The sequence below is a fragment of the Emys orbicularis genome, chromosome 12 (assembly GCF_028017835.1).
Source record: "Emys orbicularis isolate rEmyOrb1 chromosome 12, rEmyOrb1.hap1, whole genome shotgun sequence".
NCBI classification, from domain to species: domain Eukaryota; kingdom Metazoa; phylum Chordata; order Testudines; family Emydidae; genus Emys; species Emys orbicularis.
Genome location: NC_088694.1, coordinates 19,448,968 through 19,520,598, shown reverse-complemented (window position 1 = coordinate 19,520,598; position 71,631 = coordinate 19,448,968). Strand labels below are relative to the sequence as shown.

The 71,631-nt window shown below is 45.9% G+C and overlaps 2 protein-coding genes across 6 annotated transcripts; one reads left to right on the top strand and one right to left on the bottom strand.

The window, feature by feature from the left end:
* The first annotated feature begins 21,849 nt into the window (after window positions 1–21,849).
* FITM2 (fat storage inducing transmembrane protein 2) lies at window positions 21,850–25,445 on the top strand. The gene is made up of 2 exons (XM_065414466.1): window positions 21,850–22,022; window positions 23,685–25,445. Exons 1-2 carry the CDS (start codon window positions 21,850–21,852, stop codon window positions 24,298–24,300), a joined length of 789 nt encoding a protein of 262 aa, XP_065270538.1. The 3' UTR covers window positions 24,301–25,445.
* Window positions 25,446–39,793: 14,348 nt separating this feature from the next.
* GDAP1L1 (ganglioside induced differentiation associated protein 1 like 1) lies at window positions 39,794–71,370 on the bottom strand. Of its 5 annotated transcripts, none has more exons than XM_065414723.1 (6): window positions 71,182–71,370; window positions 63,020–63,212; window positions 59,503–59,676; window positions 48,421–48,518; window positions 47,491–47,605; window positions 39,794–40,137 (listed from the first exon to the last, which is right to left on the bottom strand). In XM_065414723.1, exons 1-6 carry the CDS (start codon window positions 71,368–71,370, stop codon window positions 39,794–39,796), a joined length of 1,113 nt encoding a protein of 370 aa, XP_065270795.1. The 5 variants fall into 5 exon arrangements, with proteins under 5 accessions (XP_065270795.1, XP_065270794.1, XP_065270796.1 ...); XM_065414722.1 differs by having other exon boundaries at window positions 59,503–59,726; window positions 63,010–63,212; window positions 71,191–71,370; XM_065414724.1 differs by having other exon boundaries at window positions 71,191–71,370.
* Between the last annotated feature and the right edge of the window lie 261 nt (window positions 71,371–71,631).

The following is a 71,631-nucleotide window of genomic DNA, read 5'->3' as shown; positions in this document are numbered from 1 at the left end:
CTGGAAAGGGGGCTGAAATTTGTGGCTCCGACAGGGGTGCTGGAACAATTTGTACAGTGGGAGTGCTGAGAGCCATTGAACCACACAGTAAACCCTGTATATAATGGAAACCACTTCAAACCAGGGGGTGCAGCTGCACCCCCAGCACCCCTAGTTCTAGCACCTATGGGTTGGGATAACATGTAGGATCAGCGACTGTTCTGAAGGCTCCTGATCAAAGGCTACCACGGACTGTAAAACCTAGACCTGGTGAAGTGAAATCAGGACACCCTGGCAGCTGTAATGTGTAATTTGCTTGCTTGGAGGGTGTGCGCCTCAGCTTCACTGTAGTTCCTGTGTATTTAATTTGCTCACTTTCTTTCCAAGTCCAAAATTAAGATAGAAACTGAGCAGCTGGCACCAGTTCACAGGCAGATTTTCACCGCTTCACAGTAAGCTCTTGTTATCGTTGTTTCTCTTTTGGTTTCCCTTCACACCTACGCAGGCTCCCCTCTCGACTGTGAGTCCCTGTGCCTGGCTGCGCATGTGGCTAGGAATCAGCCAATGAAAAGGGGTCCCAGTCAACAGGATCTGCCTTTTGACCTTCTCTGCAAGATGCAAAGTTTCGCTTTCTCTAGCTGCAAAACGGTTTTGCTGCAGAAAAGATTATTTATGTTTGTTTGTTCAGCTTGTAAAAGAGATGTTTTTGTTCCTGCCTGCCTGTGATGAATAGGGACCTGCTCTGTAATAATTTAGTATTAATACTGCATGTTGGCCGGGTTATTGGTTTCTGTATGTGTATTTCATTTTAAGTACTTCTCACTAGGAGTCTGTCTAGGATCTGTCAGGCAGGAAAGGTGAGCATCTTGAGCCATGTCCTCCAGCAGTTGACATTTAAGAGCTACCAAGGGACAATGCTAAGACTATTAGCTCTGACACTCTAGCTCAATCCTCTGCCAGGCCTATGGGGCTGCTTCAACTAGGAGAAGAAAAAACCTGCCAAGATTGACTGACAAAGAACTTGACAGGATTTTAAAAGACACAATCTTGGGAATGCAGGGGGAACCAGACGGGAACCAGACTCAGGCACTGGAACCTGCTGGGGGTGTCTGGAGAAGTGAGGCCTGCCAAGGTCACCATTACGGGGTGGTAGTACGTTAGGTAAGAAAGATGTGTGTAGACTGTTTGTTGTTTTAAAATCCTATTTTTTTCCTAGTGCTTTTTTCCTAAGTCCAATGGCAAAATCTGAATTTGTGTGGCCCTTACACAACTTACTAAAAGCATGTACAGAGAAAGACATTTGCTTCCCACAGTTGACCAGACATTAGCTCAGTTATCAGAAGCCAAAGTCTTCTCAAAAGTAAATGCTACAGCAGGCTTCTGGCAAATACCCCTTGCTAAGGAATCTATACCATTAGCTACATTCATCACCCCGTTTGGAAGGCACTGTTTCAGTTGTCTTCCATTCAGCATATCTTCAGCACCAGAACACTTCCAAAAGATAATTTCCCAGATCGTGTCAAGTTCGCCTGGCATTGTTTGCCATGCCGATGGTGTGTTGGTATATGGCAGAGATAAAAATGAACATGCTGAGTGACTATGTGCAGTTTTCAGATGCTTCCAACAAGCCAGCCTCACTTTGAATGAGAAATGTGAATTTGGAAAGGAGCAGATAAAATTGGTAGTACACATAATTAGCAAACAGGGATTTTAGCCAGAGTCAGACAAACTGAAGCCATTACTTGCCTTATCTGAACCTAAGGATAGGTTTAAGAAGATTCCTGGGCATGACAAATCATTTGGGGAAACTCTTACCAAATTTAGCTCATCTAACAAAACCCTTAAGAGTTCTCCTGAATGGTCACAATATGTGGATCTGGGGAGCATACAACAAAACACATTTAATAAAATAACTGACATCTCCACCTGTTTTGGCTCAATAGTCAATAACCTATCCAACAACCAGAGCAGCAGACTCATCTTTATATGATTTAGGAGCAGGGCTCACACAAAAGCAGCCAGAAAGAGACCAGAGGCCTGTTGCTTTCATCAAGAAGCCGCACAGAAATAAAGCAGCGGTATGCTCAAAAGGAATCTCTAGCAGTCAGGCGGGCCTGTGAATAGCTCAGTGCATATCTGTTTGGCTTGAATTTTAACATAGAAACAGGTCACAAAGCCTTAGTGGCATTATTGAGTTCAAAACCACTGGATGACCTGCCGAGGATTCAAAGATTTCGAATATGGCTGATGCTATTTTCTTTCAACATTGTACACATGCAAAGGAAAGCATTCAGAGCAGCAGACACACTATCTAGAGCCCCAGTTGAGCAGCCACCAATGGAAGAAGAAAAGGCTTTAGAGAAAGATGTCAAAATCTACACAGACCTTCTTCTGGCAGCAATTCCAGCACCTGCCAGCTGACTTCTGCCACTTAGAAATGAACAACTAAAGGATGAGACTCGCCAGAAACTGATTTAGCTCTGCCAAAGAGGGTGGGATCAATGGAGTCAACTTCCAACAGACCTACTACCATATTGGCAGGACCAAAATGACCTTTCACATGGTCGGTGGCCTGCTTCTGAAAGGATAGCACATAGTTAGCCCTATGGTACTTCAGAAAGGGATGCTCTCCAAAATCCATGAGGGAAACCAAGATATAAATGAGTGCAGGGCACAAGCACAACACTCTGTACAGTGGCCCAGTCTGAGGTGATAAATTCAGACCTTAGAAGAGGGCTACAAAATATGTAACAAATTAACAACAAAAAAAATCATCTCCAGAGCCATTATTCTGTGCAAAACTACTTGACAAATCTTGGCAGTGGGTAGACACAGATTTGTTTTTCTGGAAAGGACACACACACATTATTATAGCTAATTACTTCTCCAGTGATATTGACTTGGCTATACTTATACAGATTTCATTGGCACAGGTCATCCAGAAACTAAAGTCAATATTTGCAAGACACAGAGTTTCTGAAGTCCTTGTGTTTGCTAATGGGCCTCAATTTACCTCTGAACCATTCTTAGCATTTGCACAGGACTTTGATTTTGAACATCATACTATTCATCCACATTGCCCCCAGAGCAACGGGGAGGTGGAGAGAGCAGCACAGACTTTAAAAAGACTTTTGCAAGAACCAGTGGACCCATATAAAGCATTCCTGGCATATTGGTCCACACCGCTTGTATCTGTACTATCACCAGCAGAACTTCTGATGGGAAGGTGACTAAGGACACCTTTACCTGGGTACTGACACAGCTTAAACCTAAGAGGTCCAACCTGAAAGCATTTTTGCAAACAGGATGCTGAAATAAAATTTTGGCAACTACAAAATGTCAATGCTCAGCACAAAACAAAAGCACTATCTGCACTGAAACTAGGGGAGATGTTTGGCTTAGAAGCTCCCAGACATTTGGAAGTGTTCAGAGTTTGACAGAAACTCCCAGATCCTACCTAGTGGAGGCTCGAGAAAGACTTCTCTGGACGAATGGGGGTCATTGTCAATATTTTCTAACGCAATGAAAAGAGGATCTGGGACCTGCTGGTACTTTGTCAGGAAGTGAGCTCCTTCCACAGGGAGCTCTATACATGAACTCAACACAGTCTGGAAGAATTGATCAGACCCTCTCAAAGATTTGATCTTTAGAATACTGCTCAGGACTAATTACATGCAACTGAAAAGGGGACTGTAGTAGGGTGGCTTGCTCCATGGGCTGGAGAGCCTGGGGCTAAGCCAACCTGATTGCAGAATGAGCCTCATCTGAGGGGAAATCAGGCAATTCCCCATAAAGTAGAGAAAATGGCTGCTCAAAAGGAGGCAGAGGCAGGCTTGAGTGGTGATAAAGCCCAGCTGGGGTAGGAGCTGGAGGGAGAGCTAGGTAGGAAGCTTGGAGAAGCAAGGAAAGCTCTCTAGGCAGGGAGGCCTGGGAGAAACCCTGACTAACCAGGGAAGAGACTGGGAGAATGGAAGGGAACTTAAGAGGCTGAGTAGGAAATGGAGGAGGGAAGACTGCACCACAGGTAAAGGAGCAGACCTAGCTGTTCAGTACAGGGCCCTGGGCCAGAACCCAGAGCTGAGGGTGGGACTGGGTTCCCCTACCAGCCCCAAGGAAGGGGGTTTACAAGCCCATTGTAAGGGTTATTGAGCCTAGCAGAGGAGCTGTAGATTAAGCTGAAGAGTGAGTGAGGAAGAGTCCCTGAGAGGGCTGAAGTGTTTTGCAAGCCCTTTGGCGATAATTTTTAATAAATCTGTAAACTCGGGGGTGGTACCAATGGACTGGAAAATAGCTAATGTGGTTCCTATTTTCAAGAAGGGGAAAAAAAGTGACCCGGGTAACTACAGGCCTGTTAGTTTAACTTCTGTAGTATGCAAGGTCTTGGAAAAAATTTTGAAGGAAAAAGTAGTTAAGGACCTTGAGGTGAATGGCAATTGGGACAAATTACAACATGGGTTTACGAAAGGAAGATCGTGCCAAACCAACTTGATCTCCTTCTTTGAGAAAGTAACAGACCTTCTAGATAAAGGAAATGCGGTGGATCTAATTTACCTAGATTTTAGTAAAGCGTTTGATACTGTGCCGCACGTGGAATTATTGGTTAAATTAGAAAAGATGGGGATCGATATGAAAATCCAGAGGTGGATAAAGAACTGGTTAAAGGGGAGACTGCAGCGGGTAGTACTGAAAGGTGAACTGTCGGGTTGGAGGGAGGTCACCAGTGGGGTTCCTCAAGGTTCGGTTTTGGGTCCGATTTTATTTAATCTATTCGTTACTGACCTCGGAACCGAATGTAGGAGTGGGCTGATAAAGTTTGCGGATGACACAAAGTTGGGAGGTATTGCCAATTCGGAGAAGGATCGGGATATTCTGCAGGGAGACTTGGATGACCTTGTAAATTGGAGTAACAATAATAGGATGAGATTTAATAGTGAGAAGTGTAAGGTGATGCATTTAGGGATGACTAACAAGAATTTTAGTTATAAGTTAGGGACACATAGGTTGGAAGTGACGGAGGAGGAGAAGGACCTCGGAGTCCTGGTTGATCGCAGGATGACTATGAGTCGGCAATGTGATGTGGCTGTGAAAAAAGCTAATGCGATCTTTGGATGCGTTAGGCGAGGTATTTCTAGTAGGGACAGGGAGGTGCTGCTTCCGTTATACAAGGCGCTGGTGAGACCTCATTTGGAGTACTGTGTGCAGTTCTGGTCTCCTATGTTTAAAAAGGATGAACTCAAACTGGAACGGGTACAGAGAAGGGCCACTAGGATGATCCGAGGAATGGAAAACCTTTCCTATGAAAGGAGACTCGAGGAGCTCGGTTTGTTTAGCCTAACCAAAAGAAGGCTGAGGGGGGATATGATTGCTCTCTTTAAATATATCAAAGGGATTAATACCAAGGAGGGAGAGGAATTATTTCAGCTCAGTAGTAATGTGGACACGAGAACGAATGGATATAAACTGGCCGTGGGGAAGTTTAGGCTTGAAATTAGACGAAGGTTTCTAACCGTCAGAGGGGTGAAATTTTGGAACAGCCTTCCGAGGGAAACGGTGGGGGCGAAAGACCTCTCTGGCTTCAAGATTAGGCTTGATAAGTTTATGGAGGGAATGGTTTGATGGGATAACGTGATTTTAGTCAATTAGGCATTAACGTGCCATCGCGGGTAAAACGAGGGTCCGGCTGTAGAATCTTGCCTGTATGCTCGGGGTTCTGCTGATCGCCATATTTGGGGTCGGGAAGGAATTTTCCTCCAGGGTAGATTGGCAAAGGCCCTGGAGGTTTTTCGCCTTCCTCCGCAGCATAGGGCAGGGGTCGCAGGCTGGAAGATTCTGTTGTGGGTGGGTCAGCTTTTGTGGCCTGCATCATGCGGGAGGTCAGACTAGATGACCATATTGGTCCCTTCTGACCTTAAAGTCTATGAGTCTAAATATGGGGTGGTCCCTTAAAATAAGGGATCTGTGGTCACCCTAAATGTGACTGACATCTGTCATGCGTGGGTCATCCTTTCTCTTGTCCTCTGCTCGGGAGGAAATTGTATGTGCAATGGGAGGGGTTGTTAGGTTTTGAGGTTTAAAAAAAAAAGTAAATGTGGTTCTTTTTATATTAGAGAAGGCAGGGTAGAGAAGTGCGCTTTGCATTTAAGCAGAAGGTGGAGATGTACCAGTGAAATGCTCCCAGTATGGACATAGCCTTAGACCAAAAGGTCCAATAAACACTAAACTTCATATTTAATATAGTTTTAAAAGCTTCAACATTCTTATGTTAAAGACACCAGCTGATGGGGAGGCAGATTGGAATGGGAAACCTTTCGCCCCTAGGAAACTGGGTCAAATCCAGTCCAGGTTAAATGACGTTCATGATCATCTGATGGTGGTTTGGTGGGTGAAATTAGTTGGTGGGTCTCAGTCCATCTTGTTAGTGAACAAGTGCCCACATGGCAAAAAACAGCACACAGCTGGTATTAATCAGCTCCTTCACTGACCACCTCAGCATAAAGGCAGGGGAGTGAATGGGCCTCTGAATCTCAACTCTCCAGTCCAAAGACCTTTAAACTTTGGTGGATGGGTCTGGGTAGAAAATAAACATGAATCTAGATTTAACAATTGGTCAGACTTTAAAATGGGTCACCGTAAAACTCCAGGATCAGGAGACCCCAAGTCAGTCATGTCTGGAATAACAGCTGTAAGGCATATTCTGCTCTCAAGGAATACAGCAAGTGGTGTGACTCTGGAATAACCCTGCTGATTCATTGGAGTGACTCTGGATTTATACTAGTGGCAATGACATCAGAATTCAGCCCTTTACTTTCACCATGTATTCCTGACCAGAAAAAGGCGTTTCTTACTGTTCAAGGCGTCAGGCTGCACCAAGCTGAGCAAAAAGTTGATTTGTCCTCGTGAGTTTATATGGAGAATATAGGAGGGGGAAATTCCAGTTCAGGTACAAATCTCTCTGTCATCGCACTTTGTGTGCACCCATCTCTGCAGCTCTTGGAGGGGTTCAGTGAACTAGCAGGATACACTTCAAAGCCTGCTGAACTCTCTGTCCAGCCATCTTATACAGTTGATCATTGAAATGACGAGGAGGGTTCATTGGTGCCTGCAAATATTTACATGTTCTTTTGAGTTTAGAAAAACTTCGCTCTAGCCCCCAGCTTTGAAGTGGAGTTCAAAGGCCCAGCACCTGTGAGATCGCTGATGGAGCAAGCTCTCACTGGCATGCAAAAATGCCACTCTGAAAAGGTGGGAACAGAGCCACCAACTCTCCTCATCTAAGCACCAGCAATTGTGCTGGAATCCTGCATTATCCTTCGCAGGGTCCCGCTGATCTCTCCACACTGGAGTTAGAAATGCCCTGCCAATTGTTTGGGGCCTACATTAAAGGAATATGCCGAAGAAAGACCTTTTTCAGCAGAACACACATCTCATGTATTTTTCCTAACGTCTGAATTGTGTCAACAGAGATTAGGTCAAGTCACACATCTGTGGTGTATTCATATAAAATAGATTTTTTTTCTAATTGTACAGACAAATTCAACTGAAAAGAATCCTGTTTCTCTTAGGGAAGCTGGTTAATGCTCTGATTAATCCCAGCACTAGGATTTGGCTTTGTATTTATTTTTTACTGAGCTAAATGCTGGTGAAAGTTGCCAGCCCTTAGAAATCTGTTTATTCTCAGAACAGGTACAGCCCAGGCCATAGCAATGTGAGTTTTCCCTATGCCCCTCCTCAACCATCTGCCATATGGATTCATCCAGGCATAGAATCTCCATGTCCATTCAGGTGAGGCTGCCATCAGAGGAGACGCTTATAATTTGGTGGTTTTATTATTTGTGTAACAATAGCACCTGGGTGTCCTAGACATGGGCTTTGGTCTCACTCTGCTAGGCACTGTACAAACACAGACCAAAAGGACAGGGCCTTCTCCAAGCAATTTATAAACTAATAAGACAGATGGGAGAGTACAAGTGAAGAATGAGACAATACGGGTCAGCCTGATAGGCACTGGTCTCACCACACCCGCTGCATAGCTGTTAAGTTTTTTATAGGCCTTGTGGTAAAGGAGAGTTTTGAGGAGGGATTTGAAGGTCGACACTGAGGAGCTTTATGGATGTTAATGGGAAGCACTCCCCAAGCAGGTGGGGCAGAGTGGGAGAAAACACAAAGGTGCTTGTTTGAAACATTAATAAGTGGGCAGTGGAGGCTGGGAACATGGGCTGATCAGAAGCAAGCAAGCTAATGGGAAATGATAGGGTGGGGCTTGACTGTGAAGGGCCTTGAAAGTGAATACAATCTGCTTATGTTTGATGCGCTAGACAAGGGGAAGCCAGTGGAGGGATGCAAAAAGTGGTGGCTGCCAGTCTAGGAAAACTATTTTTGCAGCAGCATTCTGAATGGATGTGAGCAAGATAAGATTGCTTTTGCCAAGGCCAGAGAGAAGGCTGTTGAAGTAACAGATGAGGAGAGCTTAGAGAAGAGGTTTAGCTATGTGGATGAATAGGAAAGGCCGTATCCTAGAGATATTACGCATATATACGCGTCCATGTCCATCTGTCCGCTAGGAATCTTGGCTGAGACCCAACTACTTATTTCACATAGGCCATTGAACAGTCACCTAATCACAGCTTAGTCTGGATTTGATTTTAGATGGCTGACTGAATGGTGAAAGGTTCCATATCGCAATCCTTGTGAGTAGCAAGAGGGACCATCATATTCAGGGGTTCTGTATTCCTTGCAGAGTGGGAGGCCTTGCCTAGAGCGAAGCTGAAAAGCAGCCATAGTCTACTCCATTTTGTCAGTGTGGTGCATAGGAACATGGGAATTACCAGCCCATATCAGACCAGTGGTCTGTCTAGTTCAGTCTCCCATCTCTGACAGTGGGCAGCACCTGATGCTTCAAAAGAAGTTGCATGAAACTCCTTAATAAATACTTTTGGAATAACTAGCCCATAGGGGACACTTGGTCCTAAAGCTAGTGGTTGTCTTTTATCTGAAATAATGAGGGGTTTGGTCCCTTATGTTTTGTATCCTATCTAGCATAATTTTGAACATTCTCATTATCCATGTCTAATCCTTTTTCTTTTTAAAAAAAAAAAGGCTAAATTCTTGGCTTTCATGATATTGTGTAGCGGTGATTTCTGCAGGTTCACGCTGTGTTGTGTGAAAATATTTCTTTTTATCTGTTTGAAATGTGTCACCTTTCAACTTCACTCAGCGTCCCCGTGTTGTGGTGTTATGAGAGGGTAAATAGCAGTGTCCCAACAACCTTCTCTGCACTAGTAACTATTTCATGTACCTTTATCACTTATCTCCTCTCCCAGTTGAACAGTCATGATTTTGTTACTCGTTTCTAGCTGGTACAGCTCTGAGATTCCTCAACTGGAGGTTGGGCATTGCTCCTGACCCAAATGCAGCCACTGTTGGCACTGGCACCAGAAGCTCCTGGAAGCCATGAATTTCAATTTTAGCAGCAGACCCAGCACTGCTAATTCTGACTTGTAGCTGCTATCTTTTTCGCTAAACAGTGAATGAAGGGGAAAATGTTGGATGCCAAAATAAAAGGATTAGTCGGAATGGAGGTGCCAGGTATGGAGGATGGGGATGGCAGCTGAGTGTCACCAAAAGTGCTAAAAATCCAACTAAATACTGCCTATTTATTTCTGAAGAAGAAGGGGGCAGGGAATGAAAAGAACCAAGACCAGATAAAGTGAAGTGTATCCCAGAGCAGAGTCTGGGAAAAGGTTTCAAACTGTCACTGTTGTCCCTGCGTTTACCCTGGCATCTGAGCCACATTCCAACTCAAGCACCCAAAGTTCTGCCTATCAAACTTTCTCCATTAGTTTAGATCCAGAAAAAGCATTCAATTCTTCTCCTAAAAGCCCAGTAGTGCAGCGTCCTTCAGACAGGATAACTGCTGAGTTCTGTGCCCAAGGTGGCTGCATTTTGGTGATGGAGATAAGTACTGCTGTTATAACATACGTAAAGTGCTTTAGGACTGTGCAAAAGGAAAGTTGCTAGAGAAATATCAGGGGAAAATATAAGTAACAACTCTCAGCTCTCCATTCTAACTACTAGCCCACAAACCTTCCCAGAGCTGGGAACAGAACTCCAGAGTCCTGGGTCCCAAATCTAACCAAAGAGCCTATGCCCACAACCCCAGAGTCCTTGATTTATTTTGGATATTGCACCATCACAATATAGTCCCATAATGTAATGACTTGGCTCTCAGGAGCTCACCACTCTGTGTCCTGAGCTGGGTTTCAGCTCCTCTGAGCTTTGTTAGGTCTTGGCTCATGAAAGCTCCCCCGGGGCCATACTCGGACAGGAAGCTCCTGTTCCCCTGAGCATTGTAGGTAAAATATTTCCTGACAGCTATTGACAGCAGAGGGAACAGACATTGACCCACCTTGCAAGGAGGAGGAGGGAGACTCAGCAGGCAGCTGGAAAACATTTGCTATATGAGGGAGACTCTGAGGTAATTATGTGGTACGTGTAAAACTAAATAAATCCCTGTAGTTTAGTCTATATTTTGATAAACCAGCTTTCATGGAGCTGGAGCAATCTGCATGTGGCTGAAATGCCCCATATCAGGACCCACGCTCTGTTCTTATTGCTGATGGTGGGTTATTATTGCTGTGCCTATAAACTCTTGCCCCTTAAGAGAACAGCAGAGTTCACATTATTTTTGCATTGTTTATTATCCCAAATCAGTAGCAAAATTCCTGCCCAGAGGTAAATCTAGAAAAGCGCGTGATCCAATAAGGTATTTCAAAATAAGCTCTTCCTTCACTTCCCTGCTGCAACCTGAGCTGGCAACAATAATGACTATGCATGCAAATTAGGTGTACATTTTTATATTAAGTTGCATACCTATTTTATTTAAAAATAAGGTGCTGCCATATTTTTGAGAGGTAATTTGCTCTATAGTGAGACTCTCTCACAGCTTTGTGAACTGTGTGTATTTGGGATAAATACTTTTATGTTTAGGCTTTTCTGGACTGTATCACCAGGCTATCTGAGCACCCCATGAACAATAATGAATTTACTATTGAAAGACTGCTATGAGATAGAGAAGTATTGCTATCCCCATTTTACAGATAGGATATTGAGGTAACAGAGAGATTAAGTGACTTGCTGTGACCATTGGGGGAATCTGTCTGGACAATTTATGAATTCTGGGTGAGATTATGAACTCTCTGTATCTTTATCAGACTGCAGACTCCATTGTGGATGGGGGGGGGGGGTTCTTTACCTTTGTTATCCTGTTACCTCTATGTTGGACTGCAATGCCAAAGGCTGGTGGTAAGGGGTTGACAATAGAGGGCCATTGATTTAACAGCTCTCTCACAGAAATTGAATTGTTCTAAAAACCAATAGGTCAGCTCCCACCCAAGAAAACTGTTTTATCATGGGAGAGTTTGCCTGCTAAGGGTCTAAGATTACCTGAAGAGGCTGACCTAGAAGTCATCTGACAGAGGGGCAGGAAGGTTATAAGAGGGCAGGAGCTGATCCATTCAGTGTCTTTGGCCATTTTCACCTGCTGCTCACGATGGAGGAAGCTGCTGCGGGAGCCTGATGAGGCAGGGGAAACTCTGACTACCTGAATTCAGATGGTCGCCTACGGAGAAGGGTGAGCTAGAGTGAGGGGTATTACTCTGAGGATGTTTGATGTTTTTCTACACAATCTGTATTTCTCAGGCAATTAAGTAAAGAGCAGTAGTGCTGTAAATCACACTTTTAGCTGGAGTTCTGGAGGAGGATGTGTTTAGGTAAGGGGGTATGTGCTGGTCCTGGGTGCCTAAGGGCAGGTGGGCTGCAGGGCTCCATTTCTATGAGGGGGTGACAGATAGAGCTGGTGCCCACGAAATGTTCAGGAGAGGCCAAGAGAAGCAGTAGTGCTACCGCCTGCTGAGACCCAGGGAAGCTTACAGCACATGGGGGATTCACTGTTCCGACCTCCTCACAGCGGTCTGGTAAGTGACCGGAGGGCAAGGGGAGACCAACCCGATCTGTGACACTTCCCAGGGTCACGATGGAACTGTTTGGCAGAGCCACAAATTGAACCCAGATCCTCTGAATCCCAGTCCTGTGACTTAACCACAATACCAGTCTCCTTTTTAAATTAAAATCTGCCATTGGGCTACACTGCTGAAGTCTGGCTTTACAGAACAAGAAGTCTAACTGTTTTGTAGCCTTAGGTATTAATTTGCTATTTGTTGCCACTGAAAAATGAATTGGTCTCTTTATTACTCTTTGAATATGTAGCTGCCCCATATCCCACATTATTTTGATCTTTGGATATAACCACCAAATTTGCTGAAAATTCCCTTTAGCCAGAATCGTATCCTTTTTATTCATTTGAACAGTCTGCCAGGGAAATGTATGACCTGCAGAGAGTTTGATGCTGAGAACAGAGATAATTTGTACATACTGAACTATCTGGGGTAAGTTTCCATACTTGTTTCCAAAATTCTTGGTTTATGGAGTGGGGAAAGCCTACCACTTGTTTGAACAGCCACACTGGTTGTGAAATAGCATTTTCTGTCACCTCAGTTACTTGATTCAGTATTTCTGCTGTACATAATGTACCGTCCACTCACAGAAGTGAGAGATCCGTAGGTCCTCATGGTATAGAGGCAAATCAGGGTCTAAAAGCATCCGTTGTAACAAGGGACAGCAAAACACCTGGTTCTGTGTCATGGAAAGATTGTCACATCCCTCCCCAGACAGAAGTTTAAAGTCCTGAGAGACTCAGGAGTGATCACAACTGTCCAGCTAAACACACTCTGCCAAGCTTATGGTGAGCGGGGGCATGCTACATTGCTTGAGGCACTGGAAATCAAAGGCAGTGTCCCAGGGAAAGTCCAGTACCCCAGAACTTCAGGCATAAGCTCCCATTAAGCAAAGAAAATACTGTGCAAATTATGCTTATGTAGCACCTTTTATGCAAACATCCCAGCACACTTAACAATCAAAATCAAACAGAATCAATCACTGAGATGTAAGCAGCGTGAACCAAGGAAAACAAAGAGCAAGAAGGACTTGGCCAAGCTCCTGCAAGAATGAATTCCCAGTTCAAGCAGCTCAGCCACTAAAAGCACATGATGTCCAAATGATTATCATTTTAAAAACACAGGGAGGGATGAAGAGAAAAGCAACCAGGGGAAGGAGCTGGCAGATAATGAGTGATAAGCAGATCCATCTGGGTTGCAGGTGTCCTTCTGGGAAAGATCAGCAAACTGGGGAGAGAAATAATAGAACATTTCACAGGTGACTTGAACAGAAGTCTAAACAAGGATGGGACATATGTAGACTGGGCAAAACTACTTTTTAAAATAACTGATGAATAATATTGATATTTTAAGCTGTTTTAAATTTTTATCCATGTAAATTTTCAGTTGTGCAAAATTATGGGTTTTAAGCATTTTCTATTAAATTTTCACAATTGCGGGATATTATGGGAGAATCAGACAATTATTTAGTGACAGATGTTGAGATTCAAAAATTTAAAGATCTGTAACCATTAAAACACAAGCTGTCAATATCACGTCAAAATATACAAAGTAAATATCCCTAAATCAGAGTTCTCAAGCAGCATTTTTCTTACTTTGCCTTTGAAAATTTTGATTACAGACAGAAATATTTTTTCATCGGTTTCTGTATGTATGGTGAAACTGACATTTACCAACCTTTAGTGATTAAAAATCTAATCCTTCCAAGCCTCTGTACATGGTGAGAAAACTATGGATAGACAATGTGTTTGGAGACAATAAGAATCAGCCTGTACCTTTCCCCAAAACTCAAATCAAACAAGAACCAACACTGGTTCTAATAGTAGATGAAGGTTTGTATGATGGGGACCCTATTTTATCTGAACCAGATTGCCAAGCCTGACTTCATATGTTTTTTCTGACTTCTAGTTCAGAGTCAAAGAAGCAAATGCCAAAGAGGCACAGAAGGCAAAGAGGCATTGGGAAACTTTCTGCATAACCATGGCCACTTAGAGTATACCTGCACCATATACACATATAGGACCAGCAGTAGAGATACTGAAGCTTACTGAGAATCCAATAGAACCCCAAAGTGATTAACAGGCCAAATACAGTGTAACAAGCACATTATTTGACACATTAACTTTCCTCATTACAATACAATGCATTTTATTTTCCACAGAGTCAAGATGCTTCCTAGGTTTTTATTTTACAGTCCATGGACCAAATTCTTTACAGACTTACATCCTTGAAATCAGTGGCACTGCAGTACAGTGCAAAATCTGGCTCCCCTCTGCAAACACAAGGAGGATGCATGTTAAAACATACAAAAGAAGGGGGAGTGGTAGACTATATCTGCTTCCCCCCCAAAATCAATTCACATAAATATGGATTTTGTCTGTCACAGTTACACCAGCTGTGTGGGAACTGTTCCCTTAGAAATCTTCCGTATGCAATCCCCATAGAGGAAACGTTTAGTTAAACTGAATCCTCCTCTGTGAGTCCCTATAAAGCAGTGGTTCTCAAAGCTGGTCCGCCACTTGTTCAGGGAAAGCCCCTGGCTGGCCAGGCTGGTTTGTTTACCTGCCACGTCCGCAGGTTCGGCCGATCATGGCTCCCACTGGCTGCAGTTTGCTGCTCCAGGCCAATGGGGGCTGCGGGAAGCGGCGTGGGCCGAGGGATGTGCTGGCCACCCTTCCCGCAGCCTCCATTGGCTTGGAGCAGCGAACCGCAGCCAGTGGGAGCCATGATCGGCCGAACCTGTGGACGTGGCAGGTAAACAAACCAGCCCGGCCAGCCAGGGGCTTTCCCTGAACAAGCGGCGGACCGGCTTTGAGAACCACTGCTTTATAGGGACTCAGTGATTGGTTCTTCTAAAGGAGTATTGGCATCAGTTGGTGGCCCCTGGCAGCAGACACAGGTGGGATGTGGAATACCTCATCTATAAAAGGACTCTAAAGATGGAGGGGGAATTGTTCCAAATCTGCACAACACCTGGAAAGCATCAGATTTTTCTCTCTGAACATTCTAGAACTCATGACCTCAGAGATGATTCTCATGTTTCAATTTGGAGTGAAGATAAGGGATCTCGAGCCCATGACATCAGCTCTACTCATCTAAAACTGTTGCCAAGCTTATGAAATTCTACTGCAGATGCCACAATATGTTTCATTAGCAGCCAATCAAGCAACCAGTGAACTTCAGCTTACAGTGCACCTCTTTGAAAAACAATCTGAAGGTACCAATTTTCCAATGTGGTGGGGGGTGCTCAACCTCTGGCTCTGCCCCAGGCCCCGTCCCCACTCCACCCCTTTGCCCAAGGCCACACCCCCACCCGCTTCTTCCTGCCCTGTTCCACCCCTCCCCCGATGCATCCTGGCTCCTCACCTCTTTCTTCCACAACAGCTGTTTGACAAATTAAATCACTCATAAATATGATAAAATCACAGGGGGCCAAATCCATCACTGATGGAACTCCATTGCTTTCAGTGTAGTTCAACAGCAAGCCATTTGTGTGTGTGTATGTGTGTAGTCATAAGATCGACAATCTTTTGAGCTCCAAGAATTCACTGAATGGGTCCTGTTGGTATCCTGTTGGTATCCTGTGAAAGGACCTCCACCCAGCCTAAGGGGAGGATCCACAGGTCCGTGATCTGAATGGGTGAAAGGCATGCACATTATCTTAGGAGGGACACAGGTGAGTTGGAATACGTGCTAATGGTTGCATAATGTATCCCTTAGTCTCTCAGTTTTTGTTTTTGAGGTGACTAGTAACTTATTTGACATTCTAAAGGGACCTCTCTGACTGGTTAGAGAAGTGAAAGAGTCGTCTTTATCACTTTAACAGGTTAGATTGTGAAGCTGCGGTAGACAAGAGCTTTTTGATGTACAATGCACTTTATTCTTTGATGTACATCAAGGAGCCAACTATGTTTCAATGGAGTGTCCCAGCATGTGATCCCCTCTGAAAGCAAACAAAAACTCTGTACAAACAGCATTATACATGCCATCTGCCCAGGACATGAACTATTGACCCAAGGCTGACCAGAGATACTATGACCATCAGAAGATGTGTGGACAGGTCTTAGCTCCTGCTAGCAGCTCCCGATATTCCCAAGTGCAGAATACTACATGGAGAGGTGAACAAGACAAGGAAATCTCAAATTTTGGAGATTACGATGGACATAGGCCTACATAAGGATCTTAGGACAACAATGTTTATTTTTATTAAAGACTTTGCCTTTTCAAACTCTGCACAGGTCTAGTATTCAGGCTCCTTGTCTCTGCAGCTGGACAGCCTTTCCTAGCCCTAGAAACATGGCATTTCACCAGAATTAATTGCCAATTCACTTCTGCATCACCACATAAAAATGAAGACCCCTTGAAACAGCTAGCAAATGGGGTGCTCTGGTTCTTCCTCTTTGTCCCTGCTGTTCAGAAAAGAGCTCAGCTCTGTGGTCAGACTCAGCCAGACATGTCCATCAGTGCAGGCCTAGTTGATCTGGCCTCTGAGGTTCGCAAGAAGTTCCTATCTAGGTCAAGCCAAAGGAAATGTATTTGTCAGACACTATCACCTACTATATTCTGCTACCTTAATATATCTCAGGGGCTCAGCGACAGAGCTGTGTGATACAGCAGTTCCTGTTTGTGGAGAGTGTGCCAAGGTAGTCTGCTATCGAGGGTGATAGCACTGAGTGGTCAGCCCACCCTACCCCCTGGCATGGCCCTTTAAGGCTTCAGAGGGTCCAACAGATATATATGAGACCTAAGGCTCCATGGAATTAATTGTACTTGAGGAAAGAATCTGGACACTGTAACCCTCTCGCCCAACCAACTGGGAAGGAGTTGGGACCCGGGGAGCTGTCTCTGTCTTCAGAGCAGGCCGACCCTGACAGGCTACCCTGCTGAACACTCCAGAGTGGAAGGCTAATTGGTAAGGGTGTTCAGCAAGGGAACTGGGAATTTAAGTCACAATCCCAGCTCCAGGAAAAGGGCTGGGGAGGTAATCCCTGCTTAAAGGAGGGTAGGAGTGATTAACCTAAGGCAAAGAGGCCTGGGAGAGAACCCTAACTCCAGACAGAGGGCTGACAGGGACCTTCTGCTCAGAGGAGGGTAGGATTGGCTCACCTAAGCCAAAGAGCTAGGAGTTACTTGTCATCTCCCAGCTGCTGTGAGTAAACTTGAGGGGGTAAAGCTGTAGAGCCAGAGAAGCAGTGGTGAGGAACCAGAGATCCCAAGTAAGGATATTAGAATCCAGAGATGGGGGGAAAGATGTTGACAAGATCAGTAAAAGATAGGAGCAGCCCAGGAAAAATGGCAGAGGGGTTGAAGGAACAGTCCTTGGCTACCTAAACAAGGTCCTGGGGCTGGAAACCAAAGTAGAGGGGGTGGGCCTGGGTTCCCTTACCTTCCCTCTTGGTCTGGGGAATGGTAAGGGCATCAGAAAGAGAAGAGGTCAAGTATTGTGGGCCCCAGATGCAGGTTGAGGACTGAGCTCAGAAGCCCTCAGACTTTGGGATTTCCTATCTGGGACTTTTCTGTTAACCCGGAAGAGGAACAGACTGGACAGTGACCTGGCTGGAGGGCTAGGCTCTGTATAAAGATAGGTGTTGTGACACCAGAATGACTATGGGAGGGCATCAGGCTGAAAAAAAGCCCTGCACCACCACACCCAGACTCAGGGAAGTGGTCTGGAGGTGAGAAGCATGATGACAGGGGGCTATAAAAACTTTGTAAAGTTTCTGGCCTATGTTAAGTTCACCACCCTTCCCTTTGAGTTCTGAATTTGAACCCGAAACCTCAAACCTCAGTCAAAACCATCAAGTTTTATCTGGTTTCCATTCAAAACCACAAAAGTTCCTGAGGTTCATTCAAAACTTGATTCAGATATTCTTGCTTGAAACTTGACCCAGGTACACTGAAAGATTCATGAAGCTTAGTAAAAGTCGGGTGAGCTTTGGGTCTGTAATAAACCCCCAGAGCAGGTGAATTTTGTGCCCAGTTTCTGGTTCATTATTAAAGGCTCACATGGGTCTGCTAACTAGTGAGATAGTAACAATCTATGGAGCAATTCATTTCCCTAAATGAGGCTGGATTCAAAGGTGGAATTCCCGGGTGTGCAATACCATTCTGCTCCATTTCTTGGCATTCGTATGCACAACGGAAGATTTTTTCCAAACATCTGGACAGTGATGCATATTATTATTTGTGACTTTTTCCAGTGTAGGAATATCAAGAAAGGTTCATATTCATTTGGATGATGTTGAAAGATCTGGGAATGATTCATATTTCCTCAGTTGGACCCAGCCTGCTTCATCTCTGGGCCTTCATTAAATCAGATAAATTAGAAATGGAAAAGGCCTACTCGATCAATCAGACCAGCTGCCTCTTTTACCACTTTCTACAGTTCTTCGACAGCCTTGAGGTTTACACATACCTTTCAGATATTTGTGGATTCTTATCATGTCTCCCCTCGTCATTATATAGTCCATCAAGATATAATTAGCTTTTTATTCTTTCTTTGTAAATCTCCAGTTTGCAAACATACCCTTCACCAGCTGAAGTGTATCTTTTTCTATTGCAGGAGTAGCTATCGCAGCCATTTCTACCATATCCTATTTACCTGTCTTAATATAGCAGGGGAGAGGTTTCTGTGGCAGCTTACAGAACTGTCTCCATAGGAGTCCCTCATCTGCTTTAATAGGGTTGGTGTGAGCCTCCTGATCAACACAGGACAACAATAATATGATACAAATTCCTACAGGGTACCTGAATTCTCTGATTCTCAGACTACAGACTCTCCCTAATTGTTGTTTCAATGAGAGTCAGTCCTGAACTCCCCTACATCTGGTCAGCTCACATAAAAGCTGTGTGTTCCCCAGAGTAAAACAATCAATCACTTTAATATTGGATGGAAAGGCAGACAGAGATAAACACATAGATGTTTGGGTTGGGTGGGCTGTTTTTTCTTTTTCCAATTAACCTTTTGCCTATCTAAGGCGGTTTCCAAGGACACAGAGGAATTGTTCAACCCCTTGATAAATGGTTCTCAGCCGACACTGGAAATGCTCTCCCCAGAGTGGGGCCTCTGACAGCCACATAATATGATTGTACTCAGCAGAGCAATTCCTTAAATTTAGTGGGGGGGGGGGGTCCCAGAGATTTACTCAGCTGTAGCAGCTGACATGTTTACCAAATGAGGTTCTGCCATACAGTTCTCAGCAGGACAAACCTCTGTATGGGGTCTGTAGCTAAGCATTATAAATTACTTGGACAAAAGGGAGAAGAGGTTGTTTTTGTGTGTGTGTGTGTGTGTGTGGTAACCTAGTAGCAAGCCATACACTCCAAACCACTGTGACAGACCCAGCTTCGGTACCCAAACCTGGTCTTCTGTGCCAGGAGCCACTGGTGTCTGGCAGCATTAAAAAAAAAAAATTCTATTTAACCACTAGCATGGGGGAACATGGTGCCTTGTTGCTCTACAGTATTCTGTGTGTCCCAAAGAAGAGTAGCATTGATGGACCCTGAAAGGGACCTATCAAGCCATTCTCAGCCAAAAATACCCTCCTGAGAACTTGAGATTAATAGGCATGTACTTAGACTGTAAGATCTTTGGGACAGGGACTGTTTTTTTGCTCTGTTTGTACAGCACCTAGCACGATGGTGTCCTCGGTCCTACAATAACAATAGGCACCTATGCTCCCTACACAATGAAGGGGAGATAGGCACCTAAAAATGGGATCCACAAAAGCCTGCATGCTAGATGGAGAGCTGCCTCAGTTAGCCAATAGGAGATGCCAACCTGAGGGTGTATCCTAAGCCCCACCCCTCTCACAGAGATAAGCACCTAACTACAGGCTGAAGGCAGGTGCCCTTTTCTGTTTGTGATCCACAGCCAGGAACTCCTCTCCTGGAGTGGGGCACGTTAGGTGCTTAAGCTGGTTCTTGGGAAGGTCAGGCACCTGCCTAATTTGAAACAAAATGGCTAGAAGAGGAGAAGGTGGTACTACCACCCCTGTAACTTTTAGCCCAGAGATTAGCACACACCTGGGATGCTGGAGACCCAGATTCAATTCCCCCCTCAGCCTGATCGAGAGAAAGGATTTGAACAGACTCCCACCTCTCCTGAGAGTGCCCTACCCACTGGGCTATGGGATGTTCTGAGTGGGTGTCCATGAATCTCTCCTGTTGATGCTGTTTTTGGATAAAATAATTAGCTATTGGGCCACTGAGAGAAAGTGAGAATGATTCCATAGCATGGTGGTTAGGCAACCCAGGTGGGAGTGCAGAGGGACTAGAGCAGGGGTCAGCAACCTTTCAGAAGTGGTGTGCCAAGTCTTCATTTATTCGTGGTAATTTAAGGTTTTGCGTGCCAGTTTTACACACGGGCCGGCGGATGGTACCCCAGACTGGCAGCGGGCTGAGCAGATCGGCAGCTGGGACCCAGGCCTGCAGTGGGCTGAGCCGCTCAGCCCGCTGCTGGTCTGGGGTTCCTTCCGCCGGCCCCTGCCAGCCGGGGTCCCGTCTGCCGGCCCCTGCCAGCCGGGGTCCCGTCTGCCGGCCGGGGTTCCATCCATCCAGGCCAGCAACAGGCAGAGCGGGGTCAGCGGCCGGGACACCAGGCTGGCAGCAGAGTGCCACAGGTTGCCAACCCCTTGACTAGAGCATCCTGAGCAAGGCAGCAACGGGAATACCAAAAAGCAGAAACTTAGGTGGGTAAGGAACTTTTACAGCAAAAATAGGTGGCAAGTGAGTTTAGGCTCTGGCCTGGGGAGTTAGATGGCACCAGAGCGGAGCAGGGCAGTGGTGTCTAAATCCTTTTGGGGATTTGGCTGAGGTGTCTAGCCACTTGAGGCCACACGGAGCTTTTCAGAGCCAGAGTGATAAACGGAAGTGAAGCAGGTAAACTGATGCAACCCCCCACCCAGGATCTGGTGCTATCCTGAGGCTGTCAGGAGTAGCCCGGTTCCTTCCTTTCCACAGGCATGTGGTGCCACTTAGTGGAAAGCTGTGAAAAAACTCCGAGTTTATTGAACTGTATCAGCAAAGGGGCCACGGCTGGTGCCAGCGAAGGGGGAGCAGGGCTGCCCCATTCCTGAGGTAAATGCTAGCGCTCTGCTCTGCCCGCGGTGCTGCCCAGAGCCTTTGCCCCCTGGCATTGCAGTGACTTACTCGCCCCCAGCTGGAGAGGGGGCTGTGTTTGTGCTGGAGCCTCTGGAAGGTGCCCGGGGGCCGGGCTCCCCTGGCGGGTGGGTGGGAGTGCCCTGGCTAGAGCCGCAGGGTGGCCGTGCCGTGCTGGGTGGGGCCCAGCCACTGCTTGGCTCTGGTAGCCGCCTCCTGCAGCCCAATCTGCCTTGTGATGAAGATAACGACGCCTCCCTGGGCCTGAGGGACGGGACACGCGGCCCCGCCAGCCGCCCCCCAGAGCCCGGCCTGTTCACTCTGAAGCCTATCGATGGGAGCCGGTCACGGAGGGGGGAAACCCCAGAGACTCGCCCCGGCGCGGCTCCTCGCCCCAGTCCTGCACGGGGCGGGCACAGCCCGGCCGCGGCGGTTACTGACCAGACCCGACCGGCACTGCCTGGCAAAGCTGCCCAGTCTCCCGAGATAAATACGCGACTCCGCCTTTCACAAACAAGCGGCTCGGTAAGAAGCAACTTGAGCTCCCGCGGGCCGGCCCTGGCCCTCGGCGGCCGCTAGATGGCGCCGGCGCCCTTGTACCCTGAACTCCAGTGGGAGCGGTGCGTCGTGACGCACGTACGCATGCGCGGTGACGCAGTACGGCGGCCGCGAGAGGCAGGCGGGCGCCGCCGGGGCAGCGTGATCATCTCGTCCGGCTGTCGCTGCGGCGGGAGTGACTTTGGGAGTGAGCGTACTCGCGATGGAGCCGCTGGATCGCTGCGCCCGGCTCCTGCGCACCGCCCTGGTGCGGAGCTCGATGCGGCTATGGCTGCCCTGGGGCCTGCTGGGCCTCATGCTGGGCGGCTCCCTCCTGAAGGCGCTGGGGCCGCTGCCCGACTCCTACATGAGCAGCAAGCGCAACCTGCTCAACATGTGAGGGGGCGGGGCTACGGGGAGGGGGCGGGGTCTGCGCCTGCTGGGGTGTGTACAGGTTGGGGCGGGGCCTAGGAGGACAGTGCTGGGGGTATGAGTGCCCCTGCTGGGTGGTGTATGGCTCGGGGGGACAGCGGGGGCTGGTTGAGCCCTGATCCAAGTGGCCCCAGCAGGCACTGTTGTGATGGAGCACAAGCTGGCCCACCAGCAGTGCATACGTGCCTCCTTTCATGCAGGGCTGCAGAAGGATACTAGAGAGTCAGGACACGCATAACACGCTCATCCTGTTGGGCCTGGTTGCTGGGGCAGGGGAGCCCTATGCAGGGAGCCAGCCAGCACCGGCCGCCTGTGAGCAACAGCATTAAAGGGACCTGTGAACCTAACAATCATGCATCAGCCTGCTTGTGCTGTACCTGCTAGTGTTCCCGTGATCCCTGAGGTTCCTGCAAAAGACAGAGATGAGAGAAAATAGTTCTGCGTTTTTCCCTTTTACATTGTGCATCTGGCAGCCTTTTGTGTGCAGTCATTGTCGCTCTGTTAGTCTTTCTCCTGTATAGTAAATCAGTTTTGTCTGTTTGGATCTTCCACTCAGAAACAGGGAGACATATTTTTTAAATAGAAAAACATAGTTGTAAAGCCCCAGAAATTGGCAGGGAGACTTGGGGACAGGATCTGAGAGCGATTAGATCAGATGGTGCTGACTCTTCTTCTTTCTTCTAGCTCCTAAAACACATGAAATATTTGGCTAAGCTTGCAAGGTCTTACATTCAGTTTGATGGCATTTGTCTGTTTGGTTATATAATGCAATAACTTCTGAATGTTGGAAAAATGGAGGACACTTGAAGCCCCTGCCATATTTTCAAGTACCTCTGCAATTGTCAGTAGATCAAAGAACTGGTTGATGGCAACAATTAATACCTTCCAGCATAACAATACCCCTTGTCTCATCCCTGTTCATCAATAGTTTAATGTGTTGACACCCCGAATGATTTTTCTCCAGACAGAAAGAAGTGAAATAATGATAATGGGCAGCCCCTGGGATGAGGGGAAGGGACAGTAAACAGAGCTCTGGGTTTGGGGGGAATGGAGGATCACACAAACCCTGGGGGGTGGGGAGGTGAGGAGTGGGAGGCACACAGAATCCCCAATGTGAGCATGTGGGGGGTTGCAGAGAATCCCTGGAGTTGGGAGGGTGGCCCACAGGGAACTTGTACGGGAGAATGGAAGGATGCAAAGAGCCCCTGGTGTATGCAAATGAGTGGAGCCTACAGGAGCAGCAAAGTGTGCAACACCCCCCCCCCCCCCCCTTCTAACCCCCAGGTTATTGATATTACTTTTTCACGTTAGCAGTTGTAATTGCCATGGGGATGTAAATCCATTGTGGATTGGAGGGCAGGGGAGCTGGTCCAGACAGTCATGAAGAGGGAGGGATGTGTCCACAAGACAGTCTATTTGGCTGTCACTTGAAAGCTTAAGAACCCCCGTTCTGTAAGGTTCTAGATTAGATGCTGTGGTGTTGGGTGCTGTGTAAATAACCAAAGTAAACAGCTGTGAATGATGTAATTTAGAAACCTCTTCCATGTACACCCCTAATCCCTACCTCTTCCTTGCTGACTTGAAGGTTAATATATTTATACGTTTCCTTTGACTTCTCCCTGGCAGCTATTTTGTCAAATTGGCCTGGGCCTGGACATTCTGGCTGCTGCTACCCTTCATTGCCATCACCAACTACTGTCTCAGCCGAAACGTCCTGGGGATGCTGCGGCGTATCAGCACCCTGCTGGTGGGCACCATGGTCTGGTATGTCTGCACTAGTCTCTTCTTGCACATAGAGGATTTCACTGGCAGCTGCTACAAATCGCCAGCACTTGATGTGCTGTTCCAGGAGCACCTCAGCAAGTGGCAGTGCCGCCAGGGTGGTGGCTTCTGGCACGGCTTCGACATCTCAGGGCACTCCTTCCTCCTAACATACTGTGCCCTGATGATTGTGGAGGAGATGGCTGTGCTGCATGTCCTGAACACTGATCGGAGCCCACGATTACATGCAGTGGTCAATGCCCTGTTCGTTGCCTTGAGCTTTCTCACCCTGATCTGGGTCTGGATGTTTTTTTGCACTGCTCTATATTTCCATGACTTCTCCCAAAAATTGTTTGGCACCCTAGTGGGTCTATCAGCCTGGTATGGAACATACAGGTTCTGGTACTTGAAATCCTTTTCTCCTGGACTTCCTCCCCAAAACACTAGCTTGAGTTCAAAGAAGCCTAATTGTAGCAGATAAAAGTTTCTGTGTTTCAGATTTTGTTTTAAATACAGGAATATTAGTTTGTCCAATGCTACTTTTTTTTTTTTTTAATAGTAAAGAGCATATTTAAGGGGATGGGAAGAAAGGCCAATAGTCTTTACAGTCTGATGCCTGGCTTGTGGCTATGACACGGTTCCTGGTGAGCAAATGTTGATATCACAGAACTGCCTACCGTGATTGGGTATAATTGGCCACCTAACTGAAATCTGAGCAGAGAGGCCAAGGGTTGAATCCCACCTGGAGACTGAATTATCTTCTCCCTTCCTGTGGGTCCTGCTGGGGCAAGCTTGAGGCCCATTGGCAAGGTGCTGTAAGGAAAGCCTGCACTGCTGCCTGTGCTCTCTCTACCTGTTCTGTCGATAAACAGAGGATCCAGGATTGACAGAGGTCTTCAGTCTTTAGGGCTGTCAAACCAACACCTTTCACTGATCTGAAATTCATCATTCTCTTCCCCACCCCCATCTTTTTTTAAGATAAAATATTTCACATGGTCCAAATCTTGTGCTAGGTTTTAAGTCTGACTTTTTGAATACTCTAGTTGTAAACTTTACAAATGTGCCTGGGGCAGTGTAATGGTGCTAACTATTGCAACAGACTTTTAATTGGCAATCAAAATGCACTTATTAAAGCAGAATGTAGCTGGGTTGTGAAGCCTCACATTCTCAGACTGTTAAATACTTTCACATCCCATAAATCTTAATTGGCCATCTGTATATTCAGCAGTGAGACGAGAGACTTTGTTTTTTGAGACCCAGAGTCTAATGTTAGGTCATAGCTTTAAATTGACTGCTACTCTCAATCTTTGAAAATGAATTCCTAAAAAATAAGTTTTATTGCTTCAGTTGATTTTTAAAAAATCGATTTGCCCCTTTATTCTTGACACTAATTGTAAAAATAGCAAGATGGTATGTTTTGTTAAAATGTAATAATAAGACGACTCCTCCCAATTCTCTGTTAATTGGCTTGTACAAAAATGTTAATGATTTAAAAGATTTTTTTTTCAGATGTTATAAGTTGCAAATTTTGTATTTGCAATAAAAAAACTCTGTTTGATGTGTACCTTTCAGATGCCCTGCGGATTTCTGGCCTCATGTAACAAGTGCACTGACTGGACCCACTATATCTTGAATCATTCTGTTTATTGGGGATTGTATGTAATATAGTGTTTGCCAAGGGTACTATAGCAATATGCTTAAAGAAATATTTATTCTTACCTTTTTGTTGGCATCAATAAGCTATTTTAATTGCATACTAAGTTGTGGCAAAAAGTGGTAGCCAGTCAAACCCTATTATGATGTACAGATTGGGACGTCTCTGTTCTGTCCTTCATGTGAGATGGACATTTAGCATAATTTTTAGTTTAAAAAAGTTTTATCTTGTTTTACAAAAGGCTTATTCATGTCAGGGGTAGACAAACCAAAATCAGTTTTACAGCAGTAGTAGTGAGTCCAGCAGGCTATCAAAAGCTTTTGGTAGCTCATCTGTATGTCTGCTAAACTGTAGCTAGTTCTAATAGCACAGTAATGGACCTAATTTTCTACATTACTTGATTCTGAGGCTAGGTCTACACTACGGGGGGGGGGGGGGGGAAGGGGTTCGACCTAAGATACGCAACTTCAGCTACGTGAATAGCGTAGCTGAAGTTGCGTATTTTAGGTCGACTTACCTGGCTGTGAGGACGGCGGCGAGTCGACCGCTGCCGTCGACTCCGCTTCCGCCTCTTGCCGCAGTGGATTTCCGGAGTCGACGGCAGAGCCATCGGGGATCGATTTTATCGCGTCTTCACTAGATGCGATAAGTCGATCCCCAATAGATGGATTGCTACCCGCCGATCCAGCGGGTAGTGAAGACGTGCCCTGAGTTAAGTGTTTTGCTGCCTTTAGGACAAGGGGTTCCATACCCTGATCTTAATTGCCACCTTAACACTTCTTTCCTAGCCAGAGAGGGAGACAGTCCTGCACATACAAACAGGTTCATTTCTCATTTGGGGCCTGATCCTTTGAAATGCTGACGTCCCTCTGTTCCCTTTGAATCAAGTGATGGTTGAGGGTACTCGGAAGCTCCCAGAAGGCACAAAGCAGATCTCAGGATCAGGCTGTCTGATGAGAGTCAGCTTTGTATTTTGGGTTGTTCTTTGGGTATGTCTACGCTTGGAGCCAGAGGTGTAATGCCCAGCTCCAGGAGACATAGCTTGAACAGAGCTACTGCAGGTATCGCACTAAAAAAAGAAGTGTAGGCACGGTGGTGGGAGGTGGCAGCAACCCTGAGTACGATCCTGTCCAAGACTCATATATACTCAGATGGCTAGCTCAACATGCTGCCGCGGCTACACACTATTTTTAGTGTGCTAGGTCAATCCGAGATAATGCAGGTATATCTCTTCAAGCTGGAAATTACACCTCCAGTTCAAATTGGAGACATACCGTTGTGTCAAACCACCTTTCAGCTGCTTTATCGGACGCCTTGTCTACATGACAAAGTTGCATCAGTTTAACTTAAATCAGTATTTAAACCGATATAGTTAGACTAATGTGAAATCCTGTGTGGACACTCTTATTTTGGTTTAGCTTAAACCTGTTCCCAGTAGATTTAAACAAAACTGCTAAAAGCCCAGATTCCTGGGCAGACACACCCCAAGATCCTGTTCTTTCCTGAACTAATATTTATATTGATTTTATATTCCTTTATACTGACATGAAAGGCCACAAACGGGTTATATCAGTTTTACTATATCTGTTTAAATTATGCCGGTGCAATGTTCCCATGTAGATAAGGCCTGAATAGAACCCCAGTATTATTAAAAACTATGCAGTTAAACTGACAGGCTTTTAAAGCTTAAGTTAAAATTAGCTTCCCCTCTGGAAAACACTATTTTTGTGCAATCTGTGTTTACAAATACTTCCATTCACCTAACCAGTGTGTCATAGTAACTGTTTATTATTATTGTTGTTGTTATTATTATTATTATTAAAATTAATAGCATAGGATATGGAAATGCTTGAAACTTTCCTGTAACCTCAATGCTAGTATGTTAGACAAATGTAATTGATCAAATTCACCTAGGGGACTTACAAGGGGTTGTGTGATTGAGGTTCAGTTTCTGGAGCCTCTAAAGATAAATTAAGGGCCCACTGCTGCTACTTGTGCCCATGTAGTTAATGGGACTACTTGCATGAGTAAGGACTACTCTAGTGATTAAGTATTGCAGGATAAGACTTTTAAATTTGTCATTGAGAATTCCAATGGTATTTGGACATGTCAGTAGGGCCCAAATTTTCAAAAATACGAGGTATGAAAATGTATGAGCAAAATGAGCGTTCTAACGTGTGTCCACTGTGCAGACCGACTGTGTAATTGTCTACACATAAATACCCATTTGAGCAAACTATCTTAGTAATACACCTGCACTTTGTGCGCCTAGAGTGAAAACTTGGCACCGTTGAAGTCAATGGCAAAACTCCTAATGTGTTCGGAAATCTCGCGGGCCAGTCTCAGTACAGAGGCCACACGTTTACCGTTGACTCGAAGAGTTCACTTGCTGTGTTCAGACATTGGAACTTTTGTTTTGTGCCTTTTGATCATACCACAGGCAGATGATCCCGTCCTTTTCATTTTCAGTGTTAATCTAATAGCTGTCTGTGGAATTCAACGGCAGAAAATCTTCTGTCCACGTATTTTTTCTCTTTATTTAGTTAGTTTATATTTACCACTGGAATGAAAATCCAGTCCTTCCACATCAGGGGTAAATTTGCAGCAGAGAAGAAACCTCCACTCTAAACAGCTGGATTTGATGTGGATTGCTGCCAAGTGGACAGATCTTTTCTTTGAACTTGCTGGAAATACATTTGGAATTTGCCTGAGTTTTAAAAACTAAAACCTGGAAAAAGTATTTGAGAGGACAATATTCAAATCTTGTAGTCGATGGTGATATGAAGCAATTGTAATCATGAAATTATAACTCATAACAGCCTTGTTTGACTTCCTGAATTAAAGTCTCTTGCCTACATTCAGTATTGTGTCCCCTGTGTCTTTGAAATTATTTAGGGAATTTTGCTTATCATCATCCCACTACAATACACAAATAAAGTAAACAAAATACATTTTTAAAAGTAGCTTTTTGCTTATTCCTCACTCTGTATATTTAAGGTTATGGCTTATTTTGGGGGTTCTATATAATGATGCCATTAAAAGAAATAACTTTGGATTTTTTGGCATTCCAGATCTCAGAGCTTTCACCTAGCCAAGGGCCTGTTAAGGAACGGAAGGACAAGAGGAATAGCAAAATAGGAAATTACATTAATCCCAAATCTTTTTAAACTTCATATTTCCATTTCCTATAACATATTTTATCTATTTACATCATAATGGGTAAGAACAGAATCCTAGCATGGGGCAGAGGAGAGTTTAGGTCTTTCATAAGAATTGGGCGAAAGGTCAGGTTTTAAACAAAACTGAAACTACCTGGGTTTTGATGCTTTCTCTTTTCTCCCCTAAATCTCATTTTTTCCCCCCCTAAATTAAATTTTGCTCTCTGGCCTCGCACACGGGGGTTTAGACCATACTTTTGATCTGACCATTTATTGATACCACAACCGTAAAACCTTGTGTCTGTGTATGAGTAGTGCAGTTAGGACACCTCCCCTCCTAAACTGCCCAACATTTTGAGTCAACCTCTATTTCTGGAGTGAGCTTGTGATAACAGAATCGTACCTCTGGTGTAATTCATCTGCATTACAATTCAGGGTGATGCCAGATTGTGACCCCGGGTGCATTTTTATGGGCAAACGAGGTGCTGCGATGGTGCATCCAACTTTTCTGAAAAACCTAGGCCTTTCCTGTTAAAAACCAGTTGGGCGTGAGCATTTTCAGTGACTGTGCAGCAGAAGGTGATGGTGTTCTTGTCTGAGATCATCTTTTTTTCCCAATTCTTTGCCGTCAGTTACTTAGTCAGTCTCTGTTCACTCACACGCCTCTTCCTCTTTTTATAGCTTCTCCTGAGCGCTTAGAGCTCCATTTATTAATAAAGGGGTTTTTTTCTGTTCAGCATATTTTTAAAGCATTTTGTCAGCCTATCAGGTGGAAGATTGTTAGCATTTGCAGCTCTGAACTGGGATGACAATACTCCTTACGAACAGCTGAGGCAGCAATTGTAAAGTTAGACTGAAATACCCCAGGGCTAGCATGGGATGGAAATGTACTGATATTCCATAGGTCTATCCTGCACTGTGCAGAGCTGTACCACGGATGCACTGGATTCCTGGCAGAAAGGGAGACTGTCACTTGCAGATGGCCCAGTATCGTGCATAGGTCCTGAAACTACAGGTGTTGGTGGTGCTACCGCACCCCTCGCTTAAAGTGGTTTCCATAATATCCAGGGTTTACAGTTTGGTTCAATGGCTCTCAGCACCCCCATAATACAAATAGTTCCAGTGCCCCTGAACAGCTGCATGTTCTGTTAGGCTGATCCCTGTACTCATTGGTAACCCTAGTGACTCGGTGGACTAGCTGAGGCTGACGCTCTGGTTATCGTGGACAATGGGCATTGTACGCTGTAGTAGCTGGCATAAAGAGGGGCATTGGTGGTAGGCTCAGCAGGAAATTTATTTGCTGCTTAGACACAGGAAGGATGTTTTGGAGCTAAAACTGAACACAACAAGGATACAATGGGATAAAAGTGGGGGAACAGGGAGAATTGAATATCCAGGATAAAAAAATATACAGAAAACCATGTAATGTTAAGGCTCACTGCAACCCTATGTATATTGAGCCATAATATGAGGTGAGAGACCACTTGTACTGTCTACCTCTCTGATGTCTGGAAAGAGCCTTGAACTGTTAAACAAGAGAAGGTAAATATGAATAACAATCTAATTGATCTATCATATTTCTAAGGCCCTCTATTGATGTCTAATCTAGGTGTATCTCTGCATGAGTAGGAGGGTGGTGTTTCAACTCATGTCCTACAATGTAATGAATTTTAGAGCTCAGAGGGAAGATTCTTAGCTGGGGTAAACTGTCATCGTTCTGTGGAATTCAGTGGAGCAATGACCGTTTACACCAGCTATGGATTTAATCCCTATTCCATAATATTTGTCATGTTGAAGTCAAACCTACCTGAACCTCATGCTGCTACATGTCTGTACAGCCTTCCCCTGAAGTATTCCTGCCTTTAAAGAGAGAGAATACATTTACGAGATGTGCAGGTGATATAAGGGTCCCTGAGATGGGCTCAGCAGACCATGGTTCGGAATGTGTGGGATGTGTCGGGGGTTAGCTGCATCCTTAAAGAGGGAAACCATGGAACTATAGAAAGGACAGTGCTTTGAAACTTGTCTTCCTGGTCTGGGGCTCGACTGAGCTCTGCACCAGATTCATCTTAGAAAGAGGTGAGACTGAATCCCTGAAACTTGCTGTCTTTTTGTTTCTCCAGCCTTGTTTTCAAATCAACTCATTTCCCCTTGGGCCCCATGCTCGGACCCCAGATTTGGGGTCTTGTTTCACCTGCAATAGTATCATGCACTGTGTTACTTTGGAGTGATCCTCAAAGTGCAGCTTCCACATTTTGGGATGGTCTCTATTTATAGATCACAGAAACAAGCACCTGTTGTTTCTTCATGTTTCACATTTGTTAGTAGTTTAGTTGTAGTTTGTATTTATAGATAGTGGCTCTTCAAAGACTCCTGCATTCCAGGCTCCCAGCAGCCTGTGGTCAGAGCCTGTTCTTTCTGGTTTGGTTTGTGGAGCAGTGTGGAATGTTATTTTTTTTTTTAAGTTTATAGGTACACCTCTACCTCGATATAACGCTGTCCTCGGGAGCCAAAAAATCTTACCGCGTTATAAGTGAAACCGCGTTATATCGAACTTGTTTTGATCCACCGGAGTGCACAGCCCCATCCCCCCCGGAGCACTGCTTTACAGCGTTATATCCGAATTCGTGTTATATCGGGTCGCATTATATCGGGGTAGAGGTGTAATTCAAATGGTGTCGGGGTGTGTGTGTGTGTGTGTGAGTGTTTTGGGGGCAAGGATCCTCCCTGCTGGTACTTTTGTAAAGGTTAGTAACTTGATATATTGCAAAATATTATCTGGTTATTGTGAACAGATTCAAAGAGTTTGAAATATTAGCACAAGTTATGTGTGACAGTTTCCTTTTATTGCAACAGACAAGAAGGCTGGTCTTAGATTTAAGGCACTGGCCCGAGCCTCGGGAGATCTGACTTCGGTTCCTGGCTCTGTCACAGATTTCCCAACCGAATTTAGGCAAGTCAGTTAGGGTGAAGTTCTGGCCCTATTGCAAGCAATGGCAAAATTCCCATTGGCTTCATTCACTAGAGCCAGAATATCACTCTTTGTGTTTGGCATCCATCAAACTGGGGATGACAATATTTCCCCGCATCACAGGGGTATTGTGAGGATAAATCCACTAAAGATGAGCTGGTGAGCACCATAGAATGCCTATGAACTCATTTGTTTAAATATACCGATTGTCACTCAGGTAAAATCTGCCTGTTATTGTCTTGGTGGCTCTTTCTACTATCCAGTGAGGAAAGGGGAATAATTGGCAAAGCGGTAGCTACCAGGGAACAACTCTGCAGACACTGGATCACCTCCAAAATCGCTTCTTATTCAAGCCTAAGTGTTTTCACTCTGCCAGTGGTACAGGCTAAGGGGTGTGTTCTCCTAGAGGTGGGGACTTGTACACATGGAGTTGGGATGACACCTCCAAAAATGTTACCTGTTTCTGGAGTGAGCTAGTCTCTGCTCCCTGGTTTCTCAAAGCGGTGTTTGAAATCACCTGTCGTAGGAGAGACACAATGCTGTGAAGCTCTGTGTAGATCTTGACATGGGTCCCAGTACGATCTCATATCACTGTTAGGAACAGCTTTAATAAAGAGCAGGACAGAAGAAGACCACAGCTGACTGTGCCCTATGGTGTGTGAAGGACTGGAGAATAAACTGCAGGGAATAGTCCTGCGCTAGTTAAAGGACTGGGGCAGCAGGATATAGATTAGATGGCTGGGCAGTGAAGGGACTTTTCTCTCTAGTGTCTGTGATGCCAAGTGGCACTAGCAGTTCACAACAAGCTCACCTTTTAAACTAAATATATTTTGGGCATCAGGCCTTTTTGAGTCTGGCATGGAATCATAGAAATGTAGGGCTGAAAGGGACCACAAAGGATCATTTAGTCCAGTCCCCTGTTGTCAAGGCTGTATCCCCACTTTGAACTTTAGGGTACAAGTGTGGGGGCCTGCATGAGGACTTCTAAGCTAACTACCAGCTTAGTTCTGGTCCGCTGCCACCATTCCCTACCCTGGGAAGCTTTTAGAAACTTTTCACCGATTCCCTGGTGAATACAGATCCAAACCCCCTTGGATCTTAAAACAAGGAGAAATTGACCCTTCCCCCCTCCTTCCTTTCACCAACTCCTGGTGAATACAGATCCAAACCCCCTTGGATCTTAAAACAAGGAGAAATCAATCAGGTTCTTAAAAAGAAGGCTTTTAATTAAAGAAAAAGGTAAAAATCATTTCTGTAAAATCAGTATGGAAAATAACTTTACAGGGTAATCAAACTTAAAGAGCTCAGAGGACCCCCCTCTGTCTTAGGTTCAAAGTACAGCAAACAAAGATAAACACTCTAGTAAAAGGTACATTTACAAGTTGAGAAAACAAAGTAAAACTAAGACGCCTTGCCTGGCTTTTTTACTTACAAGTTTGAAATATGAGAGACTTGTTTAGAAAGATGGGGAGAACCTGGATTGATGTCTGGTCCCTCTCAGTCCCAAGAGCGAACAACCCCTTAAAACAAAGAGCACACACAAAAGCCTTCCCCCCCACCCCAAGATTTGAAAGTATCTTGTCCCCTTATTGGTCCTTTGGGTCAGGTGTCAGCCAGGTTACCCGAGCTTCTTAACCCTTTACAGGTAAAAGGATTTTGGAGTCTCTGGCCAGGAGGGATTTTAGTACTGCACACAGGAGAGCTGTTACCCTTCCCTTTATAGTTATGACACCTGTGGTGAGGCAGGACCAAGTATACCTGCCCCTGGCAGATAAGAAGGGGTGCAGAATCATGCCAAGGAACTGGTGTGTGTGAGCAGGCCAGGGGAGGAGTGGGCATGTAGCCAGTGGGTCTACGAACTATTGTGCATGGATCCACTGGCAAAAGCCCCATGTAAAGGATCATGCAAGGCTATAGCTGCTGCTACAGTCAATGGGCTATAGCTGCATGTGAAATAGCTTTAGTATGTCTTTACTCACATACTCACTTCCCATTATATATGTCACCTGGGCCTGGGTAAATAATATTGTTGAGCTTTGATCTTATGTCCTGGGAAGCATGATGGGTTTTTGGGGGGCGCTCAGGATGACCCCATCTCTCATTCGCAGGCAGCTTTCTTAGTCTCACCTGTAAACCTAGCGTTTTTCTCTATGTTGAAATCCTGAAAGTGATTTAACTCTTCATTCATCAAGCTACACGTCATCTTCCCTTATTCATGTGACTTTATCCAAGATGGCTGATCACACCAGTGTATGGCCCTGGGTTATCAAGACAGAGCTGAATCTTTGGGGCAATTGTATCCCTGATGTTACTACAATTGATTTCAGAGGTTACCTCAAGGGAGGATTTGGCCCTTGGTGCGGCCCACTGGGCCAAAGGAACAAGTTTTTCTTGAAACTATGTGGCACTTCCTACCCAATAAAATACATTATTTGTACAGTCCCTACACCCCTGTGAGGTAGCTGAGAGTTCTTCTCCCCAAGCTACAGATGGGTAAACTGAGGCATGGAGGAGTAAAATGACTTGCCAAAGGTCTCCCAGGGCCAGGAACAGAACCCACTTCCCCTCCTCATACACTAAACCATGAGTTTTTGCTATTCTGACAAATGCAGGAGCATTTCATTCTCAGCCAAAACATGAACAGAGAAGTAGTTCAGAGACTAGTTTATTGTTTATATTGAAGCTGCTGTCTAGGAAACAAGAATTGGTCAGTGTTAAGGTGAACCGGAAGGCAAAGCAATCCATTTTAGAGTGTTTGAGAGCTACAACCAAAGCTATGTGTACCTAAAATGCTAGACTCAGTATACAGACAAGTTCCAGGCGGTAGCTTCCATTCACTTCCACTTTCCCTGGTTGCTACAGATTGAGTTCCCTGGCATTCTTGCTAAGTGCAGTAAGTGGTAAAGAAATCTACACCAATAAATCTGTGATGAACCAATTACCCATCTATTTTATTTTCTTAAAACAAGATTATAATATTTCCAATATACAAGTCATTTAAAAAAACCTGACAGACTGTATTCGTATAGTGTAATTTCTCATAGTGAAGGATGGGAAACTCTTGTAAATGTCCCTGTACAATAAAGGACAATGTAATAGCAAAAAGTAAAGTCACTTGGACATGCTAGAAAATCAACGCAAGAACAAAGGATGTGAAATGCACTCATGGGTTTAATGTATTTATTTCAGACTGAACAAAAGATCCATCATTTTTGGCCTCAACCAGCTAAAAACCTGGCATTAGTTATATTCAGTACTGGAAATGGATTGGTCTGGATTCCCTAGTTCTTGGTCGTTTAGGCCCCAATTCAGCTAAACCCTTCAGCACATGCTGAGGTCTAATCCTGTTCACACAAGTGCTTATGCATATGTTTACACCCCATTAAAGCCAATGAGAGTTAAGCATGTGCTTGAAGTTAAGCATGTGATTAAGTTCTTTGTTGGATAACAAAAGCACCGGTTTGCTGAATTGGGGCCATGGGGCTTGATTCTGCCCCATTGAGTCAATGAAAGCTTTGTCATTGACTTCAATGTTGGGTCAGAACTTTATTCGCCACTATCCTATGAATACCTGCAGATGCAAAACTGGGTTATTTAATTTCTGATAGTCAGAGCAGTTTCCTTATCCTTGGATTATTCATTCAGTGACTTATCAATATCTAAAGGCCATTAGTAATAGCTGATAAATTTGGTGCATTATTGTTGTGTCCTAAAACAGGATTTTGGAGTAACTCGGATTGGTTTGGCTTAACTCTTGATGGTGTTGACCAATGCTGTAGAGTTTCTTTTGGCATAAGTTTAAAACATGACCTAATGTTTCACAACCACTAACATTTGCTATGATTCCCCCCCCCTCTTTTGATTGATGTCCTGGATGCGAAGTCACGTATCTATTTAGTCTCAAACAGGCACAACACGTGCAGTACCAGTGCAAGCTTCCCCCACTCTGCCCCATCTATGGACCTTGACCAATCCTGCCCTTAGATGAGCAATCTGAGAGGATAATTCTAGCTCCATGGCCCTGCACTCCGTACCCGAGTTGTTCAGGCTGCCAACAATTGTGTCATGTGGACATTTGTCAGAAACAGACTATGATCCTGCAACTAATTTCACATGAGTCACAAAACAGTCACCAGCTGTTCTTTGAACACTGCGAACCTGGGCTTGGCTCTTATTGGCAACCTAGAAAGGAAAGGCTCTATATCATGTTCTCGCTCCCCTCATCATCTGATCAGTTTTATTCTTGAATGCACCATTTCTGGGGGGGGGAGTTTCCCCTCTGACTTGAAAAATGAAGGAGACTAGTAAGGTGTGACAGGACAAGATCAATTGCCAGATAAAATGACGTACACTTACATTTTTCATTATTGAAGCTTTCAAACAAAACTCACAGGAAAAAAGAGATTTAAAAACCTTTGCTTTGGGAGCCATTTAAACTGGAACAATAGCTGGGAATAGAGATGAAATTGTTTGGAATCTCCAGCTGAAAGTGAAAGTCTTGATTACCCAAAGGACACAATGTATCCACAGCTCACTCATTTCCACAGAAAACACAGATCTCTGATAAATACTAAAAGACCAAAAGTTTTGAAAGTGGCCTCTGATTTTCTGTCCCCAAATAATTGCAGGTTCAGGATTGGAGCGCAAAGAAAAATTTACAGGCACTTAGATGTCTAAAAACTTGATTGCATCCACAAATCAGGGAGTTAGACTTTTAAAAGCTGAAAATATATCCGGGGGGAAACTGCAGGAGGAGCAAAATCGAAAGCCAGGTTGAGGCCCTTTTAAAATGAAAGTTAAAACACATAGGGCTAGATTGTGGCTCAAACTACACCCCCGTATAAGGGAAGAAGAATTCTCCTTACACCCTGATGGGGGCCTTAGTTCAAAGGAGTAAGTGGGGCTACTTGTCTGCTTACTCCCTCCCAGGAGCCTGTAAATGGGCCGGGGCAGGGAATGGGCAGATCCTTGGCATGAACCCCCATCCCCTGCTTACCGGCCTATGTAGCTAAGTCAGTATGGGGGGGAGGGGTAGCAACTACTGATGGGTAGGACAGCTGTCAATTACTATGCCCAGAAGCAAAATGGGAATTTACTCGGTCTCAGGCATGTCGCCCAGCAGCAATCATGTGGTGTTGCAACTTATGCGCCACCCCTTGTTGTTCAGGGCTGTGCCTGAAGTCCCCATCTAGCCCTAAGGGCTGGGGTGCCACATCTGCCCCTGGTCACTAGTTCTGCCTATCGAGAGCACCTCAGGCGGGGAAACCCTTGTCTAGGAGGGTTCTGTTGCAGCTGTTGCCTGGTTCCACCTTAAGGTTACAGTGATAGGGAGAGAACCATTTGTCACCTGAGTGAATAGAAGAGGCTTGCAGATAAAGGCCAACTCATGTGGATCTGGGATTACATTTGATCCTAACTGCCTCTAACCATAGCAGGACTGCACCATAATGAAGTATGTGCATTAATATGGGTTGGTTGGAATGGTAATGCTCATCCAGTGGTTCATTGCGGCAGTGCCTTTGCTATCCACCTACTCTCCCCAACAGTCCCTCTGATTGCCATTTTTTACTCTCGCTGTCTTTCCCTGGAGTGCTTACTTTAGTCAGAGTCTCCAACTGATTTCACTGCTGAGTGAATTACTAGGGAAACCAGACTCACTGACACTGGGAACATGCCGGGGTTGTTTGCCTCTTCCACCTTTTCTGAATTGTTTATTTAATCGACATAAAAATCTCAGAAGAGGACCCCTCTGGTAAGCATTACCAGTTAGTGCTCACTGTCGGGTATGTTTCTATTCGAGTCCAGAGAGATTCTTTCACTGTGCCTCCAGCAGTGCATTAAGCTACATAAAAAGCACTAGCGAAGGCAGTACAAACTAACATTTCAGGCAGAAAATGACTTGTTTATACCACTCTATATTCTATACAATGAAATGTAAGTACAATATTTGTATTCCAGCTGATTTAGTTTATAATTATATGGTAAAATGAGACAGTCAGCAATTTTTCAGTGATAGTGTGCTGTGACACTTCTGTATTTGTATGTCTGATTTTGTAAGCAAGTAGTTTTTAAGTGAGGTGGAACTTGGGGGTACGCAAGACAAATCAGACTCCTGAAAGGGGTACAGTAGTCTGGAAAGGTTGAGAATCACTGCTTTACATGGACCATTGGCCTGCTCTAGTGTGGCAACCACGTGTTCCTACATTAGCCATTTCCTTTCAAGCTTTTAAACAAGGGGAGGAAATTGGGAGACTCTTCCGTCTCCTGCCCTCCTTAAAATGTACCAAATTCAGTGTCTCCTATACTGGATACTTCGGGCCAAATTACCACCAAGTTTCCACAAATACACCAACAATATTTGTAGGAATGAGTTTACCCATAAAACATTACACCCATTTGGTCATGTAAATAGACATGTACAATTGCCCAAGTTGCATGTACAAATGCTGGTATGAGGGTTTTGCATGTACCAATGGAGCAATGCATGCATACACACACATTTTGAAAAATATGGGTCTAACATCTAGGAAAAATGTGTGCATGAATTGGGTACCTCATCTATGTGCAAATGATTGCACACTCAAACTGAGTGACTGCATGCTCAACTGTATGTGTAACTGATTGTGAAAATACAGAGGAAGTTTGTGCATTTTTGCCTGCACATTTGTCCAAAAATGTACACATTGGTCCCTCATTTTGTTTCTGGTGAATTTTTCATGATTTCATGACTCGCAGGGTGGGGGACCACTGACGTTGCTGTGAAATCCTACGTCTCACAAATGCATAAAGAAACTACTTTTGCCACTTTGTACCAGAGGCGAGGCACAATGTGATTCCTAGCACTTGTGCAGCGTTCATTGTTAGCTTCCAAATCTAGAGATGCAATGCTATTTGCCAGTGATCACTTGGAGCTCTGAAAACTAGGTAGAGGAAATTCTAACAGGCTTAGATCTCGCTAGAAAGATTTGATTGAAAGGGAGGTTATATTGCTTCCATTTGGGCTTTATATCAATCCTTACTGTGCAAGGAAACAGCACAAACCACCTGACAGTCCCTCCAAATACTGACCCACTTTGAAATAAGAGTCAACTGATGTTAAACACATTTAGAAATGTAAAGCAGTTACGCCTCCCATCTGGTTTATTCTGGATCTCGTAGTTTTCTAAGCATGAGTAGCAGTGACACCCATTATTCTTTCCAACATGCAAAAGGCACAAGAAAGTGATAAACGTGATTCTGTGCAAAGTGTCTCTAAGAAAATACACAGGGAGAAAATTACTGAGAAGAGCCCCTAACAGAAGAGAAAACAAAAGCGTCTTCAGGCAAGTGCAGAAAAGTTCTGAGAACGCTTGCATTTTTCAGAGTCCCAAGAAGCTCAGTCGGTGAAAGGTGTTTTGCAAATCCAGAAAGGAAATTCAAGGCAAAGAGCTGCGAGGCTAAAAAAAAATCTGTGTCAGACAGAATTCAGTCTGGAAGTCAAAATGATATCACTGAGAAATAAATGTGGTTCTTAGTAAAAGACACGCGTTAAACATTACAAAAAAAAGCAGGCGTAGAAGGTGGATACATTCTAAGAGAAGCTCATTAAAAATATTTGATTTAATGGAAATAATTTAAAAAATGGATAATTAAATCATTCAACTCCACCTTGATCCTGAATGGCTACTGTACCCCCCAACTGGCTGTGTCCTCTCTGCTTCCAGGAAAGACCCCAGATCACAAGAGTGAAACAGTTTCTAGAAGAAGAACGGCCCCTCTACTTGCACCTGTGAAATGTGTGATGTGGCCAATGTACATTTTGAAAACATAAAGGTACAGCACAGAGTATCCAAATCCCATAGTTTAACCTGGGGTTTGAAAATTTTCCGGGGTTGCCATCTCTCTTCCACCGGAATTTGCCTGCTCTGAAGGCAGTTTCACTCCATGACAGGTGTGTAAGCCCAGTAAGTGCCCGAGTAGGACACTCACCGGTCGCTACCGTTTAATACTTAACCCTAAAAAAAGCCATTTATAAGTTGACTTATTTTTGTGTCTTATTTCCTTGCGGTATAAGTTTCTACTTCTAACTATGGAATGTTACATCAACAATATAATTATTCATACCTTGTTTCAAATTTCATTACAGTTACTGAGGATTCATCGTGATTTCACACAGCACAGAGACACCAAACTAAACACCAAACAGCCAGCATTAGATGTATTTTTTCTTTAAATACCAATAAGCGAAATATCCCATTCCCCCCAGAGATCCCATAAGGAAGGAGGCTCCAAAGAAGGAGGGGGGTTTCCGTTTGACAAGCCTGAAGGCATTGGGTACCACGGCCGAGAGAAGGGTGGTGTGTATGTCTCCCAAAACTTTCCTGAAGGCAAAGCGTTTTTGTATCCTGTCAAAGAAGGACTGTAGGTTGGGTCTGCTGCCATCTTCCCAGTATTTCTTAGACAGTCCTAGAAACTTGAGGCGGTGCAGGGTGGCTCCCAGTAGGATGTCGGCCAAGGTAAAGACGCATCCGCAGAGCCAGAGTTCGCACTTCTGCCCTGGAGAATTAAGCCACAAAAACAGACAAGATGAGAACAAGCTGCTGTTTGGAAAATTGGGGCCTGGTCCAAAGCCTATTGAAGGCAATGGGGAGGCTTTCCATTGACTCCAGCAGGTTTTGGATTAGGCTCTAAGTACCGCTGCAGAGTTAGAGTTCATTAAGAAGCTGATCTTCTCTAATGAGTTTATAAGGAGTTGAATTGGGCCCCGGGGAATCTAAAAAAGCAGGGCTGTGAGAACTTGCTGAATTTAGAACTACTCGTGAACCTTCTCTATGGGCTCGTTATAGATGGTGGTTCCTTATCCTGCTTCCAGTGAGGTGAGTGTCAAAACACCCTTTGGCTTCAGTGGGACCTAGTAAGTGTCCCAGCTCCAAATGAACAGCTGCCCTATGCACTCAGGGACAGCAATTACCTTTGTCCTTGGCTGCTGGTTGAACATAGTGTGATGTTTCACAAATGAAGGAGGCCCCAGGGTCACGGCCAGTACTGTTCCCCATTTTCTATATTAGTGACCTTAGAGCTACTTGGGAATCCAAGACATTTCTTACAGAGTGTGGGACTCAGCGTAGCTGCTGATCCAGCACCTCCAGCTTTTCCTGCTGCCACTAACGAGCACCTCCTGCCTCTTTAAACTCATGACCTCTGGTGGAAACTCTATTCCAAGACACCAGATTTATCAGCACTTCTGTGATGGGAATCAGATTTCAGGGGGAGGCAATATTTAATGCTGACATGGGCTATGGGAACAGATACCAAAGGGTTAAAGGCTCCCAGTCACTGGCTACCCTCAGCAATAATATCACAGGAGAAATGCTCTCGAAGAGAGTCTGTGATGGGATGGAGGGACTCCTGCATCGGCACTGGCCAGGAGGGGGTTAAAACACTTCCCCAAACATCCTTCCATCCCTGTACCATGCTAACTGGCAGGGCCAGCGGCAGAGTAGCAGGTGAGCCTTATTAGTTACAGCAGCTGATTCCCTTAAGAGTGGGGTTACATAAACTCACAGAGGAGCAAGGATTAGAGCTGAGGGAAGGGGGTGGGGTGTCTAGGCAGGGTTTCTGTCTCTCCCTTTAGGATTTTAGACCCTCTGAATCCCTTGCTATGTTCTGTAGCTGTGGGAAGCTTTATTGTTTGACCCTTGGGAGCAAATGATTGGAAGTTAAATGCTCTTCATACATTTTTCTAAAATTAATTAACAGGCAAAATCTCTAGTGCTTCTGAGTGCTGGGGCATGAGTAACCTTCCAATAAAAAACCATTGGGTGCAGTACAGAGCCAGGGAGCCTCTCTACAATAATACACCAGTGTGTGTAGCAGAGCACTTAAGAGCAACCCTACAATAACAAACCAGGATTTGCAGGGTACGAGTGCTCATGAACAGACCTGCGATGACAAACCAGTGATCCTAGCCTGTAATGTGGGAAGCTACCCTCTGCTATAAAAGGTTGAGCTTTAGTATGAGGTTAAAAGTTGTCACACACCCTGCAGGATATGATGCTAGGCCACACTTCCTACGGACTCGCGCACAGATGCAGGGATGATTTTTTTAGGAAGAGGGAGACAAGAGAATAAAGCCAGGCTAGATTACAGCAGCATCTGTGCTGTGCTGACTTGTAAACTATTTCTTGTTGTTAGGTAAATAAGTAAGTTATCCTAAAACCTGCCTCAGTCATCTCTGAAATACCGCAAACCCTACATGTCCTCACTAATCTGAGGAGGTACCAGAGGGCTGACAATAGGAGAAAGGGAAAGGCTAAGTAGAAGAGCAGACCCAGCCCCGAACAGGCCGCATTGTCTGTTTTTGTGTATTCCTAGAGCTCTGGGTTCCTGCAGAGCATGTAGGGCAATGGCATGGGGTGAGGTCCAATCTGCTCATTAACTAACAGTTCTGTTTGTCAGAAAACAAACCTACTTTGGCATGAACACCCCCCTCCCCCCATCCCTAGCTTGTTCTTCCCCACCTTGCAAGCACTCCAGGCTAGGACTGTGTCCTGAATTATTCCTGCACCGTCGTGATTCTGTGGTAAACATTTAAATGAGGGCGACTCTCAGCCCGATTCCACCTTCCGAACAAATTAGAGCATTGGAGCTAACGACAGAGAGAGAGCTCCTGTGGATCAAAGGGAAGCCTAGTATTTCCCTTCAGAGGAAACCTGATCTCTGCCCTCTTTACCCTTCCTGAGCCTGAACGGGGCCATTGGAGAAAATGTCCCCTTGTTCCAACCACGAAAGGGAAAACCAATACCCGGGTGGGGGGGGGGGGGATTTGTGAGCTCCCCCTCCACTGGCGTATGCTCCCCTATCTGGGGATGAAGATGCTGCCCCCTCTGCGGTAGTGTAAAAACAAGCATGCACTGAATCAAACCTTACTAGTCGTTTATTATTGCTGTTAGTTATTGCATTATTAACCCAATCTCTAGCAGTGTGAATGTCCATGCACTTTACAGAGAGTAGGGAAGACACAGTCCCTGCTCTGGAAAGCTCATTATTAGGCGAGTGGAGCAGAAACAGACAATTTATGGCACTGCCTGGGCAAGGAGCTGCAAACAAGTGGTGCCTGCCTGCTTTGAGAGGCTGCAGCAATAGAGTTAATGTTAATTGCAAGGCCTGGTTTTTGTTGGCTTGGCAGACACACAGAGCAGGTGACAGCACTGGTGCCTACTGGCACAAGGGGTTTTACAGCACTGTAGGCCACCACGGGGGAGACAATCTCACCCCAAGACTCAGGCCCACGTCTATAATGGGCCAAACCTGAACACCCCAGATAGCGTGGAAGTTCAGATTGAGGTTTTTCACAACGTCGGTCCGTCTCTAGTACAGAGCAGGGTGGCCGAAGCCCAGTTTGTTCTAGGCCAAAGGGTGGCAGGTCCCAGCCCGTGAAGCCCCATCTGGATCCAAGCAGCCAGGTAGCTGGAACACTGCGCTTCGGGCCCTGTAGCCTCAGTGGCTGCAGCTCTGGACTGAAGATAAGGGCCGCTGCAATGCAGCTTGTGGGCCGTTGTCAAATCGTTGGCACCAATTGGATAAAGTTTGGGTGCCTCCTGCTATGAAACGGGAGATAGGGACCAGCCCTGTCTAAGTGGGAAGGAAACAAAGCGCCTTTGAGTGACATTAGCGGCGGCCCTTGGCTTCATGCCCCAGAAATCTCCCATCAGAGGGCACCATAATTAGTACCAAGCGTGAGTGTGTCTGTTAATGAGAGTATTATCTGACATGATTAGCAGGGTAGGCACAGACTCACTCCAGTGACTACATGGCTTTCCATAATCCCCGCACCTGTGGGGTTTGCTGGGCCTGAACTTGATAGCTATTAAGTCCCCATGTTGCTTTTGACTGGGAATGACACAACTCCCATCACAGCCAGAACCAGTTATCTTGCCCTGGAGAGTGAGGTGGCTGCAGGAATTGTTGCTTGACTAACCAGTTCCAAGATATGTTCCAAACCTGCAACCCACGAATTTCAAGCCCCCTCAGCCCTGCTTGTCACGCTGCTTAGAACCACTTTCATTGCATAGTGTCTGAGAGCCTGCTGGGTGCTTCACAGAAGTGACAGTCCCTGCCCCAAAGAGTTTATAGCCTCCATTGTACTCATGACAATGAAAGTGGGTGGCTAACAGAATGAAGGGGGCAGGACAAGGAAACAAAAGATTAAAGGTTATTAAGAGAAGGGCGATTCCTATGAATCCTTTATTAAGTATCAGTGAGGATCTGTTCCTTTCATTGGCAGCATTGACCTTTGGGATGACTGTTCAGAGTGGCAATCCCCAGGGGCTTCCCATATTCCCGGCAAGTCGTTTCCCTGTCTGTTGTACAGCAGCTCAGTCCCAGATGGAATCTTTCTCTGCTCACATGCCAGGGTCCCTGTGGGGTGGGGGGAGGGGGCGGAGCAGAAGCCCTGTTGGGCTGCTTTGCTCTGGTCTGGTAATTGATAGCTTTCTTTTCATCAGGCTTTCACTCTCTGTAATTGGGAGTTAATTGAATCTTTCAGGCTTCTGCAGGCATTTTATGTAGGACCCATAAAATACCTGCCCTCCGGGAGCAGCACAAACACACTGGGCTTTCCATTGATGTTCCTGTCAGTTTCAGCACAACTGGGGGACCGTAATGTCCCCGTCCCAAAGTCTCTGTGGCTGGTCAGATGCTGGTGGTTCCTGCTGTGGCCTGTGTGCTCATTACAAAGCCTTTACTGAGGGACAGCTGAATCGCTGGTGTCCTTGGGAATAACCCTGCTTTTCAGGAAGCGGCCTCCTCTGGAAACCCAGACACCGGAGACTGGGGTACTACATAAATATCAGAACACAAGGGGAGAAGAATGACAAAATGGAAGAGAAGGAAAGCACAGGAATTGCAGTGTGACCAGTGATGTATATGAATTGGGATGTGTACTTTCTGATGGTCAGAGCATGGGATGTGCAATCAGGAGGTCTGGGTTCTAGCCCCAGCCCTGACACTGACTTGCTGTGTGACTCTGGGAAAGTCACTTAATCTCTCCATGGGTCCCTGTCTAAAAGGATACTGATCTACCTCACAGGGGAAGGGATGGTATGAGCCTTAGTCAGTTGTTATTTGTGAAGCACATTAGGATCCTTAAATGGAAAGCACTATAGAAATACAAAGATTTATTGTTATTTTTAATGGAAATGTCACCCCATCAACCTGTTGTCCCTGGCCCTAGACATTCAGTGATAATGATCAGAAATACCTGTGAGCAATTGCAGGCCTAATTTGCATAATCAATTTCCTTGATTGCATGCAAAAGTTGCCCATTTGTATATGTAAATAATTAGTGAGATTTATAAATGGTCAATTGTGCGCGCAAAAATCCAGAATATAAATGTGCATTTACAAAAACTTTGCATGCATATTAGGTGTACAATTGCACATGCATTAAGAACATAAGAACTTCCACACTGGATCAACCAATGGTCCATCTAACCCAGTATCCGTGTCTTCTGACAGTGGCCAGTGCCACGTGCCCCAGAGGAAATGAACAGAGTAGGGTAATTTTGTGTGATTCATCCCCTGTTGCCCAGTCCCAGGTTCTGGCAATTGGAGGTTTAGGAACACCGGGAACTAAGAGCCATGGATGGACCTATCCTCCATGAACTTATCTAATTCTTTTTTGAACCAAGGTATACTTTTGGCCTTCACAACATCCCCTGGCAATGAGTTCCACAGGTTGACTGTGCATTGTATGAAGAAATACTTCCTTTTGTTTGTTTTAAACCTGCTGCCTATTAATTTCATCGGGTGACCTCTAGTTCTTGTGTTATGTGAAGGGGTAAATAACACTTCTTATATCCTTCATGATTTTATGTACCTCTATCATATCCCCCCTTTGTTGTCTTCTTTCTAAAATGAACAGTCCCACTTTTAATCTCTTCTCGTATGGAAGCTGTTCCATACCCATAGTCATCTTCATTGCCCTTTTCTGCGATGGGCCCTTTTTGAGATGGGCTGACCAGATTTGCATGCAGTATTCAAGGTGTGGGTGTACAGTGGATTTATATAATGGCATTATGATATTTTCTGTTTTATCATCTATCCCTTTCCTAATGGTTCCTAACATTCTCTTAGCTTTTTTGACTGCTGCTGCACATTGAGTGGATGTTTTCAGAGAACTTCTATGATGACTCCAAGATCTCTTTCTGGAGTGATAACAGCTGATTTAGATCCCATCATTTTGTATGTATATTTGGGATGATTTTTTCCAATGTGCATTACTTTGCACTTATCATTACTGAATTTCTTCTGCCACTCTCCTTAAGTGATAGGTTACAAACCATAGTTAGTGGGAATATTTTTCTCCCTTTTTTTTTTTTTTTTTTGCCGTTTGCAACCATAAGCACTGAGGCCTGGTTTACTCTACAGAGTTAGGTTGATGAAAGGCAGCTTACGTCGACCTAGATCTGTAAGCGTCCACACTAAAATGTAGCTCCCATCAGTGTAACTCGCCCACTATGCTGACGTAATAACTCCACCTCTGTGAGAGACGTAGCGCTTAGGTCAATGTAGTTAGGTTGACCGAGTGTCAGTGTAGAAACTGTGCTGCTTACATCGACTGTTGCTGTCTTTCAGAAGCTGTCCCACAATGCCCCGCACTGAGAAATCGACGCAAGAGCTCCCGGCGAGGACATGCACCGCTGACACAAGGAGTGTAGTGTGGACATGCAAAAGCGATGTAATTCCTGCAGTGGCTGGACGTTGATGTAACTTAGGTCAACTTAATTTTGTAGTGTTGACTTGCCCTGACTAGCTTACAATATGCTATCACTTTGGACCTTTTGTGTGATGCCCCCATTCCCAAGGCATTTCACAAACGAGTCACTGGGAGTGACTAGAAGCTTCTTGAATTAAACAAACGCCGATGATTTACAAAGCCATACACCAAAGCCTGCACAGGCCAGTGCTAAAATACACTGACAAGGCCACTTATGAGAAATGTCTTGTTTATGCGGAAAAGGCCTATCTTTAATCCCCCTCTGCCTGAGCAGCGAAGGCTGCTCAATCCCTCTTTGCAGAGAGTGCTCTGCTGTGTAACCCATGAGCACAGGTTTATTTAGCTCTTTCTAATGCAGCGGTGTATTTCCAAACCCTACTCAATGCATCTGAGCAGAATTCCTTGTTCCCCTCCTACTGCACAAGAAGTGGGACTGTTCCAGGTGTTTTCAGATACGCTCCTGGCCTCCCTGAAGTTGCTTCACTGATCGTAGTTCCTCACAAGCTTCTTTGGGCCTCACACACAAACTATTGTTACTTTGCAATGGACTCAGCCACAACTGGAGCAGAAGAAGTTCCTCTGCCCCACCCCAGCTCTGTCGTTTTCCAGGGTCACTGTGTAATGTCAAAGCAGCTCTCACCACAACCTCGCTTCCCTTGTAGGCATGTTCGATGGGAGGTGGGTGGAGCAGTCGATCTGAATGGCGAATGACAAGCCACACCACTGACATTTCATCATAGCAGTTGAGTGCAATTACTCCTCTGCCTCTGAACTTTCATCTGGTTTCTTGGGGGGTTCATTATGAGGCGTCATCACGCAGCCAGCAGAGGGGAGTGAAAATAGGGAGAGAGGGATGTGTGGAACCATGTAACCCGGGCATCTGAGATCAGCAGGGAGCCCTTAACCCTTTGTGTGCTGCACCACACAGGTGTTACTTCCCAGGTGGTGCCTCCCAAGGCATCAGAACAATATCACCTCAGGGATAAGGGTGACTATGGTAAAGAGAAGGGAATGCCTCACAGTAACCTCTGGATGAGAGGGTGTGACTGTTGTGACACAGCAAAGCTACTGCTCTGTACTGGGCCAACGTTTCAGCAGTGCCTTACAAAACGCCTCACAAAGCTGCCTACCTTGATACTCGAGTTTCCTCTTCTCCAACTCGGCCTCAATCTGGTCTAGCACCATTCCCAGCTCGCCAAGGATTTTCTTCAAGTAGCTCACATTGTCGTGTTCCAGGATCTTGGCCTAGATAAAAGCCACCGGTTTACACTGAATGGGTGGCCCTGAGACCATATGTTCCTTGCACAGGTGCTCTTGGCACTAGAAAGGGTGCAATGCAGAACATACACAACACCTTCTAAACCCCTTCGTCATTCTAGTTATTCAACAGCTGCAGGAGGAGTTCACCAGACTCTGGAGAGAAGATTCATCTATGTAAAAGTGACCCCCTGCTGACACCTACTCAACCATGGGGAGGCGACTTCCATTTTAGCCCAGCTCAGCACAGTTCCTACTAGCTTTGGCTAAGAGAAAGCAACTCCTAGCCCAAGGTGGCTTCCAGCTCAGCAGCACAGCTCCTCACGGCTCAGCAAGGGGTGGAGGCCTCCCAGGTGAGACTAGCACAGCTGAGCTCTTGCCACTTTGGCCCCAGGAAGCAACTTCCCGGTAAGAGCAGCTCAGCATAGATCTGACTGGATCAGCCAGAGAAGCACCCTTTGGGCTCACATAACGGAGCTGCTTCCTGGAGACCACACAAGCCCCAGCTGGCATCCCAGTTGCAGTAAAATTCAGGATGCCCCATTGTGAGTCCAGCCCCAGAGAGGGGTGAGGGGAAAGAAAGGCTCTACTAGTGGTTTCAGCTCACTTGGGAGTCTAGTCCCCAGGTGGTACAGACACAACATCAGGGTGACTTGGGAGGAAATATTCAGCACTTTAGAATGGACCCGGTCTCTCAGTAGTATCAGGGCCCCAGCAATGGGCACCCTTGACGGTTCTTTGGGGGTCCATCCTCCCTCTCCCTCCTAGAAATAAAGTCCCATGTGTTACTGTAGATGTCTTACCATGAGTTTCTTCTGTTTGGAAAGGTATGGCTCAGTCAGCTGGGGCTCCCCTTCGTAGTCCAGCTTCATCAGCTCCGTACTGGCATTAGCTAAGTGTCCTGGGGGGAGACAGAAGGACAGTTCGGGGGAGCTGTTGCATCCTCTCGCACTGTGGATGGAAGGCTAGTTTCAGCAGCGGTGATGCCAACCTGGCACTGTGTGAAAAGAGCCTCATTCTGGCTATGAAACTGTCATTCTCCCCCCAATCATTACACCAGGAAAAGTGGTTTCTACTGCACACCTGTCTATATAGTGGCCTCAATCAGCCTTGGTGCAAGGAGGTGTAACTTTAGGTCTAACTTCAAGAGTTGTATCACCCTGGGTGGGGGGCAGAATCCAGATCTTCTTGCAGCCAAAAACTGCAGCTGCCCATGGACCTTGTGATTGTGCAAATACTGGTAAAAACATGAAGGTAGATCCCCAGGTAAATTGAAATCAGTGTACACCAAGTAAGGATCTGGCCCATTAACTTTCACAGTAAATATTTGCCGAGACATTTTGTTCAGCTCTGGTGGGTTTACACTTGGAGAGTGTAATTGATAGGGATTTGCGAGCATCATCTAGAGAACAGTTTGAAAACAAGGCTGTTAGTCTATAAATCACCTTGAGGTGCAGTTCATTTGTGTAAAAAGTGCTACGTGAATATGCAAGCACTTACAGTACCAGAAAGCACGTCAGCATATGCTTAAATCCCATTGAAACTGGGGCTTTTCTCAATCTGGGCCATGTCAAGCGAAATACTGTTCTCAGTCACGCTGGTGGTTTCAACGTAGTTACTCCGGATTTTACAGAAGTGTAACTGAGAACTGAATCTGGTTTATTAATAATAATGATCACTGATAATTAATAAGCAACAGCCTGATTTAAGCTAGAGATGGGAACACTTTCCATTTTGAGCAAGAAGCATGGCTAGCTCCATTGTACCAGGAAGATACGTACTACCCCATCAGCAAGGAGTACTAATAGCCTCCCTGGGCACTTCGATGGCCTAAGCCTGACCCTGCATGCCTTTGGGATCCCAAACTCCCAGTGAAGTTACTGGGATTTGGGGATGTGGCAGGAATGTGGGACTTGGCCTATAACAAGGATCGGCAACCTTTGGCATGCGGCCCGTCAGGCGGGCCGAGGGATGTGCTGGCCGCCGCTTCCCGCAGCCCCCGTTGGCCTGGAACAGTGAACCACGGCCCGTGGAAGATGCGATCGGCAGAACCTGCGGATGCTGCAGGTAAACAAACTGGCCCGGCCCGCTAGCGGATTTCCCTGCTGATCCCTGGCCTATAATAACAACACCTTAAGTATAGATAGATGTACAGCAAGGTATGCAGTGCACATTCACCCTTCCTCTGAGAATCACATATCCAGGACACTTTGCTTTTGGTAGCTGATGATGCAGTGAACAGGTTACTAGATTAAAAACAGACACCTCTGGAGGCTCCTCAGTGAACAAGATAGCCCAGTAATGACTCGCTTCCCCCTCGCTTTCATGTGCCTCCCTTAAATGATCACTGGTAATTATGACAACATCAGTGGTTCAGCAAGATGCAGGGCTAGTCTATAAATCAGCCTCTGGCTTTCCCTTCATTCCCCAGCACAGCCAGAGTGATTAATGCCTGTACAGTATCACGGCCAGCCCACTGCTCATCTCCTCGAGAGGGGTGAGGTGTACCTGGCATAGCTGCCTGGGGTTGGGAAGAGGGTTGCGAGTATGATACAGATATTTCCTTATCCATCCCCCTCACTCTGCTGCAAGTGAAAGCTGGACCTGACTGTTTATCCAGGTCACGGACTGATTTTAAAGAATAGTTATGCCATTTGGTAGAGTCGGTAGTTTCTGTGCAAGAAGAACTCAGCCGTGGAATACAGAGTGAGCTGCAGGCAGCACTGGGCCATGGGCAGAGCTGTGTATGGGGAGCCTAGGACCCAGGATTGAGATGATCAGTAAATCCCCCATCCTCCTTCTCTCTACCTCTGTCGCTAGCTCGGGAGCCCCGGGGACCGGGGAAGATAAGGATGGAATCTGCCCCACGTTTCCCCTATACCCGGCTCAGTTCAGTTCTTTTACTCCGTGATTTACACATGCTTCCTACTGTGGATCATAAACAACTCAGAGAGAGAGAGTTCTTCATTCATCACCCAAAACTTCTTTAACGAGAGTCAAGGTTGACCATCAGGGTTTCGTGCCCTTCCAGAATGTTGAGTGCACCTAGACTTAAACCTCTGAAAACCAGGAAATAGAGAGTTAAGGTGCGTGCCAGTCCCGCCCCCAGAATCTTAACTCTTTCCTCTATAAGGGATGCCATAACACGCCCCGGCAGACATCATAGCTCACTATCCTTCCGGATGACATGGAGCACTGTGCGAATGACATGGAGCATGAGACAAAAACTCTCAGTCCATGTCCTTGCTAAGGCAAAAGTCACATTTAAGGTGGGCTTAGTGATCACAAGCTGTCTCAACCTGGCCTATACCCAACCACTTCACCTGCTCTGCACAAACCATCCCAGAGATGCCAGCTGTTTCCACCCTTTGACACTTGTCCTAAGGATTCCCTCTAGAACATCACCTGCACTTATCCCTGCCCATACTGTTATGTTTGCTATCAGAAGAATCTAAAGAGCAACTAACTAAAGACACAAAAACTAACAGAAAATATTGTAGTGAGTACGTCAGAAGCAGGAAACATGCCAAACAGTCAGTGGGACCACTGGACAATCAAGGTGCTAAAGGAGCACTCAAGGAAGACAAGGACATTGTGGAAAAGCTAAATGAATTCCTTGCCTCAGGCTTCACTGCAGAGAATGTGGGGGAGATCCCCACACCCAAGCCATTCTTTTTAGGTGACAAATCTGAGGAAATGTCCTAGATGGAGGTGTCAGTGGAAGACATTTTGGAACATATTGATAAGTTAAACAATAAGAAGTCTCCAGGACCAGATGTTATTCATCCAAGAGTTCTGAAGGGACTCAAATATGAAATTGCAGAACTATTAACTGGTATTTAACCTATCGCTTAAATTGGCCTCTGTACCAGATGACTAGAGAGTAGCTAATGTAATATCTTTTTTTTTTAAAGGCTCCAGAGGCGATCCTGGCAATTACAGGCTGGTAAGTTTAATTTCAGTACCAGGCAGATTGGTCGAAACTATAGTAAAGAACAAAATTATCAGACACATAGATAAGCATGAAAGGTTGGGGAAAAGTCAACACTGCTTTTGTAAAGGGAAACCATGCCTCACCAATCTGTTAGAATTCTTTGAGGGTGTCAACAAGCATGTGGACAAGGGTGATCCAGTCGATACAGTGTATTGGACTTCCAGAAAGCTTTTGAAAAGGTCCCTCACAAGACTCTTAAGAAATCTAAGCAGCCATGGGATAAGAGGGAAGGTCCTCTCATGGATCAGTAACTGGTTAAAAGACAGGAAGAAAAGGGTAGGAATAAATGGTCAGTTTTCACAACTGAGAGAAGTAAATAACAGCATCCCCCAAGAATCCGTACAGGGACCAGTGCTGTTCAACGTATTCATAAATGATCTGGAAAAGAGGGTGAATAGTGAAGTGGCAAAACTTGCAGACGATACAAATTACTCAAGATAGTCAAGTCCAAAGCTGACTGCAAAGAGTTACAAAAGGATCTCACTAAACTGGGTGACGGGGCAACAGAATGGCAGATGAAATGGAAAAAATTATCCCAAATATACATTCAAAATGATGGGATCTAAATTAGCTCCGGAAAGAGATATTGGAGTCATTGTGGATAGTTCTCTGAAAACATCTGCTCAAAGTGCAGTGGCAATCAAAAAAGCGAACAGAATGTTAGGAACCATTAGGAAAGGGATCGATAAGACAATTGAAAATATCATAATGCCACTATGTAGATCCATGGTACTCTCAGATGTTGAATACTGTGTGCAGGTCTGGTCACCATATCTCAAAGAACATCTATTAGAATTGTAAAAGGTGCAGAAGGGCAACAAAAATGATAAGGGATACAGAGCAGCTTCCATACAAGGAGATTAAGAAGACTGGGACTGCTCATTTTAGAAAAGAGACAACTAAGGGGAGATATGATAGAGGTCTATAAAATCATGAATGGTGTGGAGAAAGTGAATAAGGAAGTGTTATTTACCCCTTCACGCAACAAAAGAACTAGGATCACCCCATGAAATCAATAGGCAGCAGGTTTAAAACAAACAAAAGGAAGTACTTCTTCCCACAACACACAATCAACCTGTGGAACTTGTTGCCAGGGATGTTGTGAAAGTCAAAAGTATAACTTGGTTCAAAAAAGAATTAGAGGAATTCATGGAGGATAGGTCCATCAATGGGTATAAGCCAACATGGTCAGGGATGCAACCTCATGCTCTAGGTGTCCCTACATTTCCAACTGCCAGAAGCTGGGACTGGACGACAAGGGATGGATCACTTGATAATTGCCCTGTTCTGTTCATTCTCTCTGAAGCATCTGGCACTGGCCACGGTCTGAAGACAGGATTCCATTGGTCTGACCCAGTATGGCCATTCTTATGTTCTTACCCTGGTACAAATCCCCATGGCAAGAACATACCATTTTGCTCCTCTTGAACAACCCCCATGACTCAGCACAGAAATAAGGAGTCCGGGAGCTCTCTGGATTCAGATGCACCTCTCCTCATATCACAGAGCAAGCTGCTGCAAGCAGTCCTTGCACCAGGCAATACACTGTCCCTAACACAGTGCAGGACAGTTGGGGTGCATACCAAAGAATGAGAGAATGCAATTCTGTGGGACACAACACACTGCAGAAAATGCCACATTGACCAAGTCATGCCTCTTACCTGCAGCCCAAGGGCAGCCCTTGCTGAAACATACTTGCTGTATAATTCAAGCACTTACCAGCTGGTAAACAGTAAGCTGGCCTCAACCTTAACAATAGTGGTGGCATAGTCCCAATATAATAATAAAAGCTAAATGCCATGTCATCCCCCAGCAGGTTCATCCCAGCCCCAGTGGACTTCAAATGATTTTCAGCTCTTCATTTTCTCTTCTGGATTCCTGTTAGACTGCCAGCATACGTACTTTTTAAAGCTTTCCTGAACACTTGCTGCTGCATACCTTGTGCCTGCAGCTTTATCCCCATCAGTTCAGTAGTTTATGTTGTGTTCTTTTCACCCTCATTTGCCTTGTGCATACAAAATAGACATTGCTGGGACCTTTATAAGAGCTGAACAAATGGTTTATTAATTACAAAGTCTACCCTTGAAATTCTGTACATCTGTGCCCCTGTGAGCCCCTCAATGCCACTGTCATGTAACAGCAACTCCTATCAAGCCTGACAAACTCACTACACCTAACACATTGCTGTCATGATATTTATCTACAAAGAATGTTGTGTGAGATATCAAACAAAAACCAGTGACACACTGGTCATTTATATCACTTTGAAGTGTATGTATTAACACTATATTAGGAACTACTGATATTATGCTTTAAAGTCTGTGACCAGAGAAAGGGAGAAACAGGTTTTCTTCCAGACAAGAGGCAGGATAGTTATCTCCCTGTCTCTAATGTAAATTGAGCAGGGTGATGCCAGAGACAACGGGTAGTTCATTTGCATCAGAGGTAAACAGGAGGAACAAATTAACATGAGGATGTGAACTCAGCATGGGAAGACACTGGAGTCTGAATGCCAGGGGTTCATCCTGACAGTGGTGACAAAGACGATAAACTTGGGGGGAATATAGGGAGAAGCAAAAAGAAATGTTGGTGATCCACCACTAAGGGAACAAAGAGGTCAGCGCTCTTTGCATCCATGAACTCTGGATCCCGCACCATATGGGTTGGTGATGCTAAGAAGTAGTGGTAGGTGAGAAAACTGCCTTAAGACAAGGTTTGTAGCCTGCCAAGTTTAGTCACTCAAAAGCTCATGATACTTTTGTTTTATTTGTAACCAGTTTGTTCCTATTATCCTTGCTCATTATCACTTAGATCTCTGTCCACTATTAATAAACCTGTTATTCATTTTACTATAAGTTCATCCCAGTGCAATGTTTTCACGTAAAGTGCGAAACCTCTGCCGAGCCAACAGGCTGGTGTGTATACTGTCTCTTTGGAGACAGCAGACTTGGTAATCTCTGGGAGTGTCCAGGGGCAGGGGCTGGACACTGCAAAGGAATGCACTTCTAGGGGGGGTTGGGGACAAGGGTGTATCAAGTGTTCCCTGCAAGGAAAAGAGGGCTGGCAGAGTCTTAGGGAACTTGGTTGGCTGGCTAGCAACCTGGGGTGACACCCACAAATCTCTCTCTTGCTAAGGCAAAGGGGTAACAAGGTCACCTGGAGTTCCGGTCACCCCGAGAAAGCATCCCAACGTCTACCTCTGAAGCAAGGAGTACTCAGTCAGTCCTGCCAGGGGAAGTTCTCCCTCTAATGAATGTGCCATCCCAGGAGCTGAGGAGTTCAGAATTATAATGGTAAACAATAAATGGCTTTAGTTGTATGTTCTTTCATCCTATGTCCCTCTCTCTCTGTTCTGCATCTCTCTCCCGCTGACCTGGCAACTGCCCAGCAGCTTCTGTCCAAAATGCATCCTGGCTTCCTGGTTCTGCCAACCGCTGATCCAATGGACTGGTATAATCCCAATCCTAGAGAACTTCTTTTCGGCACACAGCTGGAAGCCTTTTACTTCATCTTCTGTGCACTAAGCTGTGGTCAGCCAACACCATTGTCATCAAGTCTTCATAGACACACAGCACAGGGAAAAGAACCCACACTCTTATGCTTGCTTAGATTGTACGCTCTTTGGGGCAAGGACCATCTTTGTATTCTGTGTTTGTCCAGTGCCTAGCTCTTAGGGGCTACCGCAATATAAATAGATACTGATAATCATCACTGTGCTCCAAAACCACAAGGTGATACTCAGTAAATTGCAGTAGTGGCACTAACTTAACCAGTAGAAGGGATTGCTATCCACATGAGCAGATCTGCTTCCACCCATTAGAAAGCAATAGTGTACGTGTGCACACAGAAACACATACATGTGATGGAGTGCAACCATCTCAACATAAGAAACCCACTGATGTCAAGAAAGAGCCCACCATACGCACTGACCAATAGGAAGACTTGAGAAGGGAATGAGATAGAAAAGGAGGTGGCGATTAACCTGAGGTGCACAGATACTACAGTGATGGGGCCTGATAAGTAGCCCAGATAGACCGAGACTGAGGGGTCAAGGAACCTTCCCAGAGTAACAAAGGGTGTTTGTGGCAAAGTCAGGAATAGAATGAAGGGGGCCTGTCTCCCCACGTCGATTGCTATACAACCTTTTCTGAGGCAGACTCTGCAATGATGGAATTGTTAGTGCAGGGGGCCTGAATTATTGTTCCATCAAGGTGGAAGGCCAAAACTGAGTTCAATGTTGTTGAGAATGTAGGGGAAATGATCTCTCCGTTAACATAGTGTGACCTTCATTTCCCCCAGTAGGGGGTGGGTCCCACTCTTTATACATGCACAGTGCTCAAATCCTTTCTATGACTGCTGTTGTGCTCCAAGAGTGTTGACCTGGATTTGGTCTATGCAGAGCCCTGCAGTGCTCTCTGTCCCTAGCACAGCTTCAAGGTGCTCTCTGGGATGAACACTACTGTCATGTACACTGTGTTCCCAGGGTGAAAACCTGGCCATACTGACGTTCATGGTAAAACTCCCATTGACTTCAGTGGGGCTAGGAGTTCACCCCCTGTGTTTAGCACTGTGGTTAGAACTGTTTCACTGCATTCATATTCTTTGGTTCTTTATATCCTCTAGAATTCCCCCTTTCCCTTTCACGTCACTGACAAGGTAAGAAATTTTGTGTGTTTCTCACCAGTATACCGTAAGCACCAGTTTGTTCTGTGCTTGACTCTTCCTGGTATAATTCTCATCAACTTGGTTTCTCATCCTAGACTTCATTAGCCTTATTCTGGATTTAAACCGGCTCCACTGAGAGTACAATTTGGCCCTATGTGTGCCAATGGGATATTTGCATGAGCAGATTGCACTTTCTAATACTCCCTTTACGTGCTTAGGGCATGTCCTGGATGTGAAGCCTCGGGACTGAGAGCAGGAGGGAAGTCTAGGTCAGATCACAAAAGAACTTCAGTGAGGGTGGAAGGGAGAAGACTTCAAGGTGCCTGTGGCACAAGGAAAAGGCAGGGTGGAGATGCAAAGGCGCATATGAGAAGATGGAGATGGGGCGCCCATATGAGAAAAGGCTGTGACTGCATGTGAGAGAATCCCAGCTAGATGGGGATGGGACACAAACAGCAAAGACCCTGAAGAAAATCTGGCAGAGAAGGACATCATCAACAGCAGACGTTTGATTGTCTGTGATACATGAGCCCAGCTTAATTCCAGATCCTAGGATGGGCTTGTCAAAAGTAAATAATCTTGTACTTGTAAACTGTGATCCATGAGCAATTCTGATCCAGAGTCCTTGAGAGACAATAACGGTGGGGCCCTCCAGTGTCATTCTGACAAAGTCACTTCCCAGAGGAGAACCGTACTTTAAGAGTAGTCCTTGCAGCTGAGTTATATTAAGTATCGTCAATGTTTCATGAATGCTTGAAGGTCAAGTACACAGTCTTACGTCGCTTCATCCAGTGTCTGTAATTGAATCCCTGTGCAGTCTCCCCCATATGACCTTTAAATTATTGAAAAGAATAATGAAATAGCCCACTGGAGGTGTGGGGAAGGAGAGGAAGAAGGAGAGCAGGAGAGAGCGCACATGAAAAGGAGCAGAGCAGCAGGGAGAATGTATGCATGAAAGAGATGGAGAAAAAGAGAGACAAGGAGAGGGAGGAAAGCGAGGCTGTGATTTGGACACTTGATGTGGTCCGTTATGATATTCCCCCTCTTGCTCAAAGAGAAAGTACTAGGGCTTCATGGGAGGCAGTAGGCAGTCTTTGGGGGTAGAGTCCATCCCCCAACCCACAGGCAGGCCACAGGGCTAATATACCCTCCACCCCCTCACTCACACACCCATGGCTGCTATTCCACCTACCTGGGCCCTGCGGGCCACTGGATCCCACAGGCCTCTTCCACACACAGCCCTGCACCCATGCTGGCCTGTTTAGTACTGGTGTGGATCCCCCTCCATGGTGCGAAGAGGGACAGATAACCCTTTTGTGGCCAGGACTCCAAAGTCTGTACTCGCCAAAACGCACAGCCCCACTGGGGCATAAGGTTCAAAGGGCTGTCTTAGTCCTCAAGAATGGACAGCACATGTTAGAATGGAATGCGCTCGGCAATCACGGAAACCCAGGCCCTAAGCGTGTGCAGTGCATGCCCTGTTTGGCACAGTCTCTGGGCTGTGATGTGCGGGATAACAATCTCTCCTAGCTGCATCCGAATGCAATATGCTTTATAAAATAATGAAGGGCGCAGCATGTCCTCCACCCACATGTATGAATAAAACATCTGCAAAGGGCCCAGTAACTGACAGCGATAATGTTGGTCCTGGACGCGTGGAGGCTGATCCCTCTGAACCGCGACTAGATGGACTAAATACCCTCTGTCCCAAAGGCTGCATTTGATTTCTCTGTCTCCTTTCCAGACCGGTTGTTTGGAATCAAAACCACCAAGCCATAATTATCTCAAGTGAATTACAATGCCATAAAAAGCCGTAAAGAGGCTACTCACTGGCTGAGCATCTTAGTCATGGGTAACTGGCAGAACGTAGTGCCCGGATGTTAGCCACTCTGGGTCAGGTTCGGTTCTGGCTTAAAATAATGCAACTCCACTGAAGCCCAACAGACTAGCACCTGCTTGCGCCAGGGCTGGCCCTGGCCCTCTGGGTTTTTATGTCTGTATCTATTATGATGACAGGGCTTTGACAGCAGCTCTTCTTGATGCTGACAGTGCACTCCATTGCATGCTCAGTGCCTGGTCATGAGAGCAGTCCTGCAGCTCCCATTGCAGCAGGTTCACAATCCCCATCTGCCTCTCTGGTCACAGGGTACAAATATCCTACAGGAAAGAGACAATCATCTTGGAGAGGATGATAAGCCCCATCTGGGATCCTGTGAGCAGTGCCCTGGGCAGCACCCTGCAGGAAGATTATTGTCCTAGAGAAGGGGACCCAGAAGGAAGCAAGGGTGATACTATGTCTGGAGGATCTAATGGTCCCATCCTGGAAGGTGCTGGCTACCCTCCATCTTCTCCCTGTCTCACAGGGAACCAGGGATGCTCCTCGCTACTCAGCAGTTGATTGTGAGTAGAGTTGTGCGGGAACCGGAATTTCCATTTTGTGAAATGAAAAATCACAATGTTCCATTTCAAAAATGCCAAAATGGAATGTTCCAACATTATCGAAACAAAATTTTGACATGATCCCCTGGAAAGTAGCAGGTTCAACTAAATGGAATTTTCCAATGAAAAACATTCTGTCCAAAATGTTTCTACCAGCTCTAGCTGTAAGCTACGGGGAATGGTCAAGGGTTGATTCATCATGGGCAAAGGAGACTGAGATTTTCAAAGTGGCAGGATTTCCATCGTTTCACGAGATATATTTTCCACCCTGGCGAGGGGCACAGTGTAAAATGTGAGTGACTTGGAACTCATGCAGAATGGCTTTGAACCAGAGGGAATAAACATCGGGAGTAAAGCTCCCGGAGAAAGCAACTGAAGTAAAGAGCATACAGGAGTCTGAGCGACACCTGACATTTGCTTCCAGAGAAGCCATTGTATTGGGTCAGTAAGCCACTAGACTGTCTCCTGTTCTTCAAGGAAGAGTTCTGCTCTGTCTCCTGGGCACACTGCTGAGCCCATCTGTTTGAGCAGGCCCCGATGGAAGGCTGAAGTCACTGAAGGTGAAATGTAGTCACATGACCAAATGATGCACAGTAGCGCAGGGGAAAGAAGTGCTGCTGCTTTGGTTGATTTACTCTGCATCTCCTATGCCCTTGTGTTTTTAAATGTGTGTCAACAGCACCTGTCGGTGTGGAGTTTGCATAGGGCCAAGATAGAAAGAAATAAACATCCCACGCCATGCCACTGTTCACTAGCGGTAGGCAGCCCTGCTAAAGAGGCAACTTACTGCGGATTTCAGCTGTAGCGTACTTTGGAATCATGGAGTCAGTGGTGAGCTCGGGATGGAGGATACAGCCGTGAGTGTAGACGTCCATGGGCAGTGAGTCCAGGAGCTCTCTGTACTGCACCACTCTTGTGTGGAGAATGCTCCCGGTGTCGGGGATCAGCTGGGTAACATTTTCTGAAACACGGAACAAAAAGTTGGCATTGGTTACAGCTACGGTACATCGACTTGTTCCCATGTGACTTGATTGTCCCCAGGCCACTGGGATGATCAAAGATTGATTTAGGCTGGCTCATTACTTCCTGTTTTGCGACACTGGTTTGTGTTTAGCTTGTGCTAGTTCTGATTAGAGATGCAACCAAACCATTAATTGAAACACCTTCCTGGAATGTTGGGGGCTCAAGTGAAATTAACCCCAGAGCTAAGCCTTCCTGGTTTTGGTTGGACTGGTCCCTCTTATGCACTGGTTGATTAGGTTGATCATGTACAGTATGCCCTCCCCCGCACCCATTGAGCGTAAATGTTCAGGGCCTGGGTCTCACAGTTAGTGAGTATCTGCAGCTCTCATTGACTTCAGTGGTGGTTGCAAAGTCTCTGCATCTCTAAACATCAGGTGCTGAGTTCTGTTCCCAGGAAAGCAAACTGGCACCAAACCTGTACCCTGTTTAAAACCTAATTAAACCTCATCACCTCCCTCTGACGTGGGTAAGTAAGTGCTATCAGCAACAAGGGGAAGGGCTTGTCCCGAGAGATAAGTGAGCTGGCTATTCCCTAGGATAATATAAATCTAGACTCTATAAAGTACTAGTAAATGCACTATAGGGAACATTCCTGGTCCCCAGGGATCAACTGGATGGGACCAAGCAAGGCCTCTCCATTGATAGTTTTGGGGATTCTATCAAATTAAACCCTTTCCCACTTAATTTTTCAGACTGAGAGATTTTCACAGCTTCTAAATATGACGTGGTTGAGCCAAAGTCCCTCATGGGGCTGCTAGTTTGCCGTTCACCTTCATGCTGTCCTTGGACCAAGTACAAGAGACTGGATCCCAGCCACAAACGGGGACTTTTCATTTGAGAACAATCACCAATGAAATGAAATAATACGAATACAGACTCCCTAGCGCGCATGCTTCCGCGTGGCTCCCAGGCAGCATCGCATCAGCTCATGCCGAGATTTCCTGGGCTGGAACCCAACACATTCAGAATAGCCAGCTCTTCAAGCAAGGCTATTCAGTAACCACACTGAAATGCAACAGCTCTGGCTGTGGATCCACTCCCTTCAGCTGGTGTTGGAGGCATTAGCTCACCGGAATGGCACCTGTTCTCCCTGTTGGTGGCTGAACTAACTCCACATATTGGCTTGATTGCTGCTGATGCCATGTTATATGTGACCTCACAGGGTATGGCTGGTAACTAACAGAGCTAGGCTCTGCTTCAAGCCTGTGACAAAATGAAGCCTTGCAGATATTTATCCTTAGTATAAAGAGCACTTCCAGGACTGAAACATTTTTATGGGGTGAGTGATTTGTCTCGCCAGCATCAGCCTCTAAAGACTGGCATTGCCGGCAAAGCCAGAATGGGCTGGACATGATTCCAGAGCTTGTTAATATGGCTAATAGAACTGCTAACCAGGGTCAGAGCACTTTTTTCCCCTTCCCACCCCCTGCCCCAGCACCATGGCAGATCTGTAATTATCTATCACTCTAGGAGCTGTTCCATGTCACTGGATAGGTCAATGCCTTCTGCTGGTGACAGGATGCTATCACATGTGCATCGTCTGCCCTCATTTAGATGTGTGCAACCCTAATGGAGACAATGTAAAGTCACATCTGTAAGGGGGAGCTCAGTGGGGTTGCATTAATAAAACAGAATATAGCCCGCTGAGCCAAGTGTCTGAGAAGAGTCTTTCAGACTGAACCAAATCTGGGTCCTGGCCTGGTCCATAAGCAGGAACCTCTGGGAAGCTAGGAGGGTTGGTGACAAGTGGTCCTTTGCTTTGTTTAAGATGCATTTGTTGAAACTTTGGGGATTCAGCAAGACCAGCCCGTCCAACTAAACCTAAAAGAAGGCCTCCGAATGAGTGGGGAACCTTCCTGCTTTTGCTGAATGCCTTCTCTGAGCAGCGTGAGAAGGGAGTGCTGGAGCCGAGGAGAGGAGGACAGCCGCCGATCTGCCAAGACTCCCTTGTTTTTGGAATCTATTTTAAGATGGTTTTTAAAGTCTCTCCATTCCTAAGGTGACAGGCTTTGTGATGAGTGTTGTGATGACAGAGTTAAAACCTCCCTCCTAAGCCTTTGAAGTCTCCCAGCTTGCTCATCCCAGTCTGACGGCCCTGAACTGGCCAGCTCTGCTCTGACAAATGAAGGGAGCTCAGGAAAGCACTGGTGAGTCATTGCCTCAGCAGAGAGAGCCGGCCCTCTCTCCGTGCACCCGTGGGGTGAAGCACCAGGCAGGGCAGTGTGCGGGAGCTCGCCCTGCCACTAACCAGGCTGCATTTGCTCTGGATAAATAAAGGGATTCAATCCCCAGGGCTGGCAATTCTGTGCTACTCACTAGCACTGCATTCACGTAACACCAAATATAAACATCTCCCCTCCAGCCCTCCTTAACAGCTGCCATCCCCTTTCATTTCCTCCAAATTGGCAATATACCAACCTGTCCTCCGACTGCAGTCACTCACCAGCTCAGCCCCAGTGCACTAAAAGCACCAGCAAAGCCCTTCCCAGGCACATTCCAGGGAGAGGAACGTCAGAGCCCGGTGCTACTGACCAGGACGCCAGAGCAAGCTGCTTTTGGCAGGCTATGAAAGCTTCGCATCAGACAGTGTGACATCCCACTAGGTGGCAAAACTCTGCAGGACTATTAGGTCTAAGCAGAGGTTGAGCAAAAACCACAACTGGCATTGATTTTGCCAAACCTCATTGGCCCTGGCTGGGTCAGAGCTAGGCCCCATTTTATCCAAACTCATAAAGGTTGTTGAGGTGGAGAGTTGAATAAGTGGTTCCAGTTTCACCCCATCTCTGCACATGTACTCTAATAATGACAGCGTATAGAAATAATAGAGTTGTCACAGCTGGGGATGGTGAAGAGGCCTGGAACACAGCCCAAAACTCAAACCAAATACAAAAACTGTAGTCCTGCTGGGGAGCCTGGCTCATAAAGGAGAATGGGGACATGAGGGGCATGAACTACAACTCCCATGAGGCACTGTGGTGACATTTCCAAATTGAAATGTTTGGTTTTCAACTGCAAGTTTTCAGTTTCGGCTGTAAACTTTTTGGTTTTGGAATGTTTGGTTGTCAAAGAAAAGCTGAAATTTTCCTTGAAGAGCAGACACTTTTCACCAACAAAAAGAACGAGGAGTACTTGTGGCACCTTAGAAACTAACAAATTTATTTGAGCATAAGTTTTCATGAGCTAAAACCCACTTCCTTTTCACCAACAGTTTCCTTGAGCCGAAACCCAATTTTCCATCAAAACCCCATTTTGATGATGAATTTTAACCCACCCCTCCTTACCTCCTGTGAAGTTCTTCTCCATGTAGTCGATGATCTGGTTGTAGTCGCTGATGATGTTGTCTCCGTGGATAATCACGGGCACCTCCTCCCCAAGGTTGAGACGCATGAACCAGGGCTCTTTGTGCTCAGTCAGGGGCATGCTGACATCCCGCTCCTCGCACGGCAGCCCCTTCTCCGCGATGACCAGGCGGACCTACAGCAGGAAGCAAGGGCAGAGAAGTCTCATTGCTGCCCACCGGGCTCTGCATATGGTCTCCCATACCCACAAGGTCTACTGGACAGTGATGCTCAGCCACTTGTGGCTCTTTGGGGCCCTGAGTTGCATTGTAGAGTTCACAGGGCTGATTGGAGCTCCTCCTACCAAAGGGCATTCAGTAGAGTGCCCATCCTGGGATTATTCCTCGAGCCACCTGACATGTACTATGTAGTAGGACATCAGGAGGAGCCCTAAACCCAACATACCAGAGTCTCTGGCATCTCTCCCAGCAGCCAAGAAGGAGGTAGAAGGCAGAGGAGATATTTTGTCACAGAAACTTATTATTTATATTATAATTTCTAGGACCAGCCATCATGGAGCAGGACCCTGTTGTTCTAGGTGCTGTACAACACAGAACAGACAGCCCCTTCCCCAAAGAGCTTACAATCTAAATATAAGACCAGACAACAGATGAATACAGACCAATGGGGGAAAGGAAACAATGAGACCATATTGACCAGCACAATAGGCAGTAGTCTCTGCACACCAGCAGTCAAGTGTTTTGTAGGCCTGGCAGCGAAGGAGAGCTGTAAGGAGGGTTTTGAAGGTGGATAATGAGTTGGGTTTGTGGAAGTTTATGGGGAGCTTCTCGTAGGCATGAGGGGCAGCTTGGGAGAAAGCGTGAAGGTGCTCATTTGAAAATGTAATGAGTGATGGCAGCTGGCATCACGGGCTGATCAGAGACAGGCGTAATCTCAGCATGCTGTCCTCCTCTTGTGCCATTATGTTTCATCACAATGGCGCCTCTGAACACGATATCCCTGAGACACAATGACACGCCATGATGCCCACATTGCAAATCTAGGACAGGACAGTATCAGGTGATTGTCGGGCACCTCCCTTACATGCCGAAGTGGCTGATGTCACTTAAACATGGAGTATCGTTCCCACAGCAGGGGAAGGCTCGCTATTTTCCTCACTCCTGCCAGTCAGTGCTCCCTTGGGAATATTTCTGGTTCCAAAAGCAGAGGGGAGTGTCACGGGGAGAGGAGAATGCAAATGTCCAACAGGGAGAATCCTGCCACGTATTGCAATCCCCTTCCCATTCCCTTTGTTTTCCTAGCACTAGCTTTTCTCTCTGTCCCTCCATGCGGTCAGAGAGCCTTATACTCCACAGCTCCTGCTCTGTGAGACAGTCTCCATCCAGACCTCCACCTTGCATCTCTTTCCTACTTTGCCTCTGTTCGCACCCTGACTCCTATTATTTATCCCTGTGAAGGATTTGGGGTGATATGCTTTGTATGAAGATGCTGTACATAAAGGTCCCTCGTATCCTGTAGCCTGTAGCTTCTCTCTTTCCTTTCTCCTGGCCCTCGTTGCTAGAGAGATTTTGCATTATAGAAGGGTCTGGCTTTGTGAATGCTCCTGCTACATGGTTAGATCAGGGGACTGGGAGCCAAGACTAATTAGTTCTGATGATTTTATATTTTCTTCCTGGTCATTGATAAAAATGTTAAATAGAGTAGGGCCAAAAACCGATCCCTGTGGACAGGGCCGGCTCCAGGGTTTTGGCCGCCCCAAGCAGCCAAAAAAAAAAAAAAAAAAAGCCGCGATCGCGATCTGCGGCAGCAATTCGGCGGGAGGTCCTTTGCTCGCAGCGGGAGTGAGGGACCGTCCACCGAATTGCCGCCGAATACCTGGACGTGCCGCCCCTCTCCGGAGCGGCCGTCCCAAGCACCTGCTTGCCAGGCTGGTGCCTGGAGCCGGCCCTGCCTGTGGAACCTCACTGGAAACACACCTGCTTGATTACAATTCCCTGTTTACAATTATATTTTGAGACCTATCAGTTAGCCAGTTTTTAATCCATTTATTGTGTGCCATGTTCATTTTATATTCTAGTGTTTTAATCAAAATACCGTGCATTTGTCAGTGTGGCAATTAGTGTGCTTGTGTGTGTATCTGCGTAACAGGCCTTGTCTCTGTGAGTGTGCACATTTCTGTGTGCTTCTCTGTGAGGACGGCAGATACCCGTGTGTGTTAAAGCAAAGCATCTTGCTGAAGTTCAGCCATGCACTGCTTGCACTCCTTCTTGGACCAAAAGGCTTGGACTAATCAGATCTCTCTGCTTTAGCTCAGACTGTGTCCTGACTTATCACTATCAGCTGGTAAAGGCCAGTGAATGCTTATAAAGCCCTTAAGCTTCTGTGTGATTGGATTTACGGTTTTATCACCCGATTATCAGTCGCACTGTGAGAGTGGTGTTTTGATCTGCCAGTCTAGTCCCCGCTCCCTTCCAACACTGGGATCTGCTGAGACAGGAAGACATACTGCGCATTTCTACACCACCCACACTACTCAGCAGTTTCACTCCTGGGGAGCACGACTCAGACACTTTGTTCGGCTTCTCCATCTTTCGCTGCTCCTTATGTGTTTCTCTTTAAGGTACAGACAGTCACCTCTGGAAATCTTCCTAAAGCTGCCAGAGAGAAAACACTGCCATACCTAGTACAGTTCAAATGCCTGTCTTAGGGTGATGGAAGGCACCATATTGCTCCCATCTGCCCAGATGGTGCACATACAGAGCTACTGGATCTCATTTAGGGAGGCTCCCAAATTCTTGTTGTATGACCCCAGTTCCCCGCTTCATGGGCTGAGCAGGTCTAAACCCAGGGTCATAATAAATAATATCACGTAGATCTTACACAGCACTTTTCAGCCAGAGATCTCAAGTCACCTTAGCAAGGAACATCAGTATCATTACCCCCATTTTACAGATGTGGAAACTGAGGCAGAAAGAAACCCAGCAGACCACGGAACAGAACCCAGCTCTTCTGAGTCCTAAGCCAATGCCCTAATTACAGAGCTCCTCTGCTTGAATACAAAGTCTTAGAAGGATCAGTGCCATTTAGAGTCATCCTCTGACACCACTGAGCTGGCTTAATAGCTCCTTTGCCAAATCCCTCCTTTCTGCTAGTGGAGGAGGTGTGGCCTGGAAAAAGGGAAACAGCCAATGCCACCTGTGTGTGAGTGACCCCCAAATGCTGCATCACCCCCATGAGGCCATTGGCAGGTGGTACAGGGATCAGCCAAAGGGTCCATCCCAGAACACACCTGACCCAGGAGCACCATGGAGACACACAGGTGGCTTAAAGAACCTGCATGCCCAGTCCTGAGCTGTTCTGTATATGCATCCCTTACATCTATATCCCACCCTTTACATGGCTTTGGGACAGCAGGCTTGGCTTCTTCTTCTGAGTCGGGGAGGTCAGGGGTTTAGATCAGTGAGTGTCCCAGCTTCTTTGGGCAGCTGTGCCAATTTTCGAGTCTAGGCCCTTGGCAGTACCATAGTACCCATTGCCTCCCGTTCAGCTGTGCACAACCTAACCTGCCAGAGGGGTTGGGCTGCTACAAAACTGACTCCCAATGCAGTGAGCAGCACACGCGTCATGCAGGTTGAACTGTGCACAGCTGAATGGGAGGCAGACAGTGAGGGCCTGATCCTTAGGGTAGGGAACAGTCAGGGAGCCTGGAGTACCAGCCACAAAAGCATGGCCCGTCACACTGCCCATCCAGCTCTTTTAGAGGCACCCAGTCCTGTTTCATTTGCACCCTCACATACAAAATTGCACTGAGACTTGATTTTTGTTGTTATTTGTCAGATCTGCCTAGGCACATGGAACATGAACCAGTTATATTTTTCCAGGCACTCAACAAATTGCCCTGATGCATGGTATTAATACCAGGATGTTTGTTTTCTACTTGTTCTAAATAAAAATAACTCCAGGGGTGACAGGTGGGCTGTGACATGGGACTGGGAGATGTGAGTTCTGTTCCTGACTCTGCCACAGACTTTCCATGTGAACTTAGGTAAATAACTAAACCTCTGTGCCTCAGTTTCCCCATCTGTAAAATTGGAACAATGATAGCAACCACACAGGGGCAGGAGGATTTGAGATCGAATTAGTAACACTTGCAAAGTGCGTCCAGATCCTCACATGGAAAACATTAGAGAAAGGCAAAGTATAACGTGTATAAAATGCATTGGCCAACATTTTCAAACCCACATGTTCAATATTAGACCACCAAGCCCATATTTAAGGTTCTGATTTTCAAAGGTGCTGAACAGTCACAACTCCCATTGACTTCTAGAAGAGTTGTGGGTGCTCAGCACCTCTAAAAATCAGGCCACTTAATTTAGAATCTGCAATGAGAACTTAGGAGTCTAATTTTAGACATGCAGGTTTTGAAAATGTTCACTACTATGACTTAAGTAGGGCACACTACTAAACCGCCCCCCCCAAAACTGGTGTGACACCTAACAGGTGCCTAACACACAACTTCTGAATTAAAAACAATCAATTGTTTTCTTACAACTAGAATTTGCTAAAAATAAAACTTTAAAAAATTAGCATTTTAATTAGAACCTCCAAACAAAGAGTTTGCAGAACTAGCAATTAATTATTTACAGGATCGACAATTTATGTTTTCCTTTTAACATAAAACAAGTAAAAGCCAGTACCCCTTGTTTTCAGATTCCTCTCTCTCTGCCCCTGTGTTGTTGAAAGGGAATTAAACCCCAGAATGGACAGTGCTGGGCTAACCGGTCCTTCCACTGAGGACAATTGCCCCATTCCCCTTTTCTAATCAATGAGCCATTAAGAAGCCAGTGGCCTGGTCTAGAGCTGACAAGAGAAGCAGAGCTTGCAGCAGGGGTCACCACACAGGTCCAGCAGATACGGTGCCAATTGTGCCCACTGCATCCCTGGCACAGCAATCTGCTACCCATCATTACCTGACAATAGTCATCAGGTGCTTTGTGTTTCTGTAGCACCTCCCATCCCAAGCTCTCAGAGCATCTTCTAAACATTAAGGAATGAAACCTCACAGGCCCACAGGTTGGTGGGTGCGATTATCCTCATTTTGCAGATGGGGAATTGAGGCCTGGAGTGGGGAAGTGACTTGCCCAAGGTCACACAGTGAATAAGTGCCAAAACCACAAATGGACTCTAAGGCTTCTACTCCCAGAGTTGTCCATTAACCACTAGACCATGCTTCCTCCCTGGATGTGGAGGAGGCTTCCACTCAAGCTAAGAGAGAGCCACCATGAGCTCAGACTCCATTTCAGAGCCCGGAGTGGAAGAGGATTCTTATGATAATAAGCACTGGTGTGCTGGGACAAGCCTCTCTCTACAAAATAACCTTTGGTGCATTTTGGTTCTGATGCAAGCAGCAAGCTCGACAGCCCTGGAGACGGATCTCCTCTAGTCACAGAACATGTACAGCACGCACAGCAGCAGGGCAGCCTTCCCACACACAGCGCCCTCCACCAGTGTAGCTCCACCCTGACTACAGGTCAGGAACTGCATCTAGGCTAAGAGAAGAATTCATTCTATCAGGCTTATTCAGTGCTTGAACTCTCAGTTGAGGCTGCCAAGAAGGAGGGTGTTCAGACTAATTGCTATGGCAATTTTTATCACATAGAAACCTGATCTGCTAGGAACTGGACTAAGACCCACCAACTCGTTTCATTCAAGCGACACCAAAGAGCTGTCAGAAGGTAATTACTTTGGGTTACAACTGACCTGGGCTGGATTTGAACTGATAACCAAGCTGTGAAGTGCTCACTAATCAAAGTAGTCCCCTGAATCTCCATGTCAGCTGCTGAGAAACCGCCTGTAATAGCCTGCAAGGGATTCGGCCACCAGATCCAGCGACCTTGCCTAGCTAGACTATTTCTTCGGAAAAATCATAGGTCTGGGTTCCAGATGTGCACAGCTGTATAACAGCCACTGACATTACATCTGCATCCCAGAGACCTAGGGTGAAATCCTGGCTCCACTGAAGTCCAGGGGTGCTTTGCCATTGACATCAATAGGCCACAAACTCACCCCTGAGGTCTGAGGGGGACCATCAATTAACAGAAGAAGGTCCAAGGCCTGGTTTAGAAACACTGGGCCAAATTTATACCTGGTGTAACTAACCCAGCTGGGTTATACAGGAATGAATCTGGTTCTTTGGCTTGTGCAGGTTACCCTGCTTCCCTCCCCATCTCCCCCAGCTTGTTTCTGTAGGAGACGGTCTTGTGCTCTGGCCATGGTGCTGAATGGGGAGGCTGGACCCAAACCTAGAACAAGGAACCCCAGATGTTTCTTTGCATGGTGCTAGATCAGGTGGCCTGGCTGTGCGGAGCACGTCAGAGTACTTCTATCATCAGGCATCTGCCCAGAAATTTGAAGTTTTTTATAGTGCCAGACACCTTGATTGAAAGAAGAAACCTTTTCAAATTAAAAGCCTACTTCGCAGCAATGAGGGCCAAATCAGGGGTTCAGCAGATGCTCCCCACATCTTAGGGTTTGCCCCTGGAATCCCACCCAATTAGTCAATATTCAACAACCTTGGCAGCAAGATGATTGATCTGTGTAATTAGTCAGGGAGACAGGGGATTGGAAACAGTTTTACTCCTAGAGGACTTTTAACAACACCTCTAACATAAAGGAAATTTCCTACCAGAAAGAGGGTTTGAAGGATATTTAGATACCTGGCATGGATCTGCTTTCTCCAGCATGCTGTGTCCATTACACTTACATGTACAGTACTATGCACTGTAATATTTAGCAGGTTGTCTTGCTAGTTAATCCCTAGTTACAGTGAACATGTTTCAGGGTGTTATTTCTTTGCAAGTGACTTTAAAAAAATCAGATTGGGATTTCAATAAATAATATGAGATTGTGCACTGTGACTTTAAATGTGCCCTATAGTGTTCATGGAGTGGTTCTGGCAGAGGTAGGGCTAGGCCTGGATTGGTTGTAGAAAATCCTGTGTGAGTGGCTGGTTAACTGTTTCCCTCCCAATGCTGGGAGACAAATGAGAAAAGCAATAGATAAAGATAGAAATAGCAACCTCCCAAAGGGGACATTGCAATGCAGGGAAGGAAGGAAAGATGGGAGTCAGATTGTTTACCCTAAAGACTCAGCTCTGCTAATGCAGAATAAACACCTTAGTTAGAAGAGTGGAAAGAAAGGACTCAACATTTGTAGACATCTGACTGCACTGTGTGCCCTAGGATTTCTCTGTGCACACACACAAACCTGTCCTCCCCCCTCCCTGCCCCCCCAGCCTCCCTGAATGTGCTTGGGGTGAAGAGAGAACATTCTGCTCTCATGGGAACCCAGGGCCCTTGCAGCTTGAAAACTTTATGTTCACCTTCTCCACTATGAATAATTCAGCTCACATATATAATGAATGTAAGGAGAACAACTGGGGCTGTTGGTGACTAAGAAAATAAGGTCAGGTTTGTTGAACGCTGGCTGCTATCCTGAGCTGCAGAATAGAACATTCACTATTGACTGGAGAATATGATTGATTGTTATTTGTTACCAAAATCCATGCATGGCAGCTCTGACCTGACTCAGAGAGTCGAGGGAACAGGATTTCAGTAGCATTGCTGCAGCATCAGGAGCAAATGCATTGTTTGGCACAGTGCTGAGCCCGCTTTTCAAATCCATGGATACAATTCTGTACCAGGATGTATAGGAACTAATGGTGACCATTGTACATATGGCTACCGTCCCCTCCCCCAACACCAGGAGCGTCCTAGCTAGCCAATATTTCAATGCAATTGTCTTTGTCTACCCTTCTCCCTCTCAGGTGAGATTCAGGTGTTAGATGAAGCAGGATCATAAATCAGAAACATCTCCCAGTACAAAATCTGACCCCAGAGCAAAGGCAGAATTACAGTGAAACCCCTCCCCCCACACACTCCTGCCACCCCAGACAGAGTCTGTCAAAATGCAGAAATACAGGCACAAAACACACCACTATTTAGATATTCTGGTTGCCAGCTGCACCCCTATTCATCTCTGAATAGCCAATCTACTCATCCCACAAAACACCCATCCAAGCTGTTCTCCCAAGTCAGGGATATGCCCTGGATATTGGAGGTGATTCTTCCCTGGAAATTCAGCACAGCATTTACCTTTTGTGAGCTGAAAGACTGGGTCCAGTGATACAAAACCAGCCTATCCTTGGATCTGAGAGCGGGGTCTGTTGGGTCCTGGCTGTCCTCAACCTCCGTAGATTTCCCTGCATCATTCTCAAGAGCTGAAATGGGCCACCAGCTGCAGTTGGTGGGAGTAGCATTGTTGGGAGTCGCCATGACAGCCTGAGATTGGAAGAACAGGGGAAGGAGAGAGCAGCAGCAGCTGCACTATCCAAGCATCACATGGGCTCATGGAAACAGCATCATTACTCAAGCAAGTGGACTGAATTTCATTACACGCTCGGTATTAGGTGGGGAATGCCAGGCAGCAGAATCAGAATCAGGTCTGATTTTACAAAAGAAGGGGATTGTGTGTGTTAAATCACAGCCTGTTTACACTCAGGCCAGGGCTTCCACACTGGGCATGCATTGTTTCAT

Bases quoted from the DNA above. Each gene is read 5' to 3' on its own strand.
- FITM2 (XM_065414466.1), top strand. From the start codon at position 21,850: ATGGAGCCGCTGGATCGCTGCGCCCGGCTCCTGCGCACCGCCCTGGTG. The intron at 22,023-23,684 runs GTGAGGGGGCGG...TCTCCCTGGCAG, and splicing joins AAGCGCAACCTGCTCAACAT to CTATTTTGTCAAATTGGCCT.
- GDAP1L1 (XM_065414722.1), bottom strand. From the start codon at position 71,370: ATGGCGACTCCCAACAATGCTACTCCCACCAACTGCAGCTGGTGGCCC. The intron at 59,727-63,009 runs GTGGGTTAAAAT...CATGGGAACAAG, and splicing joins TTCACAGGAGGTAAGGAGGG to TCGATGTACCGTAGCTGTAA. The intron at 40,138-47,490 runs GTAGGCAGCTTT...TTAATTCTCCAG, and splicing joins GAGGAAACTCGAGTATCAAG to GGCAGAAGTGCGAACTCTGG.